General features: G+C 35.9%; 3 protein-coding genes and 1 pseudogene across 4 annotated transcripts; 2 read left to right on the top strand and 2 right to left on the bottom strand.

Moving 5' to 3' along the window:
* The first annotated feature begins 20,109 nt into the window (after positions 1-20,109).
* Positions 20,110-22,198, top strand: LOC114736014 (protein DETOXIFICATION 14-like; annotated as a pseudogene).
* A 22,535-nt stretch (positions 22,199-44,733) lies between these two features.
* On the bottom strand, positions 44,734-47,622 carry LOC114736033 (uncharacterized). Its single transcript, XM_028923820.1, has 4 exons — positions 46,486-47,622; positions 46,101-46,370; positions 45,595-45,890; positions 44,734-45,532 (listed from the first exon to the last, which is right to left on the bottom strand). The coding sequence occupies exons 1-4, from the start codon at positions 47,620-47,622 to the stop codon at positions 44,734-44,736; spliced, it is 2,502 nt and encodes an 833-aa protein (XP_028779653.1).
* A 2,129-nt stretch (positions 47,623-49,751) lies between these two features.
* On the top strand, positions 49,752-52,030 carry LOC114736119 (probable ribosome biogenesis protein RLP24). 2 transcript variants are annotated; one of them, XM_028923895.1, is made up of 5 exons: positions 49,752-49,882; positions 50,553-50,662; positions 51,228-51,341; positions 51,431-51,567; positions 51,652-52,030. In XM_028923895.1, the coding sequence occupies exons 2-5, from the start codon at positions 50,582-50,584 to the stop codon at positions 51,824-51,826; spliced, it is 507 nt and encodes a 168-aa protein (XP_028779728.1). In that variant the 5' UTR covers positions 49,752-49,882; positions 50,553-50,581; the 3' UTR covers positions 51,827-52,030. The 2 variants fall into 2 exon arrangements, with proteins under 2 accessions (XP_028779728.1, XP_028779735.1); XM_028923902.1 differs by having other exon boundaries at positions 50,556-50,662.
* Positions 52,031-52,848: 818 nt separating this feature from the next.
* LOC114736044 (protein CHROMOSOME TRANSMISSION FIDELITY 7-like) lies at positions 52,849-54,440 on the bottom strand. The gene is made up of 4 exons (XM_028923826.1): positions 54,390-54,440; positions 54,136-54,244; positions 53,896-54,031; positions 52,849-52,951 (listed from the first exon to the last, which is right to left on the bottom strand). Exons 1-4 carry the CDS (start codon positions 54,438-54,440, stop codon positions 52,849-52,851), a joined length of 399 nt encoding a protein of 132 aa, XP_028779659.1.
* Positions 54,441-65,268: the final 10,828 nt, after the last annotated feature.

Raw genomic sequence — 65,268 nt, forward strand, 5'->3', positions numbered from 1 at the left:
TTGTTTAATTATCAAATTATCCTTCTTCTTTTTCTTTTTTAAAATTTGTATTAACAACTGAAAGAGCAGTGGTTGACAACTTATGATATAATAATTAATAACTATCACGGTTGGTTTGACAACTCATGCGTTACATTTTGTGATATGCTGAGAAAATGTGTTATCAAACCAACCGCGATAGTTGTCAATCCTTATATGGAATATCATGTGTTGATTTAAAAATAAAAAAAATTGAACAGGGACACTAAAAAAAAAAAAAGGTACCAGGGCAAGTGAGCGGGCAACATACAACCTTGCTTTGTGCAATTTATTTTTTACTAGGTGCAAAGACTTTCAAAACAAAAATTATTTACTTGTCGCCGAAGATATATTACTTATAACTGAAAAAGAGTTGCATTCGCTCAAATTTTAGTCATTTTGGCCAATAAATTTTCTAATTAAAAGCCTCTCATCAAATTTAAACAGTTGAAAGTTGGTCAAAACAAAATGTTAAAATTTCATCTTAATGTAGCTTATAATTCCCCGCTATTACTATAAAATAGAATTTTCAACTTTTTCCCCCACTATAATTGTAAAGCATTCGGATAAAATTTTAACAATTTAAATTTATTTATGTATTTTATATAAAATTATAATAGTATTTTCATAAAATATTAAATGTAAAAAGGAAGAAAAAAGAAAGGGATATCACTACAAAAAAATATGCTTTTAGCAACAGAATTTAATGACGGAATTTTTTATTTAGCGACGGAATTAGCTGGCATTCATATAAATTCATTTTTTGGTTTTGAATTTCTATCATACATTATATATTTCAATATATTTTACATATGGTAAAATTATTTCTTTCTTATATCAGTTTGTATAAGAAAGTTATTAATATTCTTATTATATTTTTTACTTATTATTAATAATCAAGAGGAATTTATTTTAACAAAATATAAACAAGTTTTCTAAGAAATTGTCTTTCTATTTTTAGTGTATACATAATGATGACATGAATGATGACGATATCTTCGTTAACACTAACTCCACAAATATATCAATTTATTTTATAATTAAAAATGTTTTTAAATCATTATATTCTTAATTGTTATTATATAAATTTTTGTAAGATTATAATTTAAAATAACAAAATTTAAAATTAATGACGGATTAGCAACGGAATAGAATTAGCGACGGAAATTTTTGACGGAAAAAATTCTATCCTAATTCCGTCACTAAATATTTATTGACGGATTTTTCGACGGATTAGGGATAAAATTTAAGTGACGAACAGAAATTCCGTCGCTAATCCATCAAAAAAAGTTAGCGACAGAATTTCCGTCACAATTTCATTAGAAATTAGCGACGGAATTTTTTTCCATCGCAAATTCCGTCACTAATCAGCTATTTTTTTGCAGTGATATAGGACATAAAGGATGCTCTTCCGGGAGTTATCTGAAGAAACCCAATGTAGTGCTCAATGAGAAGAAACGTTTCTCATGGGTCATGAGGTTGTCGTGAGAATAATACTTCATTGTGACTATACTACTCATCAAGGTTTCTTCTAAGGCAAATCCCAAATATTGTAGGTGCTAACTCCTTTTTTTTTTTTTTCCTTTTTTCTCTAAGTATATGTATTGTTTTGTTGAAATCTGTTCAGATTATGATCAGACACTCAATGAAGACACTTCTTCTAATGAGAATTTAAATTTTGGTTTATCACTTTTTTTTTTCATTTTTTCTCTTTTTATTTATCTTTTTCTTGTGCAATGAATTTTCAGTTTTATGGATTGTGTTCTTCAAAGTGATTTTTTTTTTTAATGCTTGAATCTTAGTAGGGTACATTGTGATGTGAAGGGAGTTGAAAATGAAACCAATGATCCGATGGGACATCGGAATCATCATTAATTGATAGGCATGTGCAGGCGGCTATATATGATGGATCGGGTCCATATATTGATGGAGAAAACCCAAGTACCCAACCATACGTCAGAAAGATCATTTTCATCATGTGATATATATTATTAATTATTTTGGTGGGGATAGAAAACATTATTGTTGTTGTTTATAACTCCTTCTGTCCATCAGTCTTTGATAGATCCTTTTAGAGTCTGTCTCGGAATCACATTTAAAAGTGTTTATAAGTACATTTTATGTAAATCAAAATAAAATTCTTTTCACATATTTATCTCGTATTTTATAAATCATAGTTAAAAAATTACTTATAAATCATTCTAAAAAACCCTTAGTTGAAGCAGTATTGTAGAGATCATGTTGCTAGCTAAGCTACTGGTCCACGTAGTACATAAATTTTAATGCTGTGATTTATTAACTTGTCATTAATATCATGATGGGAACCAGACATTGAATAATTATTCTGTCCCATGCATCATGGATGGGGGAAACACTTGAATGTGACATGAGGGGCATTTCTGAAGTAACTTAGCTTATTAAATACTGCATAAAAGAATAATAGATGACAAAAGACATAACAAAGACCTGGTTTTCTTGTGGAATCTATATAGGATATGATATACAGGGTTTTGCACGCCGCCATTAAGTTAAATTGACGCGCGCGCGCACACATATATATTTATATATAATTCATCTATCCAAAAAAGGAACATCATGTGGTTGATGAAGTTTTCTGAGAGAAGTTCGAAATTTCCATGTACAAGCTTGAGGATGTTTGGGAGAATATACATATAATATTTATTTATAAGCATCATGTTCTAGATATCTCTTATCGTATACAATATTACTTGGATAAATTCTTACCATTTTCTGACTAGAAGACAGCTAGCTTATACATGAGCATAACACTTGAGGATTCGCCATGGTTTGCGGATCATAATCACAGAAATTATTATTATAATTATTGTTATTTATTTATTTGAAAACTTGGTCAAACACGTGATAACATGGCGGAAGATTTTTATATGTATGTATGCGATCTCTCGTGCACTCACACATATATATGTTTCTTGAGTTCTAAACATAAGAATTAGTAGATATGTTTGTTCTTATTCTAAATATATTATTTTAATTCACTTTGTCTCTCAAATTTATAAATATTTTTCTAAACTCTTCATGTTTAAAAAGCAGTAACCAACACAAATGAATAGAATGGATATACTAATTACTTTAGTAAGACTAACACTTTTTTTTTTTACAGTAATTAATCTAATTAATTTTTTAAATATTAAGAAATTAGTTATCTAACTTTTATATTTATGATTGGAGAGTATTTTTAATTTTGTTGTTGAGATGTAGGGTTATATTAACAATGTGGCTATAGGTCAGATTTAAGAACTCAGCAGGTAGAGGTCCCGACCTCCCTGCATCTTTTAGCTTCTTCATTATATATGTGTGTTCTTCCATATCGTCTTCCTCACTTCTCTCATCCTCTAAGTTCATTTTCAAAGCTGCCCTCCTGCTTCAAAGGATCTGGGATCATCTTCAAGGTCGCATTATCAGATTCAGATCAGAAGTTATTATTAGTGGTAAGTCTCCCTTCAGATTCAGAAACCATCGCTTCTTTCTTCATCTTTCATTCTTTAAGTTCGTTTTAATTCTATTGTTGCCGTAAAATGATGTCATTAAAGCTATTTTTCTAGTAGTGTACACTATCAAATCAGAAAGTTTCCTGCATTAAAGTAGAGTTTTGAGCGTGAACACTAGATCAGCATGCATATACTTTTTTTTTTGGGTAAATAATACGAGGCATTTAGCCTATCTTATTGTATCAAAACTGAACGCCGGAAAGCAACACCCACAAAGTCATTATACAAGCATCGTAAAACCTGTTGGGGAGGCTTATCAAAAACCTTCAGCACCCCATCAATGCTAAAACTAATATTAGCTAAATAGTCAGCACTATAATTTGCTTCTCTATATACATGTTGGATCCTAACTTGTGACAGCTTATTCAATTCAGCTTTCACTGGCCTTAACAAAGCAGAAGCTATATCAGAACTAGCTATAATACTTTCTAAAATTTTTACAACAGCAACAGAATCACATTCAACAATTAAACATTATATACCAAGTTTAGTTGTCAACTGCAAGCCTGTAAGGACACCCCACAACTCCACTTTTATTGCTGTACACATGCCAACTCTTCTGGCATACCTAGTAATCCCCTTTCCATCATAGACTCTTAATAGATCTCCACAGCCTGCCAAACCTGGTTGTCCTTTAGCTGCACCATTAGAATTTAGTTTAAACCATCCATCCTCAGGTGGTATCCAACTAATATTCCTTTCTTGGCTCCTGATGCTTATAGGAGAGTCAACATTAGAAGACAATGAGATTTCTCTAGCAAACTTTCCAATCACTATTTCACGACATTCAGGCATTTTAAATCCAGTTTCAAACATACCGTTGTTTCTCCAGTTCCACAGCTGCCAACAAGCCACTCCAAATTCGGTGGCCTTTAGATTATCTCGCCTACACAATCCCCACTTAATCCATTCCTTCCCTTGTAACAAAAGAAACTCTGGAAATTGAGTCCAACCTCCTACCGACTCCAAACTCTATTCGCTACTTCACATGCATTATATTTTCTATTTTGCCACTACATTTATAACATTACTTATTACCATCAAATAATTTGCTTATTCTCTCAGCAGTTAAAAGGTGTTCATGTGCAACAATCCACAAGAATGTTTAAATCCTTCTAGGCCCATTTCATTTCCAGATTCTATTCCACACTTCCTTTTTATTCCCTCCTTCTCCCTTCATCTTCTAGTACATTTCTGCCACAACATACTTCTCCTTGATACTAGATGCCCATTTAATAGTATCCTTTCCATTAGAATCATGTGGGGGAGGTACAGCAAGAATAAGATTTTGTCCTTCTTCAGAAATACAACTTTCTATTTTCTACATATCCCATTTACCATCCTTTTCACCAAGCTTCTAACCTTGCGACAAAGTTCTTCATCATTTAAATCCGTTTTGCAATACTCAATTAGTCTCCTTCCCTCCTCTAGCCAATAGTCATTCCAGAGTTCAATTTTCCTTCCATCCCCCACTTCCCATCTTATACTTCCCACAATATGTGGCCATATATGAGCCAAATTTTTCCATACCTTTAAATCTGTGTTTTTCACAATGCATTCAGATTCCAGATTTACTCCCCTACCATACTTCCCTTTCAACACCCGAGAACAAATAGACCCAGTATTTGTAATCAAATTCCATCTAACTCTACCCAGCAAGGTATCATTTAGGTCATGCTTTTCAAACCATACCCTCCTTCCTCCTTATAGCTATATAAAGTTTCCTAGCTCAAAGCATGAATTTTCCTCTTCCCATCCTCATGGTTCCAAATGAAATCACGTTGTATCTTCTCTAATTGTTGCCTTACACCCACCGGTATATGAGAATGCTACAGGTCGAAGATTACCATTTGACTTAGGACTGATTGAACCAAGGTAAGCCTTCCTGCTAAGGATAGAGACTACTTCTTCCATCCATTCAGTTTATCCTGCATCTTATCAATCAAAAACTGAAACCTCTCTTTTGCACTTCTTCCTTTCATGATATAAGCACCTAGATATCTTCCTATATCATCCATATGTTTGAACCTAGTCATACTACAAATATCAGCCCTTACTCTCAAATCAGTATTTTTTTGAGAAATAAGTGCTAGTTTTCTGTATATTCAACTTTTGCCCAGAAACAACACCAAATTTCTCCAAAATTTGTAGCACAATACAAGCTTGTTCTGTAGTTGCTTCACAAAACAATAGTAAATCATCTGCAAATAGTAAATGAGAAATAGCCACACCACTTCTTCCTATTTTGAATGGTAGACACTTCTTTTCATCCATATTGTTAGCAATTAAGTGAGATAGTTTTTCCATTGCCAAGACAAACATATAAGGACATAAAGGATCTCCTTGCCTGAAGCCTCTCATAGGTTTGAACATTTCCCTTTCCTCCCCATTCTACATAATTGCCATTCTAGCTGTGCTAATACACATCATTATAATTTTTATCAAATGTTCACTAGAAGAAAATGTAGAATTAGCAGCGGAACATTTCTAGCGGTTCAACAAAACCGCTAGAAATTCCAAAATTTCTAGCGGTTTTTAGAAAAACCACTGCAAATTACAGACGGTTTGACCATTGCCCGTACATTTCTAGCGGTTACCACCTAACCGCTAGAAATTTAGAGCTAGAAAATTTCCCGGGTTTTGGCAGGAACTTGGCGCCAAATTTGTAGCGTTTATTTTCTAGCGGTTCAGGCCAATAAACTGCTAGACATTGAAAATTTCTAGCGGTTGATGCATGAACCGCTAGAAATATTTTTAATTCCCCGAGGAGTTTAGAAATTTCTAGCGGTTCGGGTAAAACCGCTAGAAATTTCTAGCGGTTTTTACCCGAACCGCTAGAAATATCTGCCAATTCCCGAGGACTTCTGACCGTTGGGAATTTCTAACGGTTCTGTACAGAACTGCTAGAAATTTCTAGCGGTTTTGAACAGAACCGCTAGAAATTCTCGGTCTATATAAACCCCCCTTTCACTTCTTCAATTGTTCTGGAAGCGAAGCTCTGCTGAATTTTCTCCACAAACATATTCGAGTTCTGATTCAGTTGCAGATCCTTATTTTCAAGTAAAAATAGTAATTTATTGATAAGTAATTTTTATTTTATGTTTTATTTTATTTTATTTATTATGTTGTAGCTTATAAATAATTTTTATTTTTATTTTATTTATAAATAATTACTATTTGTTGTTATTAGGATGACTCGTCGGCACGGGAAAGACCCAGTTGATCCTGAGAGAGCTGGACCCAGTGAGGTTCATCATGATGCTGGTGAGCCATTCCCCAGCATTCATGACTACGATCTCAGCGAGGAGGATATCCTCAGTTTTATGGAGCAGGATGATGTTGAGCGGACTGAGGAGGCTCATTTTACTGGGGATGAGCAACCCCATGCTGATGCTGATGCTGCTGACGAGGAGGAGGAGGAGGAGCAGGATCAGGGGAATGAGTATCCCCAGGCTGCGCAGCGTCCTGCTCCGAGACATCAGGCTGGTTATGAGGTGGAATTTGTCGGTAAGTATTTATTTAACTTTTTAAAATTTTGATCAGTATTTAATTTATATAGAAATTGTATTAATTTATTGATATATAATTTATTTCTTAATTAAATTTTGCAGACACTGAGGGAAACAGGTCCTATCGGAGGCTAACAGCCAGAGAGCTGTCTATGATGACGAGCGGACGAGTGGTTGTGCCGCTCAATGAGTTGGGCCAACCGACGAAAAAAGGTGGCCAGTTGTACAACAAGTACGTGCGCCTCCTTGGTCAGCAGTGGACGCTGTTCCCCATCTACGTGCAGGACTGGAAGAAGATCACCTCAGACAAGAAGCAGCAAGGCGGGAAATGATGAAGGTAATATAAAATTGTTATTTATAATTTTTTTTAATTTAAATAAATGATTATATATTTTGTTTTCAAATAATTTAATTGTTTGATTATAATTTTTTATTTATTTAATTTGTTTGTTATTTATAATATTTTTAAAAGTAGTTAAATGAATATATATATTTTTTATTTAAATTATTTAAAAGTAGTTAAATGAAAAAAATTTGTTATTGATTTCATTAATTTATTACTTATAATAATTTTAAATTTAGTTGAGTAAAAATATTTTTTCATTTAAATTACTTAATTGTTTAATTATTATTTGTTTTTGATTAATTTATATTTTATTTATAATATTTTTAAATTAGTTAAAAACTAATTATTTGTTTTTTATTATTGAAATTGCTTAATTATTTGTTTATAATTTGTTATTTAGTTAATTTATTATTTTAATCATAGAGTAAATTTATTCTGGGGGAGGAGTTGAGGGCTGACACGATCAAGAGGCTTGGGATGGCATGGAAGAACAGAAGGGCCGGCCTGTGGAGGGAGAAGAAAGGTGACGGGACGAGGCCCCTCCAGGAGATACTGGCAGATGTACCTGGTGGAGTCCCGGACCAAGACTGGTCCAGTTACGTCTATTTTAGGATGACGGCTGACCAGATGGTATGATAATATTGTATTAATTATAATTTCTTTATTTTTTATCCGACTTGACTCATTTAATTTAATTTTTTTACATTTTGCTTTAGGCTCTTTCTAGGAGAAATGCTGGGAGCGTCAGGCATCAGACGATACGTCATAGGGCTGGATCCAGGAGCTTTGCGATCACTTATGACGAGATTGTGAGTACTTGAAATAAATTTATTAAATATGTATATGTATTTAATTTGTAACTAATTATTTCTTTGATTTCATTTACAGAGGGAAAAGATACGGCAGGAGCGGGGATACACGGCCACTTATGGCGAGATGTGGCCGATGGTGTATAGACCTCGAGACGGGCGTGCGTCGGATGAGGTTGAGGAGATAGCGGTAAGTAATAAATTAAATATTAATATAATATCACAGTGTAGATATCATTATATTATAATTAACTTCTTTATATTAATTTTGGTAGGCACAGATGACTCAGGTCGAATCCGAGTTGCATGAGTCTCAGGGGTCTGCCTTGGATCCCACCGCCTCACTTTTAGCAGGTCGTGGCCGGCCGCAGCACCCTGGTCGAGTTAGCGGGCTTGGACTTGGACCTACACCGACTAGGTTGCCCCGCTCAAGTGGCGCTGGCCCTTCATATACTGCCGGGAGCTCTCATGCGAGTGCGAAGCGGCCGGGTTCCTCATCCTCAGAGGAATTGCGAGAGGAGCTCAGACAAGAGTTCGAGGCCAGGATGGAGGCCAGGATCGTGGAGCGTGATCGTCAGCTGCAGGAGCGTGATCGTCAGCTGCAGACGCAGCTTGACCAGCTCTTGGCAGCTGCTACGGCTCTGCGTCATGTGGTGGTCAGTATAGCTCCAAACATCTCGGTTCCTGAGATCCCCGACCTACACCTGCCACCAGTCCCGCCCCTACCCCCCATCCGCCAGTCCAGTCCCAGCAGGTTGAGCGGCCTGCCCACCCCCAGCCGGAGGATCCAGCAGAGGATGATCACGATGATGCTGCTTCTGCCCCTCACCCATGATTTATCTTGCTTTCATTATATGGGATTTTATTAGAATTTTGATTTTACGGTTTTATATACTATTTAGATATTTATTTAAATTTTATATTTATTTCTATAATTTTATTTATGTCAAGTATTAATTAATATTGAAATATTTATTTATTTATTACAACATCAACATTACAATTTATTAAACACGTTAAACATGTTAATTAATCAAAATAATTCTATAATCATTTATTAATTTAATAAATATTTATTTTTGTAATGTTATTAATTTATTGTGCGGTATTTCTATTTAATATTTAAAAATAATATCATTTGTAGCGGTTCTAAAACCGTTAGAAAATTCAACTAAATTTTATTACATCGTGAAACTTTCCAGCGGTTTAAAAAAACCGCTAGAAACTTACCTATTTTTCTAGCGGTTCATAGAAACCGCTAGAAACTTACCTCATTTTCTAGCGGTTGATAAAAACCGCTAGAAAATTACCTAATTTTACGTAATTTTCTAGCGGTTTTATAACCGCTAGAAATTTCAAAACCGTTGGAGACAAAATTCCCGTTAAACCGCTAGAAATTTTTATCGGTTTGTAACCGATATTTTGAATTTCTAGCGTTAATAACCGCTGGAAAATGAAACTTTCCGTTAAAACCGCTACAAATTTGTAGCGTTTTGTAACCGCTACAAAAAAATGACCGTTCCACCAGCCTCCTTATAAGCTGAAGCACTCCAACTGAATTCCATTTTAACTTCTCTTTGAGTTCCTGTGTCATATTTTCACGAAATTTGAGCATTATTAGTGATGGATAGGTCGTGGATCAACTTGCACCGGTCGACTCCGCAATACTTGGCTGGTCTAAACTATTTCTTGGATTTTGCTTTCGCCAATGCTGCCGTAAATGGTAAGATTCAGTGTCCCTATCCTAAATGTAATTTCAAAAAGTGGCATCCCAAAGATATTGTTAGGGAACATTTAATCTTTAAGCCTTTTCCGCGAGAGTACGTATTTTGGCAACTACATGGGGAACGGCTAGATATGGGTGCTGAGTCAGTTCCAGTAGTTTCACGGATGGGAGTTCGAGTGGATGAAGCCGATGCCGTGAATGATGCTGTGCGTGATGCTTTTGGTGTTCACGAAAGCTCGAATCCCAACGAAGATGAAGTAGAGGGACCTCAACCGAAGTTTCTAAGAAACGAAACTGCTCGGGAATTTTTTGACCTCATGACCGAAGCTGACAAGCCTCTTTATTCTGGGTACAAAGTATTCAAGTTGTCATTCTTGGTGAGGCTGTATCACATCAAATGCTTGTGCGGTATGACTGACAAGGCGATGTCCATGTTGCTGGAATTACTGGGAGATGCTTTCCCCCAAGCTGAATTCCCTCCATCTTTTTACGAAGCAAAAAAGATTATTAACAAGCTTGGCTTGAACTATAAGAAGATAGATGCATGCCCAAACGACTGTATGCTATACTGGGGAGATGATGCCAACAAAGAGATTTGTACGAGATGCAAGACGTCACGCTATAAGTCGGTACGGAAGGGCAAGAAGCAAAAGAAGAAACCGGCCAAAATTCTCAGGTACAAATTATTACAGCGTGTTACTTGTTCCGTCTCTAAATATTCGATATTTGAAATTCTTAAAACAATTGATTATGTCATCAATTTTTTAAATTGAGTCAATATTTAGTATTTAAATATTCGGTATTTTAAATTTTTAATATATTATTTTCTTAGATACTTTCCTTTGAAACCACGGTTGCAAAGAATGTATATGTCATCAAAAATGGCTCAGCATATGAGGTGGCACGCGACTGAGGAAAATCTAGATGGTAGGTTAAGGCACCCACGAGACTCGGAGGCGTTGAAAGCATTTGATGCGAAATTTCCAGACTTTGCCAATGATTCTAGAAATGTACGTCTTGCATTGGCAACCGATGGTTTCAATCCCTTCGGAAACATGAGCACAAGTTACAGTATCTGGCCGGTGGTGTTAATTCCATACAATCTACCACCTTGGATGTGCATGAAGCAGAGCTCCTTTTTGCTTTCCATGATCATTCCTGGCAAGAAAGCACCAGGAAATGATATTGACGTATACCTGCAACCGTTGATACACGAATTGATCGACCTATGGACGAATGGTGTTGAGGCATATGACTCACATGACAAGCAACTATTCAATCTCCGTGCAGCCTTGATGTGGACAATAAGTGATTTTCCCGGTTTGGGAACTTTGTCTGGCTGGAATGTGCATACTGGGTTGGCCTGTCCTGAGTGCAATTTTGATTCTGTGCCATGTCGCCTTCCACACAGTCGCAAGTGGTGCTTCATAGGACATCGACGGTTCCTTGATTCCAAGCACAGACTTAGATTGCAACGGATTCGCTTTGATGGGAAACAGGAGAAGAGAGATCCTCCTGTTACTTTGTCTGGTATGGATATTTTGTGGCAGTTAGAAGATGTTCATGTCGAGTTTGGTAAGAGTGTGGATCCCGAACGATTGGGACGACGATCTCGTGGGACATCTGATACGCAACCTATGCAATGGCGGAAGAGAAGCATATTTTTCACTCTTCCTTATTGGGAATCTAATTTGCTACGACACAGTTTGGATGTTATGCACATTGAAAAAAATGTGTGCGATAATGTGCTATATACGTTGCTCAATGAAGCTGGAAAGTCCAAAGACCATCTCGCAGCTAGAAAAGATTTACGGGCCTGGGGAATTCGTGAAGAGGCTTGGCTTGATGAAAACGACAAGTTTCAGCCAGCTAAATTCACCTTGACAAAGCATAACAAGGATATCTTCCTCTCGACGTTGAAGAACATAAAAGTACCAGATGGATATTCTAGCAACATCTCAAGGTGTATCGATCTGCAGGCTCGAAAGGTTACTGGGTTGAAAAGTCATGACTCTCATGTTCTTATGCAGCAGTTACTTCCATTGGCTTTGAAAAACACACTTCCTTCTGATGTATCGGTGGTTTTGGTAGAATTATGTTTATTTTTCAAGAAGTTGTGTGCGAAGGTCTTGGTAGCGGAAGAGCTTGATCAGCTGCAAAATAAAATTATTCTTACACTTTGTCACTTGGAGATGATATTTCCTCCATCATTCTTTACTGTTATGGTTCACTTGACTGTCCACCTTGTTCGAGAAGCAAAGGTTGCTGGCCCAGTTCACTATCGATGGATGTACCCTATAGAGAGGTACTAGATTATCTTTTATTCCCGCCTCTTTAAATTTCACATTGTTCTTTCATTTACTCGTAATTATTAATGCAATTTTAACTTACAGGTACTTGGGAAAATTAAAATCATATGTTAGGAATAAGGCATGGCCTGAGGGGTTAATAGCAGAAGGTTATTCCGGAGACGAGGTCCTAACTTTCTGTTCGAGGTACTTTGATGACATGGAGACATCTTTTAACCGCCCGCGTCGCGTAGATGATTCTCCTCCTGGTCCTTCCACGTCAACTTTATTTCCTCCTGTTGGGAAACCAGTTGGAGGATATGAATTCTTCAACTCACTCCTACAGAGAAACTCCAGGCACACAGACACGTTTTGATAAATTGCAGCCAAGTTGAACCCTTCATGCAGTAAGTATATATATCATATAAGCTCACTAGCTTTTACACTTTATATTTGTTTCTTACTGACTCTTCTAACAAATTACACTTTACTATAGTGAGTTTAGGAGTTATCTCAGGCATCAGCTACGGGGCCGTGCGTGTTCTGCTGACATTGATAAAAGAGTCCACAAAGAGTTTCCCAGTTGGTTTACACATCGAATACGTAATGACAACAGCCCATACACAGATGAATTCAAAGCTCTTTCTCTCGGTCCATTAGACCATGCACGAAGGTTTACCGCGTACAATGTCAACGGCTTCAAGTTCTGTATGGTTGGACGTGATCAGGGATTGCTCACACAAAACTCTGGAGTTTGCGGGACATTCGGAACGAGATGTTATGCTAGCAGTAGTGATGGCGATATGCGCTTTGGAGGCGTCACTTACTATGGAAAGCTAATTGACATTATTGAGTTGAGTTACCAGCTTTTCACCGTGACACTGTTCAAGTGCTCCTGGGCAAATACGACAACTTCACGGGGACTCGCTATTGACCATTTGGGCATCACCTCAGTTAATTTCTCTAGACTTATTCATACGGGGGCATCTGAAGATGATGAGCCATATATCCTTGCTTCTGAGGCACACTAAATTTACTATGTCGAGGACGAGAAACATAAAGATTGGAATATGGTCGTTCACCTCAAGCCACGGGATCTTTATGATATGGGTGATGGTGACATTATTTACGACAGTGAACCCTTCCAACCCTCGAATTTTGAAGACTTCTTTCCTCAAGGAGATGATAATTTGCCAATTATCAGGTACACGTCTTTTCTTAAATTATTTAAATAATTAACTACTAATTACTAATTTTTTTCAAATACATTATAAATTTAACAAATTTTTTTAAAATGTGTCCTTTTAGGCCCGATGATGATGGAGAATAGCAGCATCCAAAATAAATTATTAAAAAAATTTTCCGTCCATAAATACATATGTATAAATTAAAATTCGTACAGTTTTTTTAAAAATAAAAAAAGTTTAATTTGTAGCGGTTAAATAACTGCTACAAATTTATTTTACAAAATTAAATTTGTAGCGGTTATTAACCGCTACAAATACATATCTATAAATTAAAATTCGTTCAGATATTTAAAAATAAAAAAATTAAATTTGTAGCGGTTATTAACCGCTACAAATATATATCTATAAATTAAAATTCGTTCACATATTTAAAAATAAAAAAATTAAATTTGTAGCGGTTAATAACCGCTACAAATATCTATAAATTAAAATTCGTTCAGCTTTTTAAAAATAAAAAAATTAAATTTGTAGCGGTTATTAACCGCTAAAATAGAACCGCTAGAAAATACTAACGGTTATATATACGCTAGAAAATGAATAACAGCTACAAAATGGAATGAAACGCTACAAAATCACCGCTACAAATGTGTCGCTGATCTCTATAAATACCATATCTTCTCTACATTTATTTACTCCATCTCTTTTCTTTCCTCTCCTATTCTTCTTCATAATTCTATCTTTTTTTCTTACTATCTCATATGGTGGTTTCTTTCTCTTTACTGTATGGTAAGTGAATTTTATTTTATAATTCATTGTATCTTTATTTGTTTTTATTTAAAATTTACTAACATTTTTTTTCTCCTTTTCTTTCAGATTTTTCTTCTCCACACTTGTCATGCCCTCCTCAACTGATTCAAATACTTCTCAACCTAACACTATAGGTTCAATATTACAAAATATATCATCTTCAATTCAACTATCTTATTAAATATTCAATTAAATTATCTTATTAAATTAAATTCACTTCTTTTGACACATTCATAATTTAATTACATATTGTTTATTACAAAATTTAAATATATAAAATGTAACATATAACTAATTATACAAATTAACAAAAATTCTTCAACATAATTTATTTAATAGTTTTTAAAATTATTATATGAAAAACCAAAAAAAAAAATTTCTGGCATGGTCAAACATTTCTGAACCGCTAGAAATATTTCGTCAAATTTAAATTTTGCGCCAAAATTTCTAGCGGTTCAAACCGCTAGAAAATTGTTTTGCCGCCATTCCAGAAATTTAATTGGCGGGAAAATTTAATTTCCCAAACATTTCTAGCGGTTCTATAACCGCTAGAAATTTCCGCACACTACTGAAATTATTTATTTCCCGGCAAAATTGATTTGGTTTAGCATGTTTCTAGCGGTTATAAAACCGCTAGAAATTTTATTCCGGGCACATTTTCTAGCGGTTATAAAACCGCTAGAAATGTTTTCCCTTTCAATATTTTCTAGCGGTTATAAACCGCTAGAAATTTTTTCTTGCGCCTGTTTTTCTAGCGGTTTTGTTAACCGCTACAAATTTTATTTGTTGCGGTTAAAACCGCTAGAAATGTATTACTCTAACCGCTACAATTGACGTATTTTTTGTAGTGGTTTATCAATCCAATCTCACTCAAAACCCTTCTAACAAACTCCCAAGATATCCCATCATAAGCCTTTTCTAAATCAATTTTAACAACCATAAAACCTCTTTTTCCAGCCATCTTATTCATAGAATGCACCATTTCCTTTGCTATAATTATATTATCATGGATACTTCTCTTAGGAATAAAACCAGTTTGGAAAGGGGAAACTAGTTTATCCGTAAGAGGCTTAAGTCTATTAACAATCACTTTAGTAATCCCTTTATATAGAACATTACAAAGGGCAATAGGTCTGAAGTGACTTATAGTTTCAAGATGCTCTATCTTTGGAATTAACACCAACAGAGTGTTATTTAATTCTTCAATGCGTTCTGGATTTCTCTACATTTTATCAATTAACCTCACAACAGAATTCCCAACAATGTTCCAATTCTATTGGTAGAAAAATACAAGATAGTTGTCCTGACCAGGGGCCTTGAAACTCCCCATTTGGAAGAAAGCTTGCTCGACCTCATTCTCATCGATTTGCCTCATCAAACAATTTAACTTTGAGAATTCTACTTTACCCCATTTCTGCCGCGTCTCCAACCCATACCTACAATAGTTCTCCTCTTCAAACAATTTTAAATAAAAGTCCTGAAACTGCTACACAATCTCACCTTCATCTTCAAGCCACACGCCCTCACCATTCTTTATCATCTTAATCTTATCTCTCCTCCTTCTAATTAAAGTTTTCGTGTGATAATATTTTGTATTCCTGTCTCCCTCTTCTAACTATGCTCCTCTTAATTTCTGAAACCACATTGACTCTTCGTGCTTTAAAGTTTCCTCTAGCTCTATTTCCATCCTTCTCTCAAGCTGAATTGGAAATGAATTTCCCCTTTTATCAATATTATTCTACACTCCATATAGCCTATTTAAAAGCCTTCTCTTTTTGTTTTCAATACGGCCAAGGACTTTCTTTATTCCACTTCTTTAAATCTTCCTACAATAATCTCAATTTTGAATGGGCTTCCTCACTTCTTTTCCAACTATCACGAAGCAATGGTTGAAACAATTCACTAGATTGCCATGCAGCCTTAAATCTGAAAGCTCTATTTCTGTTAGCTAGAACTTCAGGATGAAGGTCTACTAGAATAGGATGATGATCTGAGCAAATGCATGGTATAGTTCTCACATCCATATCAGCAAATTTCCTCTGCCAAATAGAGTTGACCAAACATCTGTCTAATCTTTTAAAAACTTTGTCTAAGCCCTCCCACTTTGGCCCCTTCCACATGAAAAAAGGACCCTTAGTCTCAATATCAATTAACTCACACTCTTGAATCCAACTATTAAATCACTGACATCTAGAGATATTCACTCTCCCTCCCCCTTTTTGCTCTAAAGGAGATTTAATCTCATTAAAATCACTAGCAACCATCCACGGTTCAGTTATTCTACTGGCCAAGTACTTCAACTTTCCCCAAAGATGTTGCCTTCTTTGCTTATGGGGATTCCCATAAACTGCAGTAAAGACACACACATCCTCCCCAACATAAAACTTACAATGAACAAATTGTTTATCCTTATAAATCTCTTCCACCTTTATTCCACTCAACTCCCAAACTATCCACATACCCTCGGCAAAGCCATCTGCTTCCATTCTAACAAAATTTCTAAATCCCCAGCTCCTAATAGTTCTTTTAGCCACTTTACCACTAACTCGTGGCTCTAGGATAACCACAATATCAATCTTATACTTCATTTTAAAGTTTTTCAGTGCAGCTGCAAACCCTTTCTTTGCTGCACCCCTACTATTCCAAATTAGTATTTTCATAAGAAATATCAGTTTGAGAGAAAAGAAACCTTTAAGAATCAACAGCAAGATTTTGGTTGTTAGCCTCTTCTATATTCATCTTCGTGCACTCTATCGGGTCTTCCTCTTCATCAAAAAATTCACACTCTGTGGATCCAAATCTTCCCTTCTTTGTCCCAAAGCAACCATACTTCCTGGATCTAGATTTTCCTTATTCAAACTTTCAATCACACCTCCCTTATTCATCTTCAAAACAGATTGTGGGACAGTTGTTCGGCCTTCATTAACCTCAACTCTACTATTACTTACCTCACCTTTTTCTCTTATTTGCACACTTTTCAACTTATTCCCCTTCTCCTGCCTTATTTCTTTAAGCACCCCAACCCCTTGTATGCTGTCAATTGACTTTGAAAGCTCAGAATGTTCCACCTCCTTATTCACCTTTTTCTTCCTCCCTTGAGAATTTTTCACGTGATTATTAAATCTGTGTTGCCCATGAGAAATATCTCTTAAGGCCTCCTATTGCATCGCCACATTCACGCTAGTGTCCTGCTCATCATCTACTTCATTATCTAGAACTGTAAAGAGGCATTTGTACATTATTCTGTTTTCTTGGTCTTCTTGTTCTTTGAACAAGTCTTCCATATTTCCCACTCTTCTTCTTCATCTGCTTCTCTCATATTCTCCTCTCCACGCACCTCAGTATTTTTCAACTCTTGCTCCTTTCTATGATACTCCTCACTATGCTCCTTAACATGTCCATATAAGCCACATTTTTTGCACAACAAACACAGACTTTCATATTCTACAAATAACAGTTCCCATCAACATCAAATTCAAAAACTAGGGGCTTAGTTAAATCTCATTCAATACACATTCTAGCGAATTCACCCCTAGTACGTTGAGCCGTATGAATGTCCAGTCTTATAGCCGTACCAATTGCATTTCCTAAGTTCAGCAAAAATTTCTTATCAAATAAAGGTGCATGGAGATTTGGAAACCTTACCCAAGCCACCATGGATTCTATCTTCTCCTTCTTTGGGTTGAAATCAGGTTTCCATCTTGTAATATTCAGATAAGAGTCCATTAGCACCCACGGGCCGCCTATCAGAGCTTCCATATAATCTTCAATGCTTTGGAAACTTACTAGGTAGAAGTCATTTTCCAAGTCAAAAACCTCTATCAACCCCTTTCGAACCCATAGCTGATTCAATTTCTTAACCGTAAAACTGTAGCTCGGTTGCCTACCCATCAATTTCACAATCAGAGTTCTACTAAACGGCTTTTGCAGTCTCTCTTTCTCCTTTTCACTGAACCTGAATCTAGGACATAGAGGATTCGATCTATCAACATCTATTCCTTCACTCAGATTTAACACCTAGAGGATTCGATCAATCAACATCTATTCCTTCACTTGGATTTAACACCTTTTCAAAACCCGTTCCCTCGCCATAATCCTCTGCTTCAGTATCTTCCTCATCCTTTGCCCAGTCCCACCTACAAATTCTTGAATTCACATTCTTGAGCAATGATTCCCTATACGACTTAGGCGAATTCCATAGTTTCTCTGGAGCCACCCAATTCTCCACTCTAGCCTTCGCTGAAAGATCACCCGTAAAACCTCCTTCTTCCATTCGGACCTTTCTTTGTCGATGAATCGGATCTTCCAAGTCCTCTTCCATCACAGCACAGTCCCTTACCAGCTCCCTGTTGCAATGCGCGAGAACAGACAGCTCACTCTTTTAAACTCCATCGCAGTGGGCAACCGAGTGCACTCTCGGCGTCATCTCAGAGAAACAACTAAAGCCCTAGCAGAGAAAGAGAAACGACAACTCTTATGCTTTATTATTCATAGTACTCTAGCATGCATATACTTAATTGAATATCATTTTGAAAACTCAGAAAGATGCTTTTATATATATATATATATATATATATATATAAGTGTATGTCTCTCTCTCTGTTCATTTGATTATACATCGGATCCTCTTATCCAACCCCATTTGGCATCATTCATATTTCCAACCTTCTAACTTTCTATAATTTGATTATTTCAATATACTACCTATTTAATAGAATATAATGGACCGGCTGCGGTATGATTCATTAGGGCCAGAAATAAACGGGCTGGGAAAAAATAGTAAGCCTCATTAATTATCAGTTTGGTAGTGGGACCCACCCATTTCAACGAGTGACTAGGTGACGGGGGTAAAAATTTGAGATAGTTTCTGATAATGGAGTTAAGATAGTTTCTGATAATGGAGTTAAAACTCTAATTATTTTTTTTTTTTTAGGTTAGAAAGAAAGATTCAAATCGATAAATTAGTTTGGGATCTGTACGGTGTGGGTGAGTTATATATTAAAGCATTTGATTGATTTTCTGACGGTAATCAATAATCAAGTCGCCAGCTATAGGCATTTTGAATTAGTGGCAGATATATGGATTTTTAAAATTTATTATTTCTAATTGTAATTCCTACCTATTGGCCTTTTGTTAGTATTTATGCGAGAGATGAGGAAGGTATAGGAATGAACATGGATCAATAATTTTTGTGGGAATCCAAGACTTAACTACATTTATTTGTTAACATTTTCAGGCAACCTGAAATTATAATATATGAAAAGAAACGTTTTTTATAAATAAATTTTTTAATAATTATAAATTTGTTCTTTAGAAATATTAAAAATAGAATATTAAAGGGAGAATTATTGTGAGATCCCAAAGAAAGAAGATAATTATTAAAAAGTCTCAAGAACAAGTGAACAATTAAAATCTGTTAGTTATTTATTGCACTAGAACTTACCATTATGATTACTCAGTTGTTAGGAGACTTTTTTGTGAATATTTTTCTTTCTAGGAAGCTTATTGCAATGGTCCCAAAATTAAACTCACATGGATATATGAATTCTAAATTCTTCTCTTCAAATAATTCCCGCCCCAGGTTTTTTTTCCTTTATGTCACTTTCCGGAAAATAAAGTTGTTTTATATTTATTTATGCCATTCAACAATGACTATACTTAACATTTTTCTCTTTATCCAATCTCATTATTATTAAAAAAAAAATTTTATATATAATATTTTATTTTAATGCATATGTAAGTATAAAAATATAATAACTTAGCCATGATGATTTCGAATCATTTTCCACTTAACAATGAAACGCGGATTAAAAGCCCGAGTTGGTATCTCTCCTGCAGTTTAATTAAGGTTCGGACAAGTGCCTTCAAATAAGACATAGAGGAAGGACAATGGAAGCCGGTCTCTTGGAGAAAAACATAGATGTGGTGAACGAAGAGGGTCATCTACCCATAACATGGCGTGTGCTTTCAAAAGAAGTGAAAACAGTTTGCTGTTTGGCAGGCCCTATGGTGGCTGTGAATTCTTCGACCTTCTTTCTGCAAACCATCGCTTTGATGATGGTGGGTCACTTGGGAAAACTTGCTCAATCCAGCACTGGGGTTGCCATTTCACTTTGCGCTGTCACTGGCTTTAGTGTCATAGTAAGTCTCTTACTTGCTGCTCTACAATTACAAAATTGCATTTTGTATTGTGGAGTTTTATACTTTTGCATGATAGATACCTAAAAATTGCATTTTGTATTGTGTAATCCCTAGTTTGGATTGTCTTCTGCACTTGAAACGTTATGTGGTCAAGCCCACGGAGCAAAGCAATATAAGAAGTTTTTGGTGTTCAAATTCAAACTGGCATCTGCTGTCTTATTCTATGTTGTCTTCCTCTCCGTGTTCTGTGGCTTATCTTGGGGAAGCTGTTGGCTCTACTTGGCCAAGATCCTTTAATTGCACATGAAGCATGCGAATTTGCAGTTTGTTTGATTCCCGCCCTCTGTGGGTCCGCAATGCTTCAAGCACCAGTTCGATACTATCTTATGCAGAGTTTGATCACTCCTCTTGTTCTCTCTTCTTCATTTATCATCTGCTTCCACGTAGCTTGCTGTTGGGCATTAGTTTTTAAATCTGGAATGGGTCGTTTTGGAGGAGGGTTTGCCATTGGTATTTCATACTGGTTGAATGTGATCTTACTTGCTTTATATATGAAATTCTCTGATTCTTGTGCAAAGACTCGGGTTCCAATTTCCATGGAGCTTTTCCAGGGCATTGGAGAGTTCTTTCATTTTGCTATTCAATTCCCTCGGCTATAATGGCTTGGTATTATTCTTCCCCACTTGAATAATATGTCTTCCTCTACAATTTATATTACACCTTGGATATTTTTATTGATATAGATATTGGTGATTGATCATTCCAGCCTCCAATGGTGATCATATGAGGTGACTACATTGCTTGCTGGTCTTCTACGACCAAACCCAGAGCTTGAAACTTCAATTTCAGCCGTATGGTATACAGATTTTGAGCTTTGTGGACAATGTTTCAATGAATGTTACAATCTATTCGATACCAGAATCAATTGGTTCAGCAGCGAGGTTCGTATCACATAATATATTCATCATTGAATTCGTTTACAATAGTAGTCTCCAATAATATAGATCATGACTTGTAAATATTGGTGACTTTGTGATCGGTGTTTTATTTTCAGTGCAAGAGTTTCAAATGCATTAGGAGCTGGAAGTCGCGTCCACAGGTGGCTAGATTTGCCTTTTCTTCGAGGATTCTGGCAACCTGTGAGGCTCTTATAGCTAGTGAGCTCAATCATTTTTGCAAGTCGGAATGTTTTAGGTCATGTTTTTAGCAATGAGCCAGATGTGATCCACTGTGTCACAGAAATTGCTCCTCTCTTAGTTTTGTCTTCTTTTATGGACTCCTTACAAGCCACAACTGGTAAAATCTTTCAATCCAATACCATTCAAAAGACGAATACATTCTTATTATAGTCAAACTTAGATAATTGTTGTGCTATGAATTCTTTTTCTTGTCGAAAATAAGGATTGCTAGGGGAAGTGGGTGGCAGCATAGAGGGGCATATGTGAATTTTGGAGCTTATTATGTTGTTGGCATTCCACTAGCGGCAATCTTGGGTTTCTGGTTAGACATGAGAGCAAAAGGCCTTTGGCTGGGAATAACGACTGGTACAATCTGCCAAGTGATTGTGCTCATGATCATATTAAGTTGTACCGATTGGACAAAAGAGGTTTGTTCTTCTCTTTCCAATAATAGCCCACTCCAATTCATCTTCAAATTTGGAACTAAAATTTTTCACTTTTGATCAGATCATTTTGTACATTTTGCGAGAACTTTTCGACATTTATGTAGTGCTTATTGGAGTTGTTCTCATTGTGAGAGTTTGAATTTGCAGGCAAGACGAGCCAGGGAGAGGATATTGCAGAAAACTTCGGCAGAAAAAGAAAATGTTTTAATTTGATCAAGCAAGTTATTTTTATAATGGAGTCATACCTATATCAACATCAATTTAATTGTGTGGCTCTTTTTCTTGTTTGCATCGCTTTTATTTGTCTATTACTTTTGGCCTAAATAGTAACAAAAAAAAATCATTCTTTTACATTGCCCATTACAGGGATATTCGAAAGAGGAAGGAAGCAGTTAAAGTGGACCCTTACTTTAACCAGTTGGATTAATCCCACTTCCGATACAACATTGAGAAAACCAGATAATAGGAGACGAAGTCAAGGCAGAAGCCAAAATATTAAACAGGCAGAAAGCAAATGTAAAGATGGTGGGAGTTAGGGGCCAAAGAAAAAAACAGAAAGGAGAGGTAGAAAGACAGCATTTTCCCGTCAAGCTTGGGATCCTGTCACACACACACACACACACACACACACACACACATGAATGCAAGGAATAAAATGCAGAGGCTCACAGTATTTATTAGACCACCAATGATACCTAAACGTTGGAAATATTTGGGATTTAAAAGAGGAAAAAAAACAAACAAAGAAAATGAAAACCATATGCATATAAATATATATATATATATATATATATATTATGAATCGTCCACACCACTTATTTGGCATATTCAATGAAAAAATTTAAGTCAAAATTGTAATAATTTGGAACAAGGAAAATCGGTAAAAAAAATCCCTGTTTGAAATTTTAATTGGCTAAAAGGACATGAATTTTAACATATACAAGTATGATCCATGAGTGCAACATATTTTTCGCCGTGTGCAACATATCTTCCATTGTGTGCAAATGACTTATGTATTGATAATTGTTGCACATGATTGATGATATATTGCACACAGCGGAAGATATGTTGCACTAACAGATCATAGTTGCATTTGTTCAAATTCAGGTCTTTTTAACCAATTAAATTTTCAACTAGAGATTTTTTACCAATTTTTCCTTGGAACAATGGGGCATGGACAAAATGTCAAATGTTGTCATACCAAGTGGCATAATGCACTTCTAATTAAGTAGGAAATTGTAAGTTTGATCTCACTTGTAAATTTAGGCTGTTAGTGTCTTTTTTTTTTTTTTGGCTAAGTACATGTATCCCCTTATAGAAGTAATCCTATTTAAGATTAGTGTCTACCTCTTTAATTTAAAAATACGTCAAATGTTATAAATAATATTTTTTCATGACTTATCCAGCTTCTATGGTCAATTGTCACATCCCAACAATTGTCATTTTGCCATCAGCATCCCAAAACTCCCTCACACTTGTGACTGTAGCAGTGGGGGGAGCAATGGTGTTAATATATATGGGGAGTATAAAATTGAAAAAGTCCATTACTCCAAAAAAAATATATATATATATATATATAATTGGCGGTTGATTTGAAGTCAAAAAGTTGAATTTCAGCTTAAAAAAAATTTAAAAATAAGGAAATAAAAATAGGAAAAATTGCAAAAAGCACCTTAGAAATTAAAAAATTGCAAATAGGGACTGATTAGAATATTAGTATGAGTTTTGACAACAACTAGAAACTTCTCCCCATGCCATGCATGGGTTGGTTTATCCAGTCAGATGTTATATTCTAATTCTAATTATATTAATTTTAATAGTTTTGCTTGTTAATGAGGACCAAATATTATGCACAAATTAAAAATACATATTAATTTGGCAGAAGAATAAATGTATGTTAAGGTAAATGGCTTATAATTCAATGTATGAAAAAATGCAATCAATGCATAATATTATAATGTACAAAGTAATATTGTGTTAATAAAGGTTTTATAAGAAAAAACATCATGACAGGAAAAATATTTGTTAGCATGATTGAATAGGTAATTGGACGGAATAATAACATTTGCTAATGTGTGTGGGCTGCATGTGTATGTAACTTAGCCATGATTTTTTCTTCTTTATGTTACTGTGTAATTGATAACATTATATTTAATTGAAAGGTAAAAACACCTCACTTTTATTAATTTTTGAAAATATTATGCACACGAAATCATCAAAAGGTAAAACAAATAGGTTACATACCACATATATATTCAGAGTTAGCACGTCGCAACTCCCACGTCTTCACTTACCATCTTCAGTCATCAAATTGAAGAGAAATTCTCAAGTTATCTCAATAGCTATTGGTACTTCAACAAAACCCTACAGCCACAAAACCCAATACTTGCACTACCTTTGAGTTCAGTGAATGATTTGGATTGACACATACTTGGGGAGGTCTCTTCCACAAAAACATCTCTATATATCTAGCTTTTAAAGGGAGAAGAACAACTTGTAGTTTGTAATCTGGGCTTTGCCTGTTCACCAACCAAAAAAAGGAGAAGAGCTTGAAACACCACAAGATAAATAGAGATTGGATTAGATTTGCAAACAAAATTAGGAATGTTGAGGTACAAGGGATTAATTTTATATTTATATTTAAGAAAGATTAACAGCCAAAGATTAACAATCATTCTAGATTTAACGCAAAGAAAGGAATGATAAAATGAGCAAAGAGAAATGAAGTTAGAAAACGATTCTTTTTTTCCTTGCCAGAAAAGAAAATGATTCAACAATATCAATCAATTATGTAGTCAGAAAATGTAATTATTTCTACCATAAATGATCCAATCACTTTTAAGCACAGTACCAATGAATATGATATATACCTTTTCTAGAGCCTAGTAGTAGTGCCATGTGAAATGAAGAATCCCAATCCCCCCTCCCAAGTTAAGGTTGATACCTGGCGAGCTAACATTTGATAAGCCATTTTAATTTCCTCGCTAGTGGCGAATTTAGTCCAAGAGCAGCATAATAGTCGTCAGAAGAAGACAACTACTATTCGCAGGTGAATAATACAAGACAATAAAGTTGCTTCACCTCATAACAGCGACGACTCAAATTGACCGATAAAGCAAATGAAGACCGGCTGCATATTGGAAAGGCTCCATGATTATTCTAAGGCAGCCATTTAATCATATTGATTCAGAAACATAATTGTATTGAAAAGGAAAAGACGCGGTAATCAATGCAAAAGGGGAGTCCTTTTGAATGGATACATTGAAGACTTGGGAAATGGAACATGACAAAGGATGATTATTAGTAATGTGAAAAGAAAAGGACATGGTAATCAATGCAAATGGGGCGTCATTTTGAACGGATATACTAAAGACTTGGGAAATGAAACATGATAAAGGATGATTATCAGTAACGAATTTATTAGCAACTGAACCCACACCGACCCATTTTAACTTTCCGAACCGACTGATTTTAACTCAAACGGGTATTACAAGATTTTAGAAAGAAAGTAGATTAATAAGCAAGTGACAACAATTTTTATGAATAATTCCCTGTATGCAATTTTTTAATTTTTAAGCTTTTCTTTTGCGATTTTCCCACAAAAATATTTTTAAGTCCCCATCATCAATGTTCATGAGGTAAAAAAGTCTGCATCACTTTTATTTTTTAATCATTTTCTCTAATGGTTATTAATCCCATCCAATTCACGTGAAAAAAAATTAGAGAAAAGGAGAAAAAACGTACTCTTAAAGCCAAATTAATGTCTAAAAAAAAAATGCAAGACAAGTCGTAAAGTGCTCTATCATTAAATAATAAACTCTGCAAAACATATATATAACAAAAACAACAATTTATACGTGGTTTTGATCAATAAAGTTCCCATCCAATTCGAAAAGACAAAAATGCCTCATAAAAAGTCAAAAAATCTTACCATGGAAAAGAGAGAAAATCGAAGCCAAGGCCAAAAACAAACACTAATTAAGGATAAAAAAAACTTAAACACGCAAAAGGCATAACTGAAATAAAGACAACGTAATTCATTTATTGTATTTGTAACATTGCACTACTAGAGTAAAGGTCTTTTATGCCAATTAGAATGGGCATTTGACATAAAAAAGAGACTAGTATGAAAATAGGAACTATTAAAAGTCCACACTTTTTGAAACCAGTATAGAAAACTATGATATCAATAGTAGTTATTGTACTAACCAATGTAAATATTGAAAATTTAAATTAAAAAAAAATCCACTTCTTAGATCAGTAGTCTAAGAAGTAGACCCTTTTTTTTTAATTTTCTTATATTAGCTAGTTCTTCTGATGACTGAATTTGTTTTGCCATAAATAAAAGAAACTGTGAAAACGCCAACCAGTCTAGTTGTTAAGAACCAACTAATATTAGACTTTTGAAAAATAGCTCACTAGGGAGAAAGAAGACAAAGGAAAATAAGTTATGTGCCAATGGTTGACGAGGAGAAAGAAAATGAAGGCTAGTTCTTTTTGCAAGGATGCACTAGATCTCTAACAAGTATTTGGTCATTCAAGGTAATGCAACTTAGAGCTAATCATACTTAAATGAAAAATACTTGGCAGAGTTCCTCATCCACTTTAATGAACTAAATACGGGGATGATGGTTCAAGCCTCAGATAGTTTATTGCAAAATTTAATAGACAAATTCAAAGTTGATCTTGAACAAAAAAAGATTTGTAGTAGGATTCAGACTAATAACTCAGTGGGAGAATAAAACAATGACGATGATACCTATGGTAAGACTAGAAAGGTGAAGGCAATGAATGGTGATGATGATATTGAGTGACAGAAGATGACTTGAGCACTCTACCCCATCTCCACATAGCACTAAAGGTGAGATTGCACATTTTCGTATTCTGAGACCACAAAACTGAGGGCATAAGGGCCTTATGTGTAGTTAGGGTAAAATTTTAACACTGGTTGACACAGAAACTAGTGTTGAAAACTCATTTTACATCTAACACAAGATAACCGGTGTAAATTTTAAATATTAATCATTACCAATTCTTTACTTTCTTTAAATTAGCTGACCAAAAAAATAGAAGGCGACATTTTTACTAATTTTAGGGTTCATTATTAAAGATTAGAGAATATAAAACGCGTTAAAACAAAGGAACAACACAAGATCATCATAAAATATCATTATATATTTATATTTGGTGGGAGGCGTAGAGGCCGCCTTTACTTTTTTGTAAAAAAAGAAAAAGACTACATTTTTAAAAAACTAATAGTCGGAGGAGGAAGAGGAGGCTTCTTCATCAACAACAAGGAGGAGACAGCAGAGGGGTCATCTATGTCATCCTACTTGATGTGCCTGTCATTGAGTAGGAGGTTGACCTTGTTGTTGAGGGCGTTGAGATGGGCCATTAAGTAGCAGATCAATCACCATTTCTCTTTGAAGTAGCTAGTTGAGATGAGGCAGAGGAGGGGGAGGCAAGGGAGGAGTAGGGTGCAGTAGGGAGGCAGGGGAGGGGGTAGAGAGGGTGAGGAGGGAAAGATGGAGAATGAGTCGGGATGGTTTTTCTGCCATTTCAGAATTTTACGGCTTATCGGTGGTAGAAGACAAAGAAGATGGAAAATGAGAAGGATAGTTGGCTTCTAAGCTTAAATAGATGGTGACAAGACATGATTGATAACCGTTCGAGTTCGAATTACTTTATGAAAACAGAAAGGCAAGAGATAAGTCGATATAAAGATTAAAAATACTAGTTGTTTATAATTATCGATGTCATTTAATTAATATTACACTGGTTAGGTTAACATTCGATGCGAAAAGTAATAATCACACCGAGCATTATTATAATTGGGTTTAAATATTGTATCATTATTTGCAACAATGCCACCATCTCATTTACTACACCGTTAGCGTAATAACTGACGTAGATTAGGTGGTGTAAAAGGGTGTTTTTCTAGTAATATTGAATTAAACAAATATTTTCTAAATAATAACATTCGTTACTTGTGGTCCTTTTCAAGACTAGAGGTAATATAAGAGCTTGATAACTAATTTAAGAATATTAAATAAATAGTTAAGTTGGTTATTTCTAACAAATTAAACATGACTTGTTTTCTCCCCACTATCATATATAGTTGGAACTACTCCTTGGTGAGAACTAATAGGAATATTTTGAAAAAAAAATATAATTTGAAATACAAAGTAAATTAAGTTATTATATTTGGAATTGAATCTAACCCCCAACTAGCTATTATATTAAGGATCAAAAGTAGTATTTTTTTTAAAAAAAAATAATACTTAGATCAAGTTGCTAAATGCGCTACAAATAAAATTAAGGTGTTAAAAGTATCAAGAAAATAACATCAAAGTACTAAATCCAATATAAATAAGCTTAGGGTGCTAGATAAATCTAAAAAATAATATCAGGATCTTGATACTGCTTAACCCAATGACTAAAACATTCTTTGAATCTTTTATGAAAAATAAAAATAAAAGAAAGGCTTATTTATGCTTCCTTCGATTCATATTACAAGACATTTTTTTTTGACAAATTTGTGCATACAAATTAAGTTTAGACTTTTGAAAATTCCCTTCAATTAATATCACCCCAACCCCAACTCACATTTAACTATTATACCATCATTGTGGACAATTTTGAATAAATGTAGTAAAAAAAGTTCTCTTTTCTCCAAAACATCTTGTAGTTTAAAAATGGGAAAAATTAATCGGCTGGTTCTTAAAGTTTTAAATCTCTTGTATGTGTTTTAGTTCATAAATTTTGACTTAGTATAACTTAGTCCTTAATTCTTAAATGGCTAAATTGTCACTAATGCATACCTAGAGGAATGAAAGTATACTTTAAACTTCTTTTACACTCCATCCGATCCATTCTATAACATCCAAATTTTTGAATTGGTCCAATCCTTTTTATAAGATTTAGTTTGTCTAGTCCAAAAAAAAGCAATTTGAGATTATCTAAATATTAACTAGTAGTACATTTTTACCAATTTTACCTTTAATAGATTGCATTATTTTTATACTATTTCTCTTTCTCACCCATCCTCTAATAAATAAGGATATATTTGGAAAAATATATATTCCTTACCTATTCATTACTTTTAATTAATATTAACAGCTTTATTAAACCATGCAATTCATTTAATTAGATCTTATAAAAAGGATTGGACTATTGGAGATACTAATGCTTTTTTTTTCACTCTTCTAATGGAATTTTAACCATTATACTAACTCCGATAATTAATATAAGAGCTAGTTTGACTTTCAATTTGATCCTAAATATAAGACCCCAATCCACTTTGTCTCTTATATTTATCTATTTTTCCAATCTAGTCCTTGTAATAATTATACATATTAAAAATTCAGTCAGATGGTAGTTTTAGCTCATACAAATGATTAGTAAGAGTATTTTAGAAATGATAATACATATTTGTTACAAATAACTAATTTAACAAATTTTCTTAATCTACTTAAATTAGTCAACTAGCTCTTATATTAATGATCGAAGGTAGTACAATTTAATCATGATTTTAAAAGCATGGAGGTCCTCAATGAGAAACCATCCCCTTTGAATCATGTTGCATCATTCTTTAATTAAAACCCAATTCTCATGGAGGTCATTATCTCCATCCTTAATCAGTTATATCGCCTCCAAAGAGTCAAAGAAGACAAAGTCTTCTGTGTCCCCTTTCGCAAGCTCTTTTGAGCCCATTGTTCAGCAAAAAGGGGATCTCTGTCATTGATAGATAGCACAAATGCTTTAAGAACAGTTCCTTAAGAATCTTTGATGGTTCCTGCACATCCTACTCTCCCAGTGTAATGAGAGTAGGCTCCATCCACCCGAACAATAACCCCCTTTCCATTCTCCAGATAGATTGTAAGGAGGTGTGTTTTTTTTGCTTCATGAATATCAGTATGCTTGAATTGGATTTTCACTGTTTCAAAGCTTGTTGGGACCGGCTTTTCAAGGCCAAGGATCACGTGTGTATTGGTGCTTCTATCATCAAGCATCTTTTCATTCCTATGTTTCCAAAGAAGCCAACACACAATGGAAAATAGTTCTTGCCATTGTGCATTTCCTTCCCTACTTTTATCTTTAAATTCATACTACACCAGTCCTAAACGTTAGAGCTAAAGAACCACCCAATGTAGCTTGGTTCAATAATACATAGCCACATCGCTTTGATTTTCGAGCAGTCCCTGAGTGTATGTAGTGATAGAATACAAAACAATGCCCAAAGGTTCTGTCATGTTGTGTCACAATGCAAGCCTGAGACCAAAGCTTACAAGAAACCAATGACCACTACCTAATTCTTCATTCTAGAATATTCCAATTATATTTAATTAATTCTTTGTGATTCTTTCATTCCTATCTGTATTGTACGATTGTATATTTCTGCTTTTGTGTTGTCACCTCTTGATTGGAGGAGTGCTGTACAATTTTTCTGTTTATATAGGACCACAGTCCTTAGAGGCAATACACGGTAATTATCAAACTTTCCCTTTCGTGCCTAATTTTGTTTTGGTATCAGAGCGACGTGAACGTCATGGTGACATCCTCTGAAAATATTTTTTCATCACCTTCCAGCAATGCTGCTGAAAATGCCACAGCCCCCAAGTCACCATCAAGACTATTCCGTTACTAAGCAACCTCAACCAAGCTGGTTCTGTCAAGTTGGACAAAACCAACTACCTCCATTGGCATTCACTAGGTTTGCCTATTCTGAGAGGTCATTGACTTGATGGCTACGTGTTGGGTACAAAACCCGAGCCACTAGAGTTCATTCCTGAAGGTGACAATGTTCGCGTAAACCTGCAGTTCGAAGAATAGATCATGAACGATCAGCTCATTTTTGGTTGGCTACTATCAACCATGACAACTGAGGTCATGTCTTAAGTTTTGCATTGCAAGACTTCATCACAACTGTGGCGTGCAGCTACTGACCTGGCTGGAACTCATTCATGCTCCAAAATTACCCTGCTCCGCAATAAGCTGCAACGAACTAGGAAAAACACCATGACCATGGAGGAATACCTCAATCGAATGAAGAGCATTTCTGATGATCTGGCTTTAGCTGGTTCACCTTTACCTACTAATGATCTGGTTTTGCAAACTCTCATAGGTTTAGATGCAAAGTATATGTCCATCATTGTCTTGCTCTCAAATAGAGAGAATGTTTCATGGATAGAACTCCAGTCTCAGCTACTCACATTTGAAAGACGTCTTGAGTTTGTCTGAAGCACCACTAATGTTACTCAAGCCTTTCCTGGTCTCACTATTAGCCATGGCTCTTGACCTTTATGGAGAAACAATAGGCAACGTCCACCAGAGGAGGACGTGGAAGAGGTCATTTAGGACGTTCTGGCAATTGTCCTACCTGTCAGCTATGTAATTGAGTGGGTCATGGTGCAACAACCTGTTTTTACAAGTATGACAGAAACTACAATACTAGAGAGAGAAACCACAATGCTCATACTGGTGCTCCTGCTACTACCTTTATTGCTGTGCCTGACACAATGGACGACCCAAGCTGTATATGGATAGTGGAGCCACTAACCATATCACTCATTAAGATGTGAACAACCAAGGTACTCCTTCTGCTAATGCAGTAGGTAATATATACATTGGAAATGGAAATAAACTGAGAATTCATAATATGGTTTCTGGTTCTATCAAATGTGATTCTGATCCTCCCAAAACTCTCTCTCTCTCAATAAAGTTCTTGTTGTTCCTGGAATTAAAAAGAACTTATACAGCCCTGCTAAGTTAATTAATGATAACAATGTGATTGTGAAATTTGATGCTTTTGATTGTGTTGTGAAGGACAAGGGGACACGCAAGGTACTACTTAAAGGAAGAAAGCTAATGGTCTCTATCATATGGCAACTTCACCAAGTCTTAGGCATACTTTAGGAAGTTTTGAATTCAATAAACCTGTTGCTCTTTTATCAGTGTTAGACACTTGGCACAGGAAATTAGGACATGCATCAGTAAACGTAGTTAAGAATGTTTTAAGCAGTTGTAATGTGAAGTTTGCCTCTAATGAAACTTTGAGCTTTTGTGATTCATGCTAGTTTGGGAAATCTTATGCTTTGCCTTTTAAATTGTCTGATTCTCGAGCAAAAGCCCCATTAGAATTGGTCCACACTGATCTGTGGGGTCTCGCACCAATACATTCAATTGGTTTTGAGTTTTATATTGACTTCGTTGATGACTATGGTAGATTCATGTGGATTTATCCTTTGAAAGCTAAATCAGAAGCTCTTAATGCATTTATTTAGTATAAGAAACTACTGGAAAATCAGTTTAATACCAGAATCAAAATTCTACAAAGTGATTGGGGAAAAGAATATAGAAATTTTGTTAATGTGCTGAATGAACATAGTGCAGCACACAAGGGGTTTGACTATGTTAGCCCAAGCACACATGTCGATTTACTATTGGTGGGAAGCTTTTGCTATGGTAGCGTTTCTTATTAACAGATTACTAACACCTGTTTTGCATAACCAGTCTCCATATCATGAGCATTATGGAAAGACCCCAAACTATAAGGATCTTCATACTTTCGACTGCTCTTGTTTTCCATGCTTGGGACCATACAATAAACACAAGCTATAGTTTCACAGTGAAAAATGTGTTTATCTTGGATCAAGTACAGCACACAAGGGTTATAAATGCATGAATGCTCATAGGAGAATTATATTTCTCGACATGTTATTTTTAATGATTATGAGTTTCTTTTTTTGTTTCAAATGCTGAATGACTCACTTGTCTATTTTATTGATAAGAAAGCATTACAATATATAGGCATCCGGTTATCTCACAAAGAGGAGAATAATCTGGTGATTACAATTAATATTAATGAACCAAAATCAGAGAAGATAATCTAGGCAGATAAGATAGGAAAGTATCCATTTAAATCTCCTATAATCAAGGCTAACAATCAGGATAGGATCATGGGTTTTTATCTCTAACATTCCCCCTCAAGCTGGAGATTATATGTCAATCATTCCCAGCTTGCTTCGAAGCCCTTCAAACATGATTCTGGCTAGAGGTTTGGTCATGATGTCTACTATTTGATCTGCTGGACATACATAGCCCAAATTAATGATGCCACCCTCTATCGTTTCTTTAATAAAGTGCCTGTCAATCTCCACATGCTTCGTCCGATTGTGATATACTGGATTCCTTGTCATCTTAATGCTTGCTTTGTTGTCGCACCACAGATTTAGTGGTCCTTCATATGGAATCTTTAGCTCTTTCAAAAGTCTGATTAGCCAGATTCCCTTGCACGCCCCAAGGGCCATTGCTCTTAACTCTTCCTCAGCACTACTTCTAGACACCACTATTTGTTTCTTGCTTTTCCAGGTAACAAGATTTCCCCAAACATAGATGCAATACCCTAGAATTGATCTTTTGTTATCTATAGACCTCCCATGATCGGCATCTGTGTAGATTTCTATATTCCTTACGCTTCCCTTTTTGAAGTAGATTCCTCTTTCGGGGTTGAGTTTGAGGTAGTTTAGGATTCTGTACACTTCCTCCATGTGCTCTTCCTGAGGCTGGTGCATGAACTGGCTTACTACTCCAACCAAATGACTAATGTCCGGTCTAGTATGAGTCAAGTATATCAGCTTTCCCACAAGTCTTCTGTACCTTTCAGAATCAACTGGTACTCCTTCTGGTTTGACTTCAAGATTACATGAATCTTCCATGGGGGTTTTATTTAGTTTTGCGCCAAGCATTCCTGTCTCTTGGAGCAAATCCAATGTATACTTTCACTGAGACACATTGATACCTTTTCTAGTTCTTGCTACTTCCATTCTGAGGAAATACCTCATTTGTCCTAGGTCCTTTACCTAGAATTCTTTCGCTAAGGCCTTTTTTAGTTGGACGATAGATTCCTCATCATTCCCTGAAATGACTATGTCATCTACACACACAATTAGGACAACTACTCCTCCATTATCATGCTTGACAAACAAAGTATGATAAGCTTGTCCTTAGCTATAGCCTAACTTTCTGACAGCTTCAGCAAATCTATCAAACCAAGCTCGCGGAGATTGCTTCAACCCATATAGAGATTTCTTAAGCTTGCAAACTGAATTGTGTGAAGCTAATACTCCTTCAAGGATTTTCATGTACACTTCCTCCTCTAAGTCTCCATTTAGGAATGCGTTCTTTACATCTAATTGATGTAGAGACCAATCTAAGTTGGTAGTAATAGACAAGAGTACTTTAATAGTGTTGAATTTTGTCACTGGTGTGAAAGTTTCTTGGTAATTAATTCCGTAAGTTTGGATGTACCCTTTTGCAACCAACCTGGCTTTGTATTTGTTTATGCTTCCATCAGGATTAAACTTGGGAGTGAAAATCCACCTATACCCTACTGGTTTCTTGCCTTTGGGAAGAGTTGTGACTTCCTATGTGTTGTTTTCTTTTAAGGCTCTCAACTCTTCTTCTTCTGCCTGTTTCCAGTTAGGGTTAGCCATGGCCTGTTGAAATGTAAATGGAACTTTGATTTGTGAGCTATTCACCACAAAGTTCTGCATTCTAGTAGATAAAGCCATATGAGACAAATCTTTGAATAGGATGTTGATTGTATGTCCTTACCCCCTTTCTGAGTGTAATAGGCCATGCCAACTCTTCAGGATCTGATATTTGGTTGGAGTCATGGTGTTGCCTTGGAATGAGAGGGACTTTACTATTATTGTTGTCCTCCTGATCCTACTGAACATCTTCTCTATCTGTTCTAGGATTCAACTCTCCAGTTTCCCTAGTTTCAATTTCAACATTAATCTCCTCAGTTTGGGGTGTGTTTTGTGGATTTGCAGTGGTCGCAGGCTCAGGTGGGTTATGTACTGGTTTTGGAACTTCTGGTTGGACTAGTGGTTGAGGTGGTTGAATGAGTGTAGGTTGGGCTGGTGGTTGAGGTGGTTGAGTGAGTGTATTAGGTGTAGAATCCACATTTAGCCATTCTATGCTTGTGTTCTCCCCTTGAATGGGTAATTTAGGGTAGTAAGCATCATCTTCGTAGAAGACAGTATCTTTGGAGATGGTGAGTTTTCTGGTAGCGGGACAATAGAATTTATAGCCTTTTTGAGTAGAGGACTATCCTAGAAAAATACACTTGTCGGCCTTTGCACTTAATTTTCCTCCATCGTGCTTATACACAAAGACAACACATCCAAAAACCTTTTGGGGAAGGGGAGTTATGAGAGGTGAGTTGGGATAGGTTTTGAGAAGTTATTGAATAGGGGTATGGAAGTTAAGAATTTTGGATGGCATTCTGTTAATAAGGTAGGCAGTGGTTAACACGGCATCTTCCCAAAACACATCAGGAACGTTTTGTTCCATCATAAGGGCTCAGGTCACCTCTAATAAGTGTCTGTTTTTCCTCTCAGCCACACGATTTTGTTGAGGTGTATAAACACTAGAGGTTTGATAGTGAATCCCCTGCTGATCAAGGAACTCTTGAAATGATCCACTAAGGTATTCTTTGGCATTGTCACTTCGGAACACTTTAATAGAGCTTTGAAATTGGTTTTTGATAAAGGAATGGAAAGTTTTGAATATTTGTAGGACTTTGGATTTTTCCTTCATCATGTAAACCCATGAAACTCAAGTATGATCATCTATAAATGTAACAAACCATCTCGTATGACTCAAAGTTGTAATCTTTGCTGGTCCCCATATATCGCTATGGATTATTGTGAAGGGGCTAGTAGGTTTATAGGTTTGTTTAGGATAGAAGGATCGAGTTTGTTTTGTAATTTGGCAAGTTTCACATTGAAATGGAATAGAATCTTTATTGAAGAAATGAGGAAACACATGCTTCATATAATTAAAACTAGGATGGCCTAACCTATTGTGCCACAAGAGTACATCAGTATTATGAGACTTAAAGCTAACCAGTGCCTTTCTAGCTCCTTTATTCTTGATGCTCGTGCCTTCAAGGTAATAGAGTCTATCCCATTCTTTAACAGCAATCCCAATCCTCTTCCCTGATGTTAAATCCTAAAAAATACAATGATCAGCATCAAACATGGCTTGACAATTGTGATTGTGAGTCAATGTGCTCACAAATATCAAGTTACATGTGAGGGCAGGAGCAAACAACACATTGTATATTTCCAAATCATCAGATAAAGCAACAATTCCAATTCCCTCAACCTTTGTAAATATGCCATTAGCCACTTTCATCTGAAGGTTTTCATGACAATATTTAATTTTTGTGAATAAGGATTTGTTACCAGACATATGATCAGTAGCTCCAGAGTTAACAATCCAAGTGTCTTCACTAGTCACTATAGCATTAAGTGCTACAATGGAATTACCTGATTGCACCAAGTTGACATTAGGAACTGCTTTTGATTTATTGTGCTTTTGAAGGATTCTGCATAGTGCTTACAGTTCTTCCTTGCTCAAGCGATTGTCCTCTTCTCCTTTCCCCTCAAATGATGCTTGATAGCTTCTTCCATCTTATCACTGTTTCTGTTTTCCATTAGGTGGTTTTCCATGCAATTTCTAGTATTCATCTCTGGTGTGGCCTTTCTTGTTGCAATAGTTACACCACTGATTGCTCTTCCTTTCATTTTGTTCTACTGATGGTAGACCTTTTATAACTAAGGCTGATCCTTCCCCAAGAATTTGACTGCCTTGAGTAAGTTGTCTTCGAGTTTCCTTAAACTTAACCATATTGAAGACTTCAAACAAGGAAGGTGGGGGTTTTAATGCCATAATTCTTCCTCTTACTTCCTCAAATGCATCAGTAAGCCCTAATAGGAACTCAATGGTCCATTCTTTTTCAACCTTGCCTATAGTACTGAGCATCTTCAACATTCTTCCATGGGTGAACTTCAAAGAGATCAAGTTGTTGCCAAATCCGCATTAGATTACTATAATATTGGGTCACAGTTAAGTTATCTTACTTCAAATCTCTGAGTTGTTTTTTCAGTTGGATCAAGGTTGTGGTATTATCGAAGGTGGAATATGTGCATTTAGCTGCATCCCATATCTCTTTGGCAGTCCTGGCAAGAAGATATCCTTCACTAATTTCAAGAGTCATAGAATTACATAACCAAGTCATTACCTTATTATTTTCAGCAAACCATGTGTCAAAGGTAGGATCATTAGGGAGAGGTTGAAGGTAGTTACTGCTATTGAGTTTATGGTTAATTACCATAGTTTGAGTTTTAGTGGCAGATGACAAATCAGACGCTATTTCAGATGCTTTTAAGGTGGAAAAGGTTGAAGAACTATTGTTTTGTGTTTAGGAGTTAGTGCCAAACATGAGGGTTGTTGGGTGGATTCTCATATTTGTTGAGTTCCTTTGAACAGAACCGAAAAGAGGGGGAAAATCGTTGCTGTCCATCTTCTACTGTGACAGCACGTGGATTTCACGTGCAGGGAGAGTGGTGGCACGTGGGCTTCATGCGCCACTCTGTTAATCACCAAAGCTCTGGAAAGTGCCGATCAGCAGCCTCTGAGGACGACTAAAGGGGGGTGTAGTCCACCCACTTCTCCTTCCGAAGATCTGGTATTGCCTCTCACTCTCTCACTGTGACGCAACAGCTCTCTCTCTCTCTCACTGTGAGGTTTCCAGCACACACCGGTTCTGAGTTTAGATCAAACCCAGAAGTTCTGATACTATGTTTCAAATGCTGAATGATTTACTCATCTATTTTATTGGTAAGAAAGCGTTACAATATATAGGCATCTGGTTATCTCACAAAGAGGAGAATAATCCGGTGATTACAATCAATATTAATGAACGAGAATCAAAGAAGATAATCTAGGTAGATAAGATAGGAAAGCATCCATTTAAAATCTCCTATAATCAAGGCTAACAATCAATATAGGATCATGGGCTTTTATCTCTAACACTTTTGTGGGTGGTTTTCTAAACAAAAATGCTCCTCAGCCGAATCCTTGCATTATTGAGAGACCAATTCTTGACACTCATTTGCTACAGCATGTCACTAATTCTTCCATTGAAGAAAGTAACCAGATTAGTACTACTAATAGTGACACATCTAGCTCAATGTGTTCCAAAGAAGATGAAAGCATTATTCCTCCTTAAATTACTCAATCTAAATTATCAGAACCTGAAGTTGTAGAAGTAGAAAATTAGAATGTGCATCACATGGTCACTTGAGCTAAGGCTGGGATTTACAAACCAAAATTACCCTTTGTTGGTATAACCCAATTATCACAATGTGATGATCCCAAGTTTATGGCAGAGGAGCTCAAGTCATCAACATGGACAACAGTGATGAAGGAAGAATATGATGCGTTAATTAAGAACAACACATGGATTCTAGTTCCCTATAAGCTCATCTGAATATTGTGGGCAACAAATGGGTGTTCAAAAAGAAACTAAAAGCTAATGAAGACCTGGATAAGTACAAAGTCTGTCTAGTAGCAAAAGGATACACTCAAGAACCTGGAGTGGATTTCAATGATACTTTTAGTCTAGTAGTAAAACCATATACCATACGAGTTATATTGACTCTGGCTGCTTCTTTTAACCGAGATGGGCATCAACTAGACAAAAATAACACCTTTATTAATGGTGTTTTACAAGAAGAAGTATACATGTATCAGCCTGAAGGTTTCACTTATCCAAAATTTCCTCATCATATCTACAGATTACAAGAAGCCTTGTATGGGTTAAAACAAGCTCCTCGTGCTTGGTTTCAAAGATTGAGAGATGTCTTGCTGAACTGGGGCGTTGTTAACCGCAAGTGCGATACCTCTCTGTTCATTTACCAAGATACAAATCAGATTCTGTTAATTCTCATATATGTTGATGATATACTAGTTACAAGGAGCAATCAACTCAATATGAGTAAGTTTATCACTAAACTTGACTCAATATTTTCTCTAAAAGATCTAGGCGCTCTTCATTACTTCCTTGGTTTTGAAGTCACCTGAGACTCCTTTGGTTTCTATGTAAAACAGTCAAAGTATATTAGTGATATGATAAAGAAATGTGGTTTTAATAACCTCAGTCATTGCAGCACACCTATGGTTACTAGACGCACACTAACAAAGTTTGACAGTACTGAGTTTGATGATCCAAAATTGTATTGGATGATTGTTGGCTCACTCCAATGTTTGACCAATACCAGACCTGATATTAACTTCTCTATTAGCAAACTTAGTCAGTTTGTAGCCGCTGGCCAATAGAATTACATTGGCAAGGACTAAAAAGACTACTCAAATATTTAAGTGGTACAGCAAATTTGGCTTTGCATATTCGAGCTTAAAAACATCTTGATCTTATGGCCTTCTTTGATATAGATTGGGCTGCGTGCCCAGATGATAGAGATCTGTTGGAGGATACTTGGTGTTTTATGGAAATTCCTTGATATCTTGGTCCTCTAAAAAGTAGACTGTAGTAGCAAGATGGAGTATAGAATCATAATATCGCGCACTAGCACAAACCGCTATTGAGGTACTCTGGATCCGGTCTCTGTTTTTCTGAGCTTAAGATATCACAACAAAGACCAATAGTAATTTGGTGTGATAATATAAGTGCAACGTCTCTAGCATCCAATCCAGTCTTCCATGCTCACACTAAACACATAGATATTGATACTCATTTCATCCGAGATAACATTGCTGCAAACTGATTAGTTGTCCAATTTGTTCCCACTAAAGATCAAGTAGCAGATTGTCTCACAAAGCCTTTGGGTCAAACCAGATTCCACTTCCTTATAAGCAAACTCAGTCTGTCCATGCTACCCTCTCATTTGAAGGGGATGATACAATACAAGACAAAGCCCAAAGGTTCCGTCATGTTGTGTCACAATGCAAGCCCAAGACCAAAGCTCACAAGGAACCAATGACCCCTACCTGATTCTTCATTATAGAATATTCCAATTGTATTTAATTAATTCTTTGTAATTCTTTCTTTCCTATCCGCATTGTACGATTGTATATTTCTGCTTTTGTGTTGTCACCTCCTGATTAGAGGAGTGCTGTACAGTTTTTCTGTTTATATAGGACTACAATCCTTAGAGGCAATACACGGCAATTATCAAACTTTTCCTTTCGTGCCTAATTCTATTTTGTAGCAAGTCCTCAAGACTGTGATTATACCAAACACCCTCAGTCTTAACATTGGTTCCACACCTCAGGCAAGATTCATTGGTTGATAACTCATTATTGAGGGAGAATTACCAACTGTCCACGCTCAATTCATACGCATTTACTCATAGGGAGAATTATCATAAGATCTCAAGGAAAGAATTTAATTATCAAAATGTCCCAATGATAAATGAGCAATATAAATAAGTTGTCATTTCCTATACTAAAATTTATTATTGCTTACGTTTTAGTTGTCATTGATTTTAGAGTACTTAAATCTCTTCTTTCAGACTTGATTGCAACTCTCCCTTTACTCACATAAATGAAGCAAGGCAAAACAGCACAGGTACCGGATAATTAATGAACCACTCAAATGATTCTTCTTATTATAAATTACTTGTAACTTATTCTCACATACTAATAAGTGTACTAAATTGATTAAATTTTTAAATCTACACTCCTTAAAATTTTTTCTCCGATAATAATTTTCAATTTTAAATTTGGTATTTGTGAGTTTTTCTTTTCATATCAAATCATTTAATTTTACATTGATAACATAATTAGTTTTCTTACATAGTATAACAATATCAACAGGGCAAAGTTATAGAAATTAATAATGCTAAAAGAATAAAATTAAAATATTTAATAAAGAAAAGATTACACATGTACAGAATTAAAAAATTGAAGAAAATTATAGGTAGCTCAAGAACGGTTTTTTCTTGCAAGTTATAATCATCTCTCTTATATATTTCTCTCTTTTGAATAAAAATTAAATAAGAAATTTGTCAAGGGAATCAATAGAAATTTTAAATATAGTTAATTCCACCTTAAAATTTAACAACTTTATAATTTTATTCATATTTAATATATAAACTTCTTAAGAGAATTAATAATTTAATATATAATAATAAATAAAAGGTAAAACCATACATTCAAATTAAAAATTAATGAATTTACTTATAAATATGATAGAGAAAAAAGTATCAGATTAATATATGTGTGTGTATTCTTTTTAACCATCTACGGTACCCCCCATATGTACAATAAGAACATAAAAATTAGGTCCAGGTGATGGTAAATGACGAATTAAGTATAATAATTTAAAAATATTTTAAAAATTGAAAAATATTCCAAATGAAATTATATGTCTAATATATTATTTTAAGTTTTAAGAAAAAATATTATAATTCATAATGCGTGTACACATATATTCAAGGAAAATTTGGTTAAAAGTCCTTGTTTGAATACTTAATTAGCAAGGAAAAAAAATTTTGAGCACCTGTATTTATAATCCTCGAGCGCAACTTTTCTTTTGTTATATGCAAATAAAAACAAATTAAAATATCCACAATTTAAATAAAAATAATTCTGCTTGGATGGTATTCAGAATTTTTTTTTTTTAGTGAAAGAAAGAGGCCTAAGGCCCAAAGGAACAAAAACATCTAGCGTTCATCAATCCCGTGAGTCAAAGTCAGCAAACTTCCTTTGTCTTTCTCGAATTGAACACGCAACCACTCTGGAACTTCTTCCCAGATTTTGCTTACATTGTCGGATTTCAAGCCCCATTTCGCCAAAGCATCAGCACAAATGTTCAGATCTCTCCCAATCTTACAGATCCTCATAGTCCAGTCACGTTCCAAGAGCTCCAATATTCCTCTTTGGACCCCATCAACGAAACCAGCAGTTTCTTTGCCCTTCAATCGCTTAGCCAAAATTTCAGAGTCAGTTTCCATGATGATCTTACGAAAGCCTCTATTCCAAGCCAAGGTAAGCCCTTTCAAAATCCCCCAACTTTCTGCTTCTATCACGCCACAAAAGCCAAGTCTTTGGGCAAAACCACAAATCCACTCACCGTCCTCATTTCGTAGGACACCTCCACAACTCACGAAGCCCAGATCACCACAACAAGCATCGTCTGAATTGATCTTAATCCACCCCAAATCTGGAGCAGACCGCGACTTTTGAACAGTCAAAGTCTTGATATTCGACTTCACAACTAGACCTTTAGCATTCATAAATTCGTCTGCAAGAAACCAAATTCTATGAACGAGAGCCCCGCCTATTTTTTGTGAAGTCTGGAACACAAATTCATTCCTTTGCTTCCACAAAATCCAAGTGGTGACACCGAAGATAATACACCAAGGTATGTCTCTAACCTTCCTTCTATCACTAAGGTTAGAAATTAGCCATTGTATGAGGGGATCAAAGAAAAAATTGGACTGGATATGACTGTCATTAGAGATTTCTAGCCAAACTGCACTAGCCCTCCTGCAATTCCTGACAGCATGTAAAGTAGTTTCAAAACTTCCACAATCCTCACATGCTCCTTCAGCTCCCCATCTCTTGAATCTCAGTGCATTTGTATGCAGACTGTCATGAGCCACAAGCCATAGGAAACAACGAATCCTTTCTGGCCCATTCTACTTCCAAATTAGCTCCCACAATTTATTCCGAATTCCACAATTGTCACTTCTTAGTTTATTATACCCTTCCTTCACCATATATGAACCCTTGTGTTAGGATTATGGTTTTGATGATAACAAAGTTAGATTAAATTGGTTAAGTGTGTTGATCGATCAACTGATCAATCAAATGATTATCGATAAGCTGTCAGATAACTGTTCAGTATAAATCAGATTTATGTTAAGTATTTTAATCGATGAGCTGTTCGATAATTCATTGATCGATAAAATGATTGATCATCGCTAACTTAAAATTCATATAAGGTAACAAAGTGACAGATAAAAAGAAGTGAATCTGAACTAATCTTATCGATCAAGTGATCGATAAATGAGTTATCGATAACGACATCGATAAATGGTAAGACACTCTACCTGTTTTGATATTGATTCTGTCATTGTTTATTGATCACATTGTCGATCATTTTTTTATCGATAATATGATCAAACATTGACCTCTAACCTTCTGAAATGCAGGTATTGATTATAGACTATTGATCGATAACTTTATCAATCACCAAATTATCGATAACATGATCGATAATCTGTATGCCAGTTGCTTTTACTTAGTTTTTCCTAGAACTAAATTATCGATAACCTTATCGATAATTAAGCTTTCCTACTTAACATTTTTTTCAGATAACATGATCGATAAACAGCTTTAGAACAAACTTTTCATTTCACCGTTTATCGATAATTTGATCGAACATGTCTTGATCGATCACCTATTCGATAATTCTTGGTATCCTTGTTTCTCACTAAAGGTTTTTACATTTGACTCTTATCCATAACGTTATCGATCACAACCTTATCGATAATGTGTTCGATCAACATGTACTAAAGCTTCAATTCTATAACACTTGAATTATCGATAAATTGATCGATCTACCTTTACTCGATAAACTAATCGATCATTGACTTCTGTCAGCTTAAATTCAGCAAGCTATAACATCTCTCATACTCTCTTGTCTACTTACTTCCAAACTGTTTTTTAGCTTGCATAATCTTCATGATTACTTTACCAAGTGGTGTATATTCAAAGGAACTCTGATTTGCATATCAACCTAAGATTTCCTGTTGCACTTTATCGATCACTTGATCGATAAACCATTGTTCCATCATCTGATCGATAAACTTCTTCTACTAATCGAAAATTTCTCTCTCTGTTTTTCGATAACCAAATCGATCAATCAGTAATCGATCACCACTTCGATCAACCATGTCCAGAATATCTTTCTGCACCTTTTACAGATGATTCATTCTATCTAGAATCATTGAGTAATCAATTAGTTATTCCTCCTGATCCATGACTAAAGCTTACACCGTTTTATTCTTACTTATTTAAGTTTAAAATATGGATGCAGATTACTAAGAGAAATTACAACGGCTCTTCAACGGGATTACGTAACCTATAACCTACAGTGTCAGAAAGCTCAGACGCATTAATGGCGGAATCGTTGGAACTGGCTAAACACGCAAACGGAGTCACAACAGCTAGAAGCTCTTCCATCTAACGGTTACTTAACGATCTCAACTATAAAAGACGCGAAGAAGCATTAATGAGGGGATTGAATACCGGAGCTACCATCTGTGATTAGTAAGTCTAGCATTCAATACTCTGTTTCTTCAATACTACTGAGCGTCAGTGTTCATCATTAAATTTCACTCTATAAGAGAGTCGATTTCTATCCTTTATTAATCACTATTGAGTGATACTCAAGAGTGTGGACTCTTTAGTGGGGTTATATCCTTACGGGAGTAAGGGGGAGTGATTGAGTGATTCAATTACTGTACTGAGGCACCAAGAGCCCGATCAATCTTGGAAGATAGTGAAATACTCAGAGGTGTTCTGAGGACTGGACGTAGGTCAAGTGGTTAAGACCGAACCAGTATAAATCCTGTGTCTTCCCTTCTGCGGTGACATCCCTCTTAACTCTAACTCTCTGTTTCTGATATTGTCTCGTATTAATTTAGCAATTTTTTTTACTCACCCAATTCACCCCCCTCTTGGGTGAGATTGCTTCTAACACCTTGCTGCCTTTCCACAGAACCACATCAGAGCCTACGCCATATGGAGGATGAAAATCACGTAGTTTTTCTAGAGCCTCTTTATTTAGAAGAGCCTGAAGCCTTCTCCAGTCCCAACTCCCGTCAAAATTTACCATATCGACAACCGAGCTTTCCAAACACCCATCATCGACCTCTTTCACACAGGAGTTGATAAGTATCCTTATCCACCCAGGGTTCAAGCCAAAAAGAAGTATCTTTACCATCAACAATCCCCTTCCAAGAGTAAGCATTTAACACCTCCCATACCACACCAATATCTCTCCATAGAGGAGAGGCAACCTTTGGAATATAAAGGATTGAAGAGAGCTCATTACCAGAATCATACTTCCATTTCAAAACTTCTGCCCAGAGACCACAGGACTTATTCCTCAGCTTCCATGCCATCTTTAGTAAACAAGCCTGGTTCATCTCAGTTAGGCTCAACACCCTTAGTCCTCCATTCCTCCTTGGTTTCTTAATAGTATCCCACCCAACTAGGTGCACCTTACGGGTTTCCTCCTTATGGCCCCATATAAAATTCTGTTGCACCCGCTCCACCTCCTCTAGAAGACCTTTAGGTAACAAGGTCACCATCATTGGGTAAATAGGAATCGCTCCCATGACAGACTTTGCTAGGGTAATTCTGCCAGCCATACTTAAGCAATTAACCTTCCAATTAGCTAATCTTCTCTTGACCTTGTCTAATACATAGCCATAATTCTTCAATTTCCCCCCTGTATTACTGAGTGGAATACCCAAGTAATTTCCTAATTCATCTGTTTCGACAAAACCAAAGAGATCAACCAGTTTCCTCCTAGTCTCAGGCGAGACATTCTTGGAGAAAAGGAGTGCTAACTTACCAGTATTAACCTTTTGTCCAAAAATATCACAGAAATGCTCCAGACACTTCATAGTTAACCTCATTTGTTCTTCTGAAGCTTCCCTAAACAACATTAGGTCATCAGCAAACATTAGATGAGAAATCTCAGGGTCATTTCTTCCCACCTTAAAGGCTCGCCATCGCCCTCCTTCCTTAGCCCCTTGAATTTTTCCATAGCAAGAACGAAAATATAGGGGGACAAGGGGTCTCCTTGTTGAATCCCTCTAGAGGGGTTAAAATCTTCAGTCTTCTCACCATTCCATATCACTTGCATAGAGACAGAGGTAATAGACCTCATTAAAAACTTCTTGAACCCCTCAGCTAAGCCCAACTCACCCAAGACTTCCTCAATAAAACTCCACCTTAGCCTATCATAGGCTTTTTCCAAATCAATTTTAATAGCAAAATAGCCAACCTTTCCCTTCAAGAGTTTCATAGAATGAATAATCTCTTAGGCAACAACAATATTGTCTTGAATCTGTCTACCTAGCACAAAACTAGCTTGATTAGGAGATACAACCCTATTAAGAATCTGTTTCATCCTTTTAACAATAATTTTAGAAACACATTTGTAAACAACATTGCATAGGCCAATAGGTCTCATTTGCTTTAAGGAATCAGGCCTTTCTACCTTAGGAATTAACACTAGCAAAGTCTTATTCACTTCTTGCAAATCTTCCTCATTTCGCCAGAGTTTCTTCATAAACTCACTCACATCAAGGCCTATAAACTCCCATTCTCTTTGGAAAAAAATAGCAGGGAAACCATCTTCACCGAGGGCTTTAAAGGCTCCAATTGAAAACATGGCATCCCTCACTTCCTCATCCACAATGTCTCTATCCATCTCTGATGGTAAAGTGGAAAAGGTGATCATCAGGTTCTTAGTCACCCCTAAATCTTGCTGATCAGAATTCTTTTCTTCAGTAAATAACTTTATAAAGAGATCCTTAGCCATTTTTTTTAAATTCTTCTTGATCCTCTACCCAAATTTCTCCATCCCTTTTTAGCATAGCTACCTTATTTCTCCTTCTCCGAGCAAGAGTTCGAACATGATAGAACTTAGTGTTTCTATCTCCATTGTTAATCCACTCTCTTCTAGATTTCTGGTACCACAGTATCTCTTCTTGACTCAGCACATCTTCAAGTTCTTTCTGCAAATTATCCTCCAGTTTGATTAAGGAAGGGATGGGTCTATTGCAATTGCTGATTTTCTTTTGGATTCCATCTAGTCTTGCAATCAAAAGCTTCTTTCTTTTATGAATACTTTTGAACACTTCACGGTTCCAAGAAATAAGACTATCATGCAAATTATTAAGTCGTCCATTAAATTTACCTTCCCCATTCCAGTTCTTCTGCAACATTTCCTCAAAGTTATTGTGAAGCAACCATGCCGCTTCAAATCTGAAAGGGCGTTCGCCACTAGGCTTATTTCTCTCTCCCAAACAAAGCAACAGAGGATTATGGTCAGAACACCCTATTCTAGTCAAAACTTTTATCATCGCATTTGGAAAGGAGCATCTCCAATTTACATTACACATACCCCTATCCAGCCTCTCAAAAATTCTCTCATAACCCTGCAGAATCGGCCCCTTCCAGGTGAATCTATTTCCCCAAGTACCGACATCCATCAAGCTGCACCTATTAATTCTTTCATTGAACAACTCACATCTCCTTAACAGAATAGGCGCTTCTCCCTTCTTTTCCCCTTGGTCTCTAATATCGTTAAAGTCCCCCAAGAGAAACCAAGGGCTCGTAGAAACTAAAGTAAATTGAAACATTTCTTCCCAGAACAAACATTTATCTCTTTCCCTTGGCCCAACATAGGCAATAGTAACCACCCACTCCAAATTACTCGGCCCCTTTACTGCCAAATGTACATATTGCACATTTTCTTTTAGCACTGAAAACTTCAGCTCATCATCTCTCCAAGCCACCCAAATACCACCAAAAAATCCTGATCCTGGCACAGCCACAAAGTTGGTTAACCCTATTTTACGGAACACTTCCTCTTCCCTGGTATGACTAACTCTAGTCTCCAAAAGACCCACCAAAACCGGTCGCCTTTCCTGCACTAGCAACTTTAAACTTCTCTCAAACCTCCTGCTACTAGCACCTCCACAGTTCCACACCAAAAACTGATGATCATAGTTCATGGGTAAAAGAGAAATAAGAGGGGGGGCCAAATCAGCAATTAATCTATGCTCATCACAGCACTATTCCACTGCCTCTCTGCATCCTCCATCCCACTACCACTGACCTCATTCTCTTCTACCCCTCCAAAATCAAGGGGTCTTCCTTCATTTCCATCTTTGAATCATAGGATTTCTTTTGCAATTTCTGGGGTTTCTTGGACAACATTAACATCCAATTCCTTCAAACAGCCTCTATTAGAGTCCACAATCATAGTACCATTGTTGCGCACTACAATAGTGTCCTCATTTACAGTCCTGTGTCTCCCCTTCATGCTACCTTGCTTGTTAGACTTGGAGCTGCACTTCACGACTTCCCTGTTCTCATACACCACAGGTAAGCTCACTTGTGATTCATTATTATTTGCTTTGGAGTTTTCCATAGATTTCCTCTTATACCATATCTTCTCCTGTACAACCTCTGTTGGCCTTGTGTCTTCCACCATCAGTTCATTCCCATGAATTTCTACTTCAGTCACATTCGCTAGGTTCCTGAATCTTGAGCCTGAACCATTCTGACCCCCTCTTGATACTTCTTCCTTTCTGTTGCCTTGGTTAAACCTGTGCAGACTCCTATTATTCTGTACCTTAGACCATTCACCAAAAACATATTCCTCCCTTTCACTTGGGACTTCAGGATTAGCTTGCCCCTCTTCTCTAAAACCATACTTCTTCTCACTACATTCCTTCTCAATGTGTTTATACATACCACAGCAAAAGCATAAGAGGTGAAGCCCTTCATAAACTATGGGTCTTTCCTTCTTATCAATGATATACAAGGGAAGGAGAGGCTTCCTCAGGTCCACTTGCACTCCCACTCTTGCATATCCCCCTCTAGTTTGCATAGATGTCGACATATCCACCTTAACTGTACTTCCAATCTCATTCCCCATAGCTTCTAGGATACCCTCATCATAATACTCCAGGGGCAAGTCCGGAAACCTAACCCAAATCAACACTTCTTCAATTGCCTCCACTTTAGGGTCAAAATTTGGTTTCCATTCCCTCACAATGAGATACGAGTCAGAAATCATCCATGGTCCCCTTATAAGAGCCAGTTCATAATCCTCAATAGATGTAAAATTGACAATAAAAAAATCATTTGAGAGATCAACTACCTAAACCACCCCTGATCTAGCCCACATTTTTTGAATTCTTTGCTCCATCCTAACTAATCCCAATTTCCTGCCTAAGAGCTTAACAATTAAGCTCAACTTAAAAGGTTTTCTGATTTTCTGCTGGGCTTCATTCGAAAAGACGAATTCCGGAACAGCGAACCTACCTTTCTGGAGCCAAACGGGACTCCATCGTCTTCCATATTCAGTCTTCTATTCTCTACCTCCGTGTTCGCACCAGTGCCTTTAAGCATTTCAGAGAAAGATCTCTATCTTCCTTCATCATCCCCTTCGCTTCCAGCATTAGATTTAATCTTCTTCTTAGAACGTTGCAGTAAATCAGCTTCCTCCGCCGAGTGCCGCCCAGGAGCTTTGATCATTGGAAAATCTGCCAGCGAAAGAACCGGAAGGCTCGCCATTCGACTGTAACCCGGTACTCAGAAATTTTAAATTATGAAATATCAAATAATTCATGTGAATTGTTTAAGACAAAAACAGACTATTTTTAATTTTTTTTTATACATAAATATTTGAGATATATAAAAATTTTAAAAATAAATATTAATAGCTTTTAACAATAGTACAAAAGACATGTTTTTTTTTTTGCAAACTAGTATAATTTTCAATTAAATTATGTATTTATGATATCATTTATTAAAAAGATCCATATTTCTTGTACTTGTATCAAAAAAGATGATTTCTTTTAATATGATTTTGTTTTATCATAATTTATTTGTTAACTTGAAGATTTAAAATCTCGAATATCAGTATTAATTTTTCAGTTATATTTTAAGTTGCTAAACTATTAAAAAATGAAAAACATTAAATTTTTAAATTTAAAATGATAGAGAATAAAATACAACCCATTTTATATATAATAAAAAGATATTTTAACAGAGAAATGTGTTTCCATTGTTAGTGTTTATAATACGCTGGCGTTTGATACAAGGCGGCAAAACTCATCGGACAAGTGAAAGGCGCTCCCTTCCCAAAATTCATTGGAAGCCCTAGCTCTACCCTGGCGTCTGCGCACGCGCCCTCCTCCTTCAGTCTCTACCGTCGAAGGTCATCGGCGCCGCGCTAGTCTTGCTGTCGTCGACAAGGAAGAGGTAGTCTCCGGATGACATCTCTAATACCATCAACTTTGTCCTTTCCAGTCTTTCCTTATACTGTGCAAAAAGGTCTTGAAACAGTTCTTGATACCGCCATTTCCCCCGTAATTTGGTGTGATTGATTTGATTTGTTGCCGAAAATCTGAAGTAAAATATATAGATTTTGTACAGAAGTAATTTGAATATCATTTGGCTCCTCTTTTGATTTGGGTCCTCTTTTTTGTTTCTGTTGAAAATGTGAAATACATACAGAAGCAATATGATTTTGATATATAATCTCTGTGTGTGCCTGTGTGTGTGAGTTTTTCTAGTATTAGTAGTTCGTCAAGTTGATTATATTTGGTTCAAGGAAGCAAACTATTTGTCGCCAATTGCATTTACAACCTGTTTGTCGTCCAGAAATCTTGAAAATAAAGGTGCAGAGTTTTTGTTAGGAAAGGTTAAAAATAAACCCAGCAAGCTGCCCACCCTGTTTAGCCTAACTGTGTCCCTTTAGGACCGGTTTTACTGACATGCTTATCAGCTTGAGTGAACTTGTTCCCAGCCTGGCCCATATTTACGGCTAATAGTTGTCATATGTTGCTGATAGCAATTGATAAATGTGTTTTTTTTCCCTCTACCTTTCTTATGACTTATTGTTCTTGTGTTTCATATTGTTGTCATTCAGTAGAAGTGCTTCTCTAGTCTCAGGGCACAATGAGATTGGAGAAATGCTGGTTTTGCTCTTCGACCATATACCCTGGACATGGAATTCAGTTTGTTCGTAATGATGCAAAGGTATACTATTTATATTCCCCTAATTCTATTGTAGATGTTTCTCCCATATTTTTGCTGTTCCATTTGTTTAAAAGGTATTGAAAGTTATTTGAATCGACTGCTTTTCTTGGATTAGGTGGATGTGGATGTCTATTTGAAATTGAGGCTCTTAATAGATAGCTATTTTCTAAATCTGTAATCCTCTTAGCTTTGAGAAGTTTGAACTTTTTTCCTATTCACTTCTGTGCATAGTGTGTACCTGGTTCCTCACTGAATACCAGGGCAAATTGGCCGTCTAATTGCTTCTCTTTGTAATGCAAAAGACATGTTAGATTTATATCTCATGCTTGGCTCAATTATGTTGATCACATACGTCATATGGGAAAAAAATGATGGTTGAGTCTATTGCAATGAAGCTAATAGGCCACAAGTTTTTCCTAAAGAAAGAGACCTCCCCCCCCCCCCCCCCCCCCCAAAAAAAAAAAAAAAACTTAGGAGTAACAAGTTTGGGTGCCATCACAGGCTAAATTTACATGGCACCTGTGGCCTTGGCATTGAGTTACTGAATAGTGGCTGCTCTCTGCAGATTTTTCGATTTTGTAGATCTAAATGCCACAAGAACTTTAAAATGAAGAGGAATCCTCGTAAAGTAAAATGGACCAAGGCATATCGTCGATTGCATGGAAAGGATATGACACAGGTAAAAGCAACATGCTTTCCCAGCTATCTTGTTTGTATATTATGTCTCCTGTTTCCTAGAAACTCCAGCACCATTATTTGTTTCGTTAGGATTCAACCTTTGAGTTTGAGAGAAAGCGAAACAGACCTGAAAGATATGATCGGAATCTTGCGGAAGATGTTCTCAAGGCTATTCCAAAGATTGACAAGATCAGAGTTAGCAGGGAGGAGAGACACCACAAGAATAGGTAACTGGTTGATTCACTGTTATTTTATATTGAAGTGCCTCAGAACCTTTTCCTTTTGCTGACTTTCTTTGGATTTTCTTGTAGAATGAAAGGCAACAAGGCTAAGCTCCTCAAGGAGGCTGCAAGGGAGTTGGAGCAGGGCATCAATTTGGTGAAAGCTCCATCTGTGCTTCAACAGGATCCATCTCTCACTTTGCCAAAGATCAAAGTTCAAGTTTCACAACAGCAAGCTGAGGAAAACCGTCCGATGGAAGAGTGATTATGGCATTACTGATTTTGTTTTTTTTTGGGTTTTATGGCATTCACTTAATCTTGTCTTGTACATCTTTAAGGCTTAAAACTATGATTCAAATGTATCATTTTTGTTTATCATTACCGCGGATGATATGATTTTGGAGCAATGGTTTTGATAATATCTAGTCGGTTCTCCTGGACATAATATTATTTGATATGGTTAACTATCTATGGCTAAAAGTGTAGATGAAATCTCCCGTAGCCCGTAGGTGAAGGAATTTACTGCGTCATAACCGTTAGAAAATGTTCAGGCATATCAACTTGATGTTCAATAAGATTGTTAAAGGATTTTGGCATGCGTCTGACGTCTCCAAGCTTTGAAGGACAATGCCTCATGGTTATCACTTGTCACTCGTTTTATATTGGACAAAACTCCCAAAAGTCCGTCGTGAATGAAGCATCGTCTCCACCATGGATGAAAGATTTCGAGCAGTGTGCTTCATTAAAGTGAACGGAAAAGTGAGAATCGCATCTAAAGTACTAGTCACGATAAAAAATAAAATAAAGAATCACGGCATCACTCTTTGATAGTATATTTAGTTTTTAGTATAAGATTTAGATGACTAGCTTAGAAAATTAAAAAAATTAGTTAAGTTAGTTATTTATAATAAATAGGTGTTGTTTCTTATAAAATATTTTTGTTAATTATGTGTATTAGTTAAAACTATTATTTGATAGAATTTTTAACATGAGTAACTAATATAATGATTATTTTGAAAAATAGATAAATATGAAACACAGTATGTTTAAAATCAAATTAAAAATCAAACTAGTTTTTATATTAAGAACCGGAGGAGGTAGTATCATGGAAAAAATTTTAATGGAAAAAAAATATCCTCAAAACTATTCAAGGTTTTATATGTTAATCAGCACTATAATTAACATCATGTAATAATTACAACATCCATAATTGCATATAGTAATCAAGTGGCTTGGCATTTTGAATATTTATGACCCCGCTTTGTCGGCCCTACACACCAAGAATGATCAACTGCCAGTGTGGCCTGATGCTAACGCCATTCCTGCCGTTGTTAGCTGAGAGAATGCTAACTGAGAATGCTCAAGCACGAAACCCATGTAGAAACTTTTCCTGCCACAAATTTCAAATTTAAAATTACGGGAGAGTTAGACGGTGGCTCCCCTTGGGTTTCCTCATCTGGGATCCTTGGAAAAGATGATCAAGTTAGCCATTGCGAATAGCTTGATGAACTATCTCCCTTTAAACCTTTGAGTGAAATGCGGCAAAAGGAAAGAAAATCCATGAACCGAACCTGTTGTTTAAGTTGACCATTAATTGAGGAATAACAATTGTTTAACTTTAACTCAATGCAACAAGTGATAAAGCTCCAGTTACATAATTTTCTACATTTGCTTCAAGTATAAGAAATTGTCAATCATGAATAGCTTTCAGTTGAACATTCAATCCGTCACTAGACAGTGAATTTATGATTTTTTGTTTGTCACAATTCATGATTGATTACAGACACATTGAATAGTAAATTTGAAGAACTCATGAGCGCAATTCTGTTGACAGACAAAATACAGGAAAGGTGACAGAAGGGTTACTAGAAAGACCAATAGGAAGAGGAGATTCTAGCTTTAGGAATGAGCGATCCCCTGTCCCTAATCAATCTAGTGTTTACTCTCCTAGGATTGGTCAATCTTGTGGAGTTAACGGTGATAGGCACAGTAGATCACCCTCTCGTGAGTTTACCAATCATCCGTTTGAGGACATAGGTGACACTTGCGATGATAATGAAATGAATTTTGATATGGTTCAACTAGTCTCTATCCCCCTCATTTTCTGTCTCTTCTCCCTTCATATCCTCCTCAAGTTCTTCATATTCCCCCTCCTTCTGGTTTTATCTCTCCCTTTATTTCTCTGCCAAATCAACCTCTTACGTTCCGTCTCTCCTCCTCTCCAATCATTTCTGTTCTGTTTCCCCATATCTCCCTCTCTGTTTCCGTGACCCTTCCCCAAGTTATCTTCTGTTTGCATTAGAAGTGTGTGTGAATGTGTGTTGCATCATCTACCTCACAGCATCTAGCAATTGGCGGGCAATGCGTTTTCTTCTGTTGGAGGAAGGCATCCATATGGCTCTAATGCCGCAAACTGCAGTGACTGCTTTGTCTTCACAGAATATTGCCCCACCATGGGCGGTGTCTAATCCTGCAGATTCATTCACAGAGGAGGCTCTTTTTTCAACTTCTCTTCAAAAAATTATATCGTCAAATTGGAGAGTGGGTAAAAATGGAATTGTTCATTTTTACTACTGCCATCAGAATTTCCAGCACTTGAGCAAGAGATAACTTTGGACACCTCTTTGATTGCTTCAGCAACAAGGCATCCAACAATCCTTTGTGGGGAAGTGAACAGATAAACCTGCAAATGTTAGGTCACTGAATTAATCTAAGGAACAAAACCAACAAAACGTATATGGAAGCCACTTTCGTGGACTAGTTTCATCTAATTACAGACAAGTTTGGCAAGCTAAACAAGTAGCCAAGTAAAGGAATAGCATATCCACCTTGCAGTGTTCATGAATTATCCATCCATTTCCAAGGTCAATGTCCGTCATTTTCACAACTTCTTCAACCTAATGATGACTTCTCCATAAAATGTCAACATAGGGTCACCAGGGTCAGATGCGGAGTTCCAACTAGAAAATACGCACGCACGCACGCGCGCGCGCCCGCACGCATAAAGTCCCCCGCCAGTCTGATTGTTTGGATTCTGGCGCCTCTGCATAAAGCCCCTCTGAGCATTCGCCCTCTGATTTTGCCCTTGGTTCCTGTTTCTCCCTGAGCTACTCGAGCTCCCAGAGCTGTATTGACTCCTCTTCCCCACTCCTCCTGTAGGTCCAGGATAACGGGCCGCTCTAGCTTGATTCTCAGCCCTCCTTGCCTCTACCACCTCTCTTGTCCTTCTAGCTGCAACCCGCAGCTTCACACACATCTCCTCAAAGGTCTTGACCTCTAACAAGGCCAACTGCTGTTTCAACTCCGGCCTTGCACGGTTCATCAGTTGTTGAGCTAACCAGAGTGAATGATCTTCCGTCTGCCTGGGCACATACTTTGCCAAATCTATAAACCTTGTGATAAACTGGTCCTCATGCATCTCGCCCTGCTTCAAGGAGTAGAACAGGAATTGCTTTTCCATTCGCAACTCCTTCGGAAAGAAGTGATCATAAAACATCCGCTTGAAGGTATCCCAGTCCAACTGAGATATATCAGAAGGTCTTGCACTATCCCACCAGTGCCTTGCTTGCTCCACCAGATAGGTAACCGCCACTTGTACCTTGAGCGGGGAAAGACAAGGAACAGCAGTAAAGATTGTCTCCATCCGCTCAATCCACTTCTCTGCATCTGATGGTTCCAAACTTCCCTTGAACTGGGGAGGATCATGACGATGCACCTCTCTCCATACCTTGGTGATGTCATTCAGCAACGGAGGGTAAATCACTCCCTCTGAAGTATCTCCTCCCTGGCTAGCCGCTCGATACTCCTCCCTCTGAGGTAAATCTCCAGCTCGATCACCGCTCCTAACCCCTCTTTCTCCTACTCCTCGTGCCTCCATAGTCACCTCATTCTCTCGGTCCTCTTGATTGACCGACTCTTGGTGCTTCCTCGTGAAATCTTCTTCAAACTTCCTCAACCTTTCATCCACCACCGCCGTCATCATCTCCCTCATTTGTCTCAGAAAAGCCTCATTCTCTTGAGGCGGTCCATTACCGGCTGGATCTGTTTGACGTGTCCGTACCATCCTTCCTCTCCCCAATTAAGGATGGAAACCCTCATTAGTAAAGAAAGAAAGGAAACACAAAACAAACAGGGAAGGTATGTATGAAGTATGTATATTGCCACTAGGAAAAGAAAGAATTTCAAAGAAACAAACTGGCTCTGAATACCAATTTGTAAAAACCCTTTACCTTAAAAACGTTAGAACTCATCACAAAGTCACTACTATGGTAGAAAAGGAAAATCTGTTAAATGAACTACCATAGTAGGAAGAAATTTGCATAATTTTGAATTCACATTTAAACCGTTACATGCAACTGAAATCATTCATTTACATCTATTGGGCCTCCGAGCCTCCGGCCCGGGTAATAACAAACATCACATCAGCCCATCTAAATGATTCCCAACCAAATAATCAAGAGTTCATAAAACACTAGCAATGGCCTCCGGCCAACCAAAATAAGGAGATACATTCTCTCCAGTTTACAACAAGGCTGGGTACTCAAATATATCAAAAAGTAGTCCTAACTGTGGCAATATATACTAGTCATACATGTACAAATGCTAGAGGCCTAAAGCTAACCAAGCTCAAGCCTCTACGTCTCTTCCCGATGGCCCACGCCCGGAACCTTCACCTAAAAACATTGTAAACCACGGGGTGAGACAAAGTCTCAGTAACCAACCTTTCCAATACTAGGTACTACTAAATAGGTGCTCGTGAGGTGTCAAGTGGGGCAGTTCACAAGTAATATAATAACAAGATAGCCACAATAAATCATGCGAGTGAAATGATGCAAATCCCCTTAACCAAATCCCTCACTTTGGGGGATTTTCAGGAGCCGAAACCGGCCTATCCCTCACTATGGGGGACGTAAGGAGCCATAAAAGGCCTATCACTCACTCTGGGGGACGTAGGGAGCCAAAAGGCCTATCCCTCACTATGGGGGACGTACTAAGCCAACCATCATGCATTAATGGAGGCTTTACCACGTGGTAGTAACAGACAAAACTCTCACCAATTCCCAATTAATGCATCATGCTCAAATCGTAATCACAGAGTAATAATCATTTCACAATTAACCTCATTCAGTGGCATATCTTTCACAATTCCAAAATTCATTCATCATTAGTCAAAACCCCACAAAACGGTTTTCCTTTTTATACACAACATACAGTTTGAACATAATTACTACTTAGAGCACAAATATAAATCTACTCACAAAACCACAGAAGCAAGTACTAAGGATTGGAAAGTGGTTACCTCTCGCCTAAGCAAGGAATAACAAACCGACAATGTGGCCCCGTGCACCACCACGACTCACAACCGGTCTACACAAGCACACAAACACACAACCATCATATATTAGCTTTCAAACTAATAATGTGGCCAAAACAACACTTGGGGACACAAAATTCCTATCTCCCATCAAAACTCTACCCAACTCAAAGGGTATAACTATCAAGGCAACACTCCAAAGTCATACTAACCCATTAAAACCTTAATTCCTTTCCAAACATCAATTAGAGTTCAAACCTCAAGGACCCACTGTAGGAATTCAACCTCCAACATCCCATTTGAGCAATTAAGGTTCCAACAACAAATCTAAACCAATTAAACATCCAATTTAACCCTCCTTAACATAACCCAATTCACAAAACTCAAAATCAATCTCTACATTATTATCCTCAATCCCAAATCATCTATCTCCATAAACCCTAACTCCAAAAATTCAAGATTCTTTAAATCCAAGGAAACTACACCGATTAAATACTTAAACTAACCCCAAGCAATCAATTAAACTCAAAACAATCGGTCAAAAACCTCAATTCCATCACAACTTAGAAAATCCTAGGGTTCCACCAAAAATCCTCAGAAATTCCAAGAAATTTCAAGAAAGAAAGAAGATTAGAGGTTAAAATCACTTACTTGAGGTAATGGATCCTTAGAAATGCCCCCTCCAAGCCAAAAGTTCGAAACCCTAGCAGAGCTCCTCTCTCCTCCTTCAGATTTTCTTATTTTCGCACGCTGAACCCTCCCGCGACTATATAGATTCGGGACCTTTCGCCGTGGCGAACCCCAATCTTCGCCGCGGCGAACTAATCTCGAGAGGGATTACTCGCCTAAAAACCCGACTTCGCCGCGGCGAACTCCAATCTTCGCCGCGGCGAAAGCTTCCCGAGAGGAAACTCTCACTCGCCCAGAAGAATTTCGCCGCGGCATGCCCTTACCTTCGCCGCGGCGAAACCTTCCCGAAAGGGAAGCCTCGCTCACCAGAACAACTTCACCGCGGCCAAACCTTCCCGAGAAGACACTCCCCTCTGAAACTCCCGGTGCGCCGCGGCAAACATACCCTAAGAGGGGTACGTTCACCTATTCCTCCAACAAACCTCAAATTCAACCCAAACACCAAGATCAAGATTAAATCACTAATCTATCCTCAAAATCAACCCAAAAGAGGCTATTAAAACCCGATAAAATTTAGGATGTTACACCCTATCCAGCCTAGCTATTAACTTTGTAATACAACACTACAAAAAAAAATGCTTTTAGCAACGGAATTTTTTATTTAGCGACGGATTAGTGACGGAAACAGATTAACAACGGAATTAGCGATGGAATTTGTTCCGTCGCTAATTACCGATGGAAATTTAGCGACGGAATTTCCGTTCCTAATCCGTCACTAACCCGATTTTTTTAAAAATAAAATAAAATGCGACATGGCACCTCTACCAATTGCCATGTCATCACTGGGGACCACCTCCACGTGTGCTGCCACCTCACATCTCTGTCTGCCACGTGTGCTTCCACCTCACCTCTCTGCCTGCCACGTGTGATGCCACCCCACCTCTGCCTGCCACGTGTCGCCACCACATAATTCCCTCCTCAAAAAGTGACTTCTCACTAGCTTGAACCCAAGACCTCCTCTCTGCATGCGTAGTTGAGCTGCAATGAACCTGTTGACTTATTATGTAAAATTAAATATATATATATATATATATAATATTATTTTACACAAACAATTATATATACATATATATTATTAAAAACTAAAAATATACTATATGATAATTTTAATCATAACTATTTTAATGAAAAAATAATTTTTAAATATTTGTTTTACTATTTTTTTATAATGTTTTATTTTTTAAAAAAACATTTTTAATATAATTTTAATTTCTAACGACGCTAATTTTGAATTTTAAATCATAAATAATTTTTAATAAATATTTTTTAAATTTATTTTTTAATTAACATTGATAAGATATACAATTTAATTATATATGTATTATATTACATTATATTATATTATCTATATGTGTTTTATATATTTGAAGTAAATCATTTACAATTAGTTCAAAAATCTTGTTATTCAAAAAATAACTACTATAATAAAATCTAATAAATTATTCTATATAAAAATTAAATGATTTGAATAGATTATGATAAACAGTATTCTCCTACTTGTATATATATCCGATGTAATTTATTTTCTTAAAATTCTTTGTATATACCATTTGTTTTTGTATTGAAAACTAAAATCAATCTATATCATGGGTATTAATTATATCATGATTAAATTTTATTGTTTAATGATTGAAATTCAAAATTCATTTCAATATTAGTTTGCATTAATATAAATTCATTTTTTGGTTTTGAATTTCTATCATGTATTATATATTTCAATATGTTTTACATATGATAAAATTATTTCTTTCTTTAAATCAGTTTGTATAAGAAAGTTATTAATATTCTTATTATATTTTTTAATTATTATTAATAATCAAGAGGAATTTATTTTAACAAAATATAAACAAGTTTTCTAAGAAATTGTCTTTCTATTTTTAGTATATACATAATAATGACATGAATGATGACGATATCTTTATTAACACCAACTCCACAAATATATCAATTTATTTTATAATTAAAAAGGTTTTTAAATCATTATATTCTTAATTGTTATTATATAAATTTTTGTAAGATTATAATTTAAAATAAAAAAATTTAAAATTAGTGACGGATTAGTGACGGAATTGCGATGGAATAGAATTAGCGACGGAATTAGTGACAAAAACTTCTGCGACAAACAATTTAGCGACGGAAATTTCTGACGGAAAAAATTTCGTCACTAATTCCGTCGCTAAATATTTATTGACGGATTTTATGACGGATTAGCGACGGAATTTAGCAACGGACAGAAATTATATTAGCGACGGAAAAATTCGTCAAAAAAATTAGCGACAGAATTTCCGTCACAATTCCGTTAGAAATTAGCGATGGAGTTTGTTTCCGTTAATTTTTTTTCCGTCGCAAATTCCGTTGCTAATCAGTTGTTTTTTTGTAGTGCAAGAATCTTACAATTAAACGTAGCTAAACTGTGCTACATGATGCACCTTTTTAAAAAGAAATATATGTATTTTTTATGAGGAATAATATTTGCATATATAAGCACATTAAGAATACCTAAAAAAAAACTAAACCAAATATAAGGCAATACAACAATACAAAAGCAAATAATAGAATTAGACTTGTCGAGACTTGTAACCCAATTAACACCAACATTTTCTTAAATCTTTTTGTAATAAGAGATTGTGATTTGAACCCTCTGTTGAGTATATAATAGGAGTGTGAGTTACAACAAAAAAAATTAAAAAAAAATTAGATTAGGTGCCATATTAAATTAACACATTATGCTAATTGACTTTTATCTCAACTTTAATTTGCCAAAGTAAGTCAAAATAAAAAATTATTTTTCCCAAACGTTAATCCAAATAAACTCTTAAATTTGCGGTTTTGATCTGTATTTTGGAAGTCCATGGAACGTAGATCCATACAGTTATTTGATTATTAGGTAAAGGCCTGTTGGGAGTATAAAAAATGTCCATTACTATATATTTGGCGGTTGCTTTGAAAGCAAAAGGTTGAATTTCAGATTAAAAAAAATTGAATTTTAAAAATAATAAAATAAAAAGGTTGGAAGTCCCCGTCATTAATCTTGACGAGGTTAAAAAAGAAAAAAGAAAAAAAGTCAGCATCACTTTTATTTTATCATTTTGTCGAATGGTAATTAATCCCATCCAATTCACGTGCGAAAAAATTAGAGAAAAAAGAACAAAAATAAGTATACTCTTTTGACATTAAAAATCCAAATCAATATCTAAATAAAATGAAAGACAAGTCCCAATAAAGTACTCAGTCATTAAATAATAACTTTTGCAAAACATATAACAAAAACAACAACTTAGCTGATGACAACTTATGCGTCGTTTGATAAATAAAGCTCCCATCCAATTCGAAAAGACAAAAATATCACATAAAATGACAGGAAACCTAACCATGGAAAACAGAGAAAATGGAAGCCAAAGCAAAGCCAAAAGCAAATAAGGATATGTAAAAACTTAAACACGCAAAAGGCAAGTGAAATAAAGACAGAAAGAATAAAACACATCCCAGAAACAAACGAAAATCACATGATGACTCTGAACCATCCAAACCAATGTTTTGTTAATTAACTATTGATCTGGTTTTCTTGGTTCTTTGGTTAATTCAGACTAGATCGATCAAGCATTAATTCATTCTTTTTTCTTTTAGTCAGATTCGTCCATCGCGGGCTTCCAATAACGTATCATTGAAAACAACATAAGCCAACTTGCCAACACAATTCATTTATTATATTGGTAAGGTTAAATTAAATAAATATTTCTAAATAATAATAATAATAATAACAATCACTACCTCCAGTCCTTCTCGTCAATTTAACCAGCAAGCCACAGGTCGAGTTCCCAAAACTAGATCTTATGTATATTAAGGATTAGAGGTAATATAGGAGCTTGACAATTAATTTGGGGATATTAAGAAAACTAATTAAATTGATTATTTCTAACAAATATGAGTTGGCTTCCCTAAACTAAACTATTTAATAATGTGCAATTGGAACTACTCCTTGATGAGAACTACTTACATACAATCATCAATAGGAATATTTTTTAAAAAATTATTATTTAAAAGACAAAATAGATTGGTATATTATGTTTAGAACCAAATTAACCCCTAATTGGTTATTATATTAAGGATAGGAGGTAGCATTTTTATAAAGACAATAATTAGGATAAGTTTCTTATAACCATTATGTTGAATATTTGAATCACACTTTGCCATGTATATATATCCCATTTTTTAGGGGGCCACATCAGAAAAAGGGGCACATAACAAAATGTAATTATAGATTTTGACATAATGGCTGTAAGAAATTTAATCCAAGTTTTGTTCCTTACTATAGCAATTCTTGAGCGACCCTCCACATAACAAGACAATCTTTACCACTTGCTGCATGTTATCACTTTATTAATCATTTGTTTTAACTTAATGATTTGATCAAGTGGGCGCAGCACACAAAAGAAAATTAAGTGGCCCCATAAAAACCATGTCTCAACACAAAGGTAAAGTATCCTCCCGCACTATGTTAATATTTTTCAGGTACATCCAGTGTGATGATATTATTAAGTTTTTCTAACCAAATCTAATGGAAGTTAGTTAGGATTTTAATTAAAATTTAAAAGCACGGGGCAGGAGGTCCTCAATGAGAAATGTTTCTCCACACCGGCCTCATTAATCGTCCATATGGCGCCGCAGCCAGCTACATCCCTATTGCCCCAACAGTCCACACTCACATTTCATCCACATTTACTCACATAAATGGAGCAAGCCAGACAAGCTTGGGGCCACCATAATTAATGATACACATTTAATTATACTAGCGCCTCTTTTTTGTCATATATAGGCGTCCTTCCATCAGAGGTTTAGATAGAATTTAACCCTTAATTTACCACTCCATGAGGAACAAGAGCCTTCTATTAGATTCAATTCTCATTGGCTACATTAATTATTTCTGTTTAATAAGGGGAAAAAAACTTAACTTTATATTGTTTTACTAAAAAAAAAAAACTAGACTTTACAAACAAGTTATTGATTGAGATGGTAAACAGTCTCACTTTTTAAGGAAAAGAACAAAAATTCAAATATCAAGAAATATATTTTTTGGGAAAGCTTTAATTTTCATGCTCCCAGCCTGAAAAAAATTAGTTTCAAGTCTAGAGTAACTTGGATGATATTTTGATTTATTAAAAAAAAACTGAACTTTGTTGTCACCCTCCATCAAGATGTTTTGGATGTGGGCTGGATTGGATTCTTCTCTGGAAAATGGCGAGTACTACGGTTAAAAATTTGAAAACCAATTATTTGGGGCCCATTGCTAGTATTTTCTTGGTCACAATTTCTTAATTGAGGGAATCCCAACCCACTTCCAAATCTTGTTTTGTCCTCTACTCCATCAAAACCTGTGGGTCGAAACGCTGAGTCACTGCTCCCTCACCAAATGTTTTGGTCAACAGATACAGCTGGCAGGTCAAAAGTTGTGCGTAAATCATATGTGATGATTTTTTTAAAATATTCTTTCATTTGTAATGCTATTGACCTTTTATCATTTAAAATTTAAAATTTTAAATTATATACTCCTTTGGTCTTATTTATAAGACACTTGCAACATATTTTACATGGACTAAGAAAAAACCTAAACTGTAATTCTCCATTAAAATATAATAACTTTTCAACTTTATCCCTATTCAATATATACACATAATATACAAAGCATAAAATAGCACATTCATGCTGAATACTTAATGATGTCACTTATAAATAAGACTAAAAAAAAAACTTTTCTCCCTACTTTATATATAAGACCAAAAGAATATATTGGAATCAAAACATACTTAAATTTCTCATAGTCACTTGTAAAAAAAACTAATCCAAACATCATAATTAACCAAGAGCACTTCTAACTAGTGTTATTTATAAAAATCATGATTATCTAAAATCATAATCGAGTTTACCAATAATCCAAGTAGGTACTAAGTTAACTAGATTAGAATTTTAGAAGAAACCTATTATGGCACTCAATGAGAAACATTTGCTGTCGAGAGTATCATATCTTAATGACATGAATATTTTTTTTCTTTATGAATGAGAGATTACAAGTTTAATTCCATTTATAATTCCAAATTATTAGTACCTATTCCTCTAATTTTAAAGGGGAAAAAATGAAAGGTAAACATTTGCCATGAGGTTCTCGTGGGAATGCATTTGCCGCCACCAAAACGCCAGCCGAGCTCGCCTCGTTCACATTCCGTACCCATCTACTCTGGGTCCCACAGCCACGTGTACACTCCTTTATTGGTATAAAAATTGCCGTAACTCCACTTTGTGGTCACTACCCTATGCTCACCACCTGCCGGCACCCATCAAGGCTTCTTCTGATCGAGAGGAGTCGCAAAGCCTCTTACAGGTTCTATTATTTTCTCTCTTTCCCTTTGCATCTGTCCTTTTCAATTGTTATGGTTGAATTTTTATTAATTGCTGTGATATATATATATATATATATATATATATATATATATGACCTGCTCTGAAGAGAGCTGCAAAATTAAACTGCAAATTAAAGGATCTGATCATTTATAGAAAGTCCGAATCATGAATTAATTGATAGGCATGTGCACGCTCCAATCAATTAATTGATAGACCAAAACCTAACCAAATCATCATTTTCAGAATGATGTGGGTGTATATATATCATTCATGTGATATTAATTATTTTTTTGGTGAGATGGGGAACATTATTATTATTCATAACTCATCATCCATCTATCTCTTTTCAGTTTTAGTTGTAGACCGCTATGCTGGGGAGCTATATTTGTTAATAGTCGTCCACGTAGTATGAATTTTAATGCTGTATGTGATTGGTCATTATCAACAGCATGTGGGAACCTGTTCTAGAGCTTCTTTGATTTGTTGGTGCTGGGCCAGATTGAATAATTTGATCTCATCATCCGAAAAGCACTTAAAACCACATGCTCCTCTGCAATGAGAGATTCTTTTCCTTTTACTCCTCTCACTTATTGTTCTTATTACTCAAAAAAAAAAAATCGTCTTTGAAAATTACACTTTCTACCCCGATTTTAATTACGGCTATAAAAGTTAAACTTTCAGTGATGATTTCAATTTATTGGCGCTCCAAATTTCTGCTTAAAGTATAACTATGGCCACAAGTAGTTAAACATTCCACCACGACTTTATCTATTGCCACATAAAATTATACATGTCGTGATGATTTTAATTGTCACAATAAAAGTCAAATTTTTAGTTGCACCTTTAGATTTCATTGCGGAAAGTCCACTTTTATGGCAGCCTTTTAGAATCATTGGTGAAGGTGATTGTTGAAAGTTCTTTTATAGTGACATAAGTTACTCCATCCATCCTTTCTATACGAAACAGCTATCATCTTTACCTTATCCTTATTAATAGAAACATTTTGCTGTAGTTTCATTTTTTTCACCATTAATTACTTATTTTTCTACTCAATAATTATTATCTAATTTTTCAAAACATCATTCTCTTTATTTTAATAATTTTCTTATTCTTTCTCCTCCATAAGTAAGAGTTTTTTGGTGGAAAAAGAACTTGCAATTTTTAATTAATTTTAACTAATTTTTAGTATGTGTGATTTGTCCAAATGTTTCTTATAAAAATGGATGGGGGAGTACCTCAGTAAATATATTATATGAATGTACAATTTTATTTCTAATTTATTATTCTGCATATTGTTATATTTTTAG

Source organism: Neltuma alba, unplaced genomic scaffold (genome assembly GCF_004799145.2).
Source record: "Neltuma alba isolate B1F8T4 unplaced genomic scaffold, ASM479914v2 tig00002720_pilon, whole genome shotgun sequence".
In the NCBI taxonomy this organism is placed as follows: Eukaryota; Viridiplantae; Streptophyta; class Magnoliopsida; order Fabales; family Fabaceae; genus Neltuma; species Neltuma alba.

What these genes read in the sequence shown, in the direction of transcription:
- LOC114736044 (XM_028923826.1), bottom strand. Translation starts at nt 54,440, where the DNA reads ATGACGGACATTGACCTTGGAAATGGATGGATAATTCATGAACACTGC. An exon ending in TAATTCATGAACACTGCAAG is followed by an intron (nt 54,245 to 54,389) that starts GTGGATATGCTA and finishes TAACATTTGCAG; the next exon opens with GTTTATCTGTTCACTTCCCC. An exon ending in TGCTGGAAATTCTGATGGCA is followed by an intron (nt 54,032 to 54,135) that starts GTAGTAAAAATG and finishes ATGAATCTGCAG; the next exon opens with GATTAGACACCGCCCATGGT.
- LOC114736119 (XM_028923895.1), top strand. Translation starts at nt 50,582, where the DNA reads ATGAGATTGGAGAAATGCTGGTTTTGCTCTTCGACCATATACCCTGGA. An exon ending in TTGTTCGTAATGATGCAAAG is followed by an intron (nt 50,663 to 51,227) that starts GTATACTATTTA and finishes TGCTCTCTGCAG; the next exon opens with ATTTTTCGATTTTGTAGATC. An exon ending in GAGAGACACCACAAGAATAG is followed by an intron (nt 51,568 to 51,651) that starts GTAACTGGTTGA and finishes ATTTTCTTGTAG; the next exon opens with AATGAAAGGCAACAAGGCTA.
- LOC114736033 (XM_028923820.1), bottom strand. Translation starts at nt 47,622, where the DNA reads ATGAACTATGATCATCAGTTTTTGGTGTGGAACTGTGGAGGTGCTAGT. An exon ending in CTCGGAGAAGGAGAAATAAG is followed by an intron (nt 46,371 to 46,485) that starts GTAGCTATGCTA and finishes AATTCTGATCAG; the next exon opens with CAAGATTTAGGGGTGACTAA. An exon ending in GGCGATGGCGAGCCTTTAAG is followed by an intron (nt 45,533 to 45,594) that starts GTGGGAAGAAAT and finishes AATGTTGTTTAG; the next exon opens with GGAAGCTTCAGAAGAACAAA.